This window comes from Rhipicephalus sanguineus, chromosome 8 (genome assembly GCF_013339695.2).
Source record: "Rhipicephalus sanguineus isolate Rsan-2018 chromosome 8, BIME_Rsan_1.4, whole genome shotgun sequence".
NCBI lineage: Eukaryota > Metazoa > Arthropoda > Arachnida > Ixodida > Ixodidae > Rhipicephalus > Rhipicephalus sanguineus.
Genome location: NC_051183.1, coordinates 39,087,152 through 39,158,770, shown reverse-complemented (window position 1 = coordinate 39,158,770; position 71,619 = coordinate 39,087,152). Strand labels below are relative to the sequence as shown.

General features: G+C 47.0%; 4 protein-coding genes and 1 non-coding gene across 6 annotated transcripts; 1 reads left to right on the top strand and 4 right to left on the bottom strand.

The window, feature by feature from the left end:
• Positions 1-1,394: 1,394 nt before the first annotated feature.
• Positions 1,395-10,941, bottom strand: LOC125756179 (transmembrane protein 45B-like). Its single transcript, XM_049418196.1, has 2 exons — positions 10,692-10,941; positions 1,395-2,277 (listed from the first exon to the last, which is right to left on the bottom strand). The coding sequence occupies exon 2, from the start codon at positions 2,214-2,216 to the stop codon at positions 1,395-1,397; it is 822 nt and encodes a 273-aa protein (XP_049274153.1). The 5' UTR covers positions 2,217-2,277; positions 10,692-10,941.
• A 9,737-nt stretch (positions 10,942-20,678) lies between these two features.
• On the bottom strand, positions 20,679-38,667 carry LOC119401743 (transmembrane protein 45B). 2 transcript variants are annotated; one of them, XM_049418130.1, is made up of 2 exons: positions 38,633-38,667; positions 20,679-22,521 (listed from the first exon to the last, which is right to left on the bottom strand). In XM_049418130.1, the coding sequence occupies exon 2, from the start codon at positions 22,457-22,459 to the stop codon at positions 21,641-21,643; it is 819 nt and encodes a 272-aa protein (XP_049274087.1). In that variant the 5' UTR covers positions 22,460-22,521; positions 38,633-38,667; the 3' UTR covers positions 20,679-21,640. The 2 variants fall into 2 exon arrangements, with proteins under 2 accessions (XP_049274087.1, XP_037524628.1); XM_037668700.2 differs by lacking the exon at positions 38,633-38,667 and adding an exon at positions 29,128-29,345 and having other exon boundaries at positions 20,680-22,521.
• Positions 38,668-45,125: 6,458 nt separating this feature from the next.
• LOC119402680 (transmembrane protein 45B) lies at positions 45,126-45,947 on the bottom strand. Its single transcript, XM_037669791.2, has one exon. The coding sequence runs from the start codon at positions 45,945-45,947 to the stop codon at positions 45,126-45,128; it is 822 nt and encodes a 273-aa protein (XP_037525719.1).
• Positions 45,948-51,784: 5,837 nt separating this feature from the next.
• On the bottom strand, positions 51,785-51,857 carry Trnaf-gaa (transfer RNA phenylalanine (anticodon GAA)). The gene has a single exon. It is a non-coding gene; the product is annotated as a tRNA-Phe (tRNA).
• A 464-nt stretch (positions 51,858-52,321) lies between these two features.
• LOC119401742 (serine-threonine kinase receptor-associated protein) lies at positions 52,322-71,103 on the top strand. The gene is made up of 7 exons (XM_037668696.2): positions 52,322-52,477; positions 53,776-53,915; positions 54,830-54,980; positions 57,660-57,759; positions 61,729-61,866; positions 66,789-66,925; positions 68,886-71,103. Exons 1-7 carry the CDS (start codon positions 52,360-52,362, stop codon positions 69,158-69,160), a joined length of 1,059 nt encoding a protein of 352 aa, XP_037524624.1. The 5' UTR covers positions 52,322-52,359; the 3' UTR covers positions 69,161-71,103.
• Positions 71,104-71,619: the final 516 nt, after the last annotated feature.

The following is a 71,619-nucleotide window of genomic DNA, read 5'->3' as shown; positions in this document are numbered from 1 at the left end:
CGCGACAAATTGCCCGTTACTTGTCATCTTTATGCCAACGCAGTAACGCCATCAACAAGCGCAACTTTCATCCCGCCAAAAATGTCTACCCAATAGTTCTCATTTCTCTCCAACGACGTATTATATGCATGCCACTATATATGATCCATTGTCCGGCCATCTTGGTTTCATGGCCAGGACGTGACCAAGACAAGACGTGGTCTAGATGACCTGGAAACCAAACACACAAACCACAATAACAGCACGCAAGTCCGCGAGTGTTTGTACTTGACAATGGGGAAAAAATCCACCATGATATAAAGCCGCAGAAAGACAGACAAAGAAATTAAAAATGCAAACAGCTATGCCCTGGAGACACACCATTTAAAAATGTGAGTTGTCCTTTATTGCCTGCGGCGCCGCTGGAATTGACATGACTTATGTGTTCCTATCCCGACTCAGCCCAAGGGTCGTATTGTTCAAACGACCACTTTAGGTGACACCTTCACGTTCACAAGATTTCGCGAGACTATTGCCGGCTGCGGATGACCGTCTACAAGTCGCAGCGGCTTGTCACCATGTCAAGTGTTCGAAGACGGCAGGTCGGAAACGCTGTATCTCGCAGACGCTCGCACGCCCGGCGCTAATCTCGTGAAATCTAGCGAAAGTGAGGGCGTCGCCGAAAGCTATCGCCTTAATATACCGTACCAGGGGAGCTTTTCTCGATTGGTCCATCTAACGGACGGTCCATTTCGGCCGCCGCTGATTGGTTGGAGCTCGGTGGGCAGCGCGCCCCTGTTTCCGGTTCTTCTTCCGCAACGTCATTTTTACTTCACGGAGCTTTCACAACTCTTGACACAAATGAGAGGGACGAAAGGCGTTCCAACGCAACGAACGCAGCCTCCAGAGATTCGATTTTGGCCACACGGGTCTCGGAGGCCGTGCATGAACACCGATTCTGTGATCGCGTTAGCCCTCTAATTACGTTTAGTGCGTCCGCCCGTCTGACACACCTGTGAAGGTTGGTATGCATTCCTTACATCGTTTTCGGACATCTGGAACACGCTCACGTGCACAGACAGACTTTCAAGTTTAAGTGTTCTCTTACTGTACATTTAGTCTATTTTCTTTCTTTTTTGCTAGGAGTGTGCTTTGCGGGTTCGATGCGTCGACGTGGTCAAGAGCACGTTGATTCAACGTTCGCCGCTTTCTCGTGTAACTGAATGCGCTTCGCCGAAATGGACATGTCCATTAGATGGGCACATCGAGAATAGCTCTCCAGGATGACATGCCAGTTATTTTCACCTGCTCTTTACAGAGTTAGGTTCAGGAGATGGCATCACCTTCGCTGCTTTAAGTACTTAGCTTAAAGATTATCTTTGGCCCGCAGAATCGTCAGCAGGACAGGGTCAACTTCACATGCGACGCTTTACAAGTGCTTCGCTGAGCTCATCAGCCTCCTCCGCATTCACGGAGACGACGTCATGGCAGAACATGCCGCACTTTCGGTTCACCGCCCAGGCCACAGCACCCAACACGCCAACGTAGACCAACACAGCCATCATGTGCCACGCGAATGCGCCGGCGGCTAACATAGAGTCCATATGGCTGTTAGCATCCCAGGGTTTGTATCCGGGCAGCGGATTGTAGAGGATGAAGCCGATCTGCCACATCCACGTCGCGTGCAGCAGGCAAAAGTACGCTCGACCCAGGGACGCCAGGACGCTTCGGGGCCGACACATCTCGGCTGTGATGCAGATCACCACGGCAGCCACGGTGTAAACCAAGAGCGTGTGCACCATGGCGTCGAGGTGCGTCCTTCCGTGCACGTGGAAGTAGAAGAGCAGGCCCTCGGAGGTGACGGCGAGCAGCAGTGCCACATAGTCTGTGTGCGAAGGGAACGGGAACCCGGCGTTGTACATGATGTCTACTACGCCGTTGAGCAGGTAAAACGAGTACATCGCTTTATGCTGAGTGCTCGCCGCGTCTACGATGACGTCGCTTCTGAAAGTAACGGGAGCCTCGAAGGCAAAGCCGGCGCAGCAGCTGACAATCTTCAAGATGCCTTCTGCGCTGAATTTCCGGGACAGACAAGGCACCGGGTACGAGCAACGGCACGCGTAGGGTTTCTTGTCCTCCCTGCTGCGGACGTAGTAGCGCCAGGCCGCGAAAGTCCACCATGTTCCGAAAAAGAAGAGGAAGGTCCCGGGCAATGCATGGCCTATGAAAGTTCCCATTGTATGTGAAGGACCAGTAAACGGTGATGGCGTTGTAGGCAACGCCTAGGTTCTCCTTGTTCTGCAAATGAACGGAAGACAACCTTTGAAATAGTTGGAAACATTTACGAATAGCGCAGTGAAAGAAGACAGTGAAGGCCCCAGAAAACCAACTGACCCAGCTGAATTGAACTAACTGGCCCCATCTAAAATTTTATTGCTTGAAATAGTTGTGTTTATTAAGAAAAAGTTCATCTGAAAATATAAGCTTCACTGTTTTCAGCACTTTGTCGCTGCTTCACAATATCAACCCAGCCAAGCCAAAAGCCAAACGAGAGGAAGTGGTGAATTCCAATGGCAGATTCGGAGTGGCCGATGAACTCTGCGCCGGAGCACTCCGCTCCGGCGGTGAGCAAGCGAAGGAAATCTGCCAATGGAACACAGGCGCTACCGCGAGAGCAAATGGCAGGAAGCGCTAGCGCACATCCGCTTCCGGAAGCGCCCAGCATTCCTCCCGTAACCGCAAGTTGACGCTGCGATGTACCCCTCGTTATTGCTTCCGAGCCGCCACTAGCCGTCACAGGTAGAGTGTACTAGAACTGTTGAGTGGCGTGAACACGCCTCGCCGCCTGATGCCTTCCGCGTCGACCGTAGCGGCGGCGCTGCAGTCGCTCAGTACTGAAGGCGCAAGAACTGCTGGTCGCGTCGGCGGCACCCAGCTAACCCGGCACTATTACTGGTGCGGCTTTCGTTGCGTGTCTGTCAAGATTAAGCAGACTTGTCGTCGTAAGCATTGAGCGACGAAATTTCAAAGCTTTGAATGGATGCTTCCTTCCTATATGCCTTTGAGAGATACTGCAAATTACTTCTTGTAGCCGAAGCGACTGCTCGAAGGCACGCAAAATATAAAAATGAAAACGGGCTGACAGCAACACTGAAGATGCACTATCTCGGTATAATTGAGCCGAGCTCATTGCTGGGATAGTTAGTACATTACTCTCAATTAACTAGACGCCGAACGAGCGCCAGAAGAAACAGACAGACGAAACAGAAAGGGCGTGCCTTATTGTCTAATTTATTCAGAGTGACTCAGCTGCTCTATTGGAATGTAGCTGTGCTTAGAAAGCTGTGTACTGATATCCTGCTGAAAGCATGCCGAACATTTGCCGCGCGTTGGCGAAGCTGTGTGTACGTTGCGTATCTTTACAAATGCGCTGTGTAAATGTCACTTTTTCGACATTACGAGGGCTGAAATGTATCGGAAGTGAAATGTAACTGCACCGGGTAGAAATAACGGTCGTCCTCAGGGGCGTTGCACGAATATTGTTAATGGGGCCGGATGCGGAGGTGTGATTTTATTATCTATCTATCTATCTATCTATCTATCTATCTATCTATCTATCTATCTATCTATCTATCTATCTATCTATCTATCTATATATATATATATATATATATATATATATATATATATATATATATATATATATATATATATATATATATATATATATATATATATATATATATATATATATATATATATATATATATATATATATATATATATATACACATTTACAACATAATATCGCAAAGCGTCGAGCACCATCACCCCTCCTGGTTTCACTTCTGACACTTAAAAGATAAAACAACATTTAAATTATAATACAAAACATAGTCATCCGCAAGTTTGTGCAATGGCATTGATAGAAAATCAGGAAAACAGTGCAATATAAGCTGTCTATTCAAAAGGAGAACTGGTTATAGTGAATTTAGGTAGAATAACCGACGAGCTATATTTACATCTGCGCATTTTAATATGGTTGAGATAAGCCCTAATGCATGAAGTTTGTGCCTCGGAGGTGAACGCGCGCCTTCGGCTCGGCTCCCTGGCCCGGCTTCTGGTATTTTATGCCCTCCGAGGTCTCATAACCGATGCACAGTAACCGTGGAAGCACGCTGCATAAACAAGATAGCCTTTCGGCATTAAAGAAACAGCGCGAAACTGGCACAGTAGAACTCAGCCGTCACTAATATAAATGTGACAGAGTTACTTGTACGCAGGTTACTCATGAAACAGTCGAGCGCATCGCAGCTCATATAAGGATCAGTGTTCTGGATATCGTAGATACTGCCGACAGATGGATTGTAGGCTTTCGTCGCTGGTTTGTTACTTCTTCGCAGTCACTGTGTTCGTAGTCACTTATCGTGTAGCGCGGCTAGAAGTGTTGCTTGTAAACCGCACAGCAATCAGTGAGCAGCTAGGCTAGAGTGTACTAGAACTGTCGAGTGGCGTGAACGCGCCTCGCCGCCTGATGCCTTCCGCGTCGACCGTAGCGGCGGCGCTGCAGTCGCTCGGTACTGAAGGCGTGCGGCGCCTCGCGCAAGAACTGCTGGGCGCGTCGGCGGCACCCGGCTAATGGGCACTATTACTGATGCGGCTTTCGTTGCGTGTCTATCATTATTAAGCATAGCACTTGTCCTCATAAGCCTTGATGGACGAAACTTCAAAGCTTTTAATGGATGCTTGCTTCATAAATGCCTTTGAGAGATACTGCAGATCAGTTCTTGTAGCCGAAGTGACAGCTGGAAGGCACGCAAAATATAAAAATGAAAATGGGCTGATACCGACCGTGAAGATTCACGATCTCGGTGTAACTGAGCCCAACTCATTGCTGGGCTAGTTACATTACTGTCAATAATTTCACGCCGAACGACCGTCAGAAGAAAGAGACAGGAGAAACACAAAGGACGTGCCTTATTCTGACTTCTTCTGTTTTATTGCTTTCTTCTGGTGGTGATTCGGCGTCTAGTTTAGAGCTTCTCTATTGGAATTTAACTGTGCTCAGAAAGCTGTGTGCTGGTATTCTGCCGAAAACACGCCGAACATTTACCGCGCATTGGCGAAGCTGTGTGTGCGGTGCGTATCTTTACAAATGCCCTGCGTAAATGTGGCTTTTTCGACATTACGAGGCCTCAAAGGTATTGGAAGTCAATGTTAACTCGACCGGTACAAATAACGGTCGTCCTCAGGAGCGTTGCATGGATATTGTTATTGGCACCGGGTGGGGAGGCGAGACTTTACTGCCCGTATTTGTTCGTGTAAATATATATGCATATATATATATATATATATATATATATATATATATATATATATATATATATATATATATATATATATATATATATATATCCTGGCTTGACTTTAGACACTTTACAGGTAAAGCAACGAAATTATAATAAAAAACATGCATTGTTAAAAAGAAGTTTTTTTGCAATTGCATCGATAGGTCAGGAAAAGTGCAATATAAGCTGTCCATTGAAAAGGAGAACTGGTTGTAGTGAATTTAGGCAGAATGACCGGCGGGTTATATTTACATCTGCGCAATTTAAGATGCTTGAGATAAGCCCTGATGCATCAAGTTTGTGCCTCGGAGCGCGCCTTCGGCTCGGCTCCTGCAGCTGGCTCGGCTTCGTGGTATTTTAAGCACTCAGAGGTCGCATAACCGATGCATAGTAACCGCGGAAGCGTAGGCGTGCGCAAGGAGGGGGGAGGGCAGGGGGCGGCCGCCTTCCCTAGTCACCTGAGAAGATGGGGGGGGGGGACGAAGTCTGCCCCATGCATGGGCTTAATAGGGATGGGGCGGGGGCGCTGCGACGAACATTCACCCGACTTCGCCCCCCCCCCCCCCCCCCCCGCCACCCTGCGCTCGCCTATGCGCGGAAGCACGCTGTTGAAACAAGATAGCCTTTCGGCATTAAAGAAACAGAGCAAAACTGGCAGAACTCAGCCGTCACTAATATAAATGTTGTGATAGAGTTATTTGTACTCAGCTTCCTCATGAAACAGTCGAGCGCATTGGAGCTCATATGAGGACCAATGCTCTGGATATCGTAGAGACTGCCGGCAGAAGAATGGTAGGCTTTCGTCGCTGGTTTTTTATTTCTTCGTAGTCACTTATAGTGTAGCGCGGCTCGAAATGTTGCTTGCAAACCGCACAGCAATCAGTGAGCAGCTAGGTGCAAAATCCGATTGTCGCATTCTTTGGGGGCCGCCAGGCTCCAAAAACAGGGAATATCTCGGAGCCATTTTGGCACGCCTGCATATTTACTCAGGCACCAAGGCGCGTAGAAGGCGTTGAGACACCGATTATAGCTCAGTAATGCATTAAACGCGCTAAAAACGCGCAATTAAACGCTTTCGTAGGCTGCGACGCGCGCGCGCCAAGTGCAGACGCTCTCCACAGCTTCAGTACTAGTACACTCTGTTCAGTACAAATCACGGTGTAAGAAAAATAATTTAGGTGTGGACACTCTCCGCCCGCCGCGAAGGAGAGCGCGTCCAGATAATGTTCGCCTTTAATACATGCGCCGGCCGCAGTTTCGTGGGGGGCGCTGCGACATGGGGGCTTAAGAAACCTATCCGCCTCGTGCATCGGTATGGTGGCGCCACCGCTCGGCTCCCCTGGTGACTAGCGAGGAGAAAGGAAGATGTGCCCTCTCCCAACCCCCCATAGGATCCCATGCATTTTGAATCAAGTTTGCGATTTCGTTGCGCAAAAACAAACTAGCGCCATCTCTCGACAATACGCCACACCGACGACGCAACACGTCCTCTTGCTTCCACCGACTGGCCATGCTCCAAGCTAACTCCTCTCTCCACTTTCTTTTATTTCTTTCGGTGGCCGTGAGAGCGCGCGCTGTGCACTGTGCTGTAGCGTACCCGACAAGACCGGCTGGGCTCGTCGCGTCTTCCTTGAACGTTGCAACGTTAATATTGTGTTAAGGCGGTGGCCACACGTCGGACGACGAGCCCTGATTTCGTTCAGCTGCCATCTCATCAACGGCAATGTTTCAGACGCCTCAGTTGTGTACTTTTGTCCGTTGGTTGCGGGACAAGATGGCCTCCTGCAAGACCGCGTTTTTCCAAGTCAGCTGTGTGTGTAGTTCTCGGCGTCGTAGCAGTTTGATGACGCGAGGACGTCAACTGGTGCTACATCGTGGGAACCGCTGAAGTGACTGCAAGCTTGACGACATTGTGCCAGAATATTCTAGCGTACTGTACGCGCACGATTGTGCTACACTTAAAATACCGCGCTTGGCCTCGAGCGTCAACCTGGTACGCCTGTGTGCAACAGGCGTGTTGTTATCGTTGTTGCGTCGGTTAATATTGAATTGCAATTGGAATACCGTTTTGGCAAAGGTAAGTGAAGCTGTAAGTAGTTGTTCTGCTATATGCTCGCTACTCCACGAACATTACTTCTAGAATCGCATTTTATTTTGAGCTGCACGTACCAAAGGAGAATCTAGCATACGAGATACATTGCACGCGTGCGCATTTCCTATATAAATCTGAGTAATGCCACGGGTGCGCATTTCCTGTATAAGTCTGAGTAATACCATGCTCAATTTAAAGCGCATGTGTTAGAGGATTGTGGCTTCAATGGTGAAAGTGATTAGATATTCCGAATTATGTGATTGCAATGCAGTTAGAACTTTCTCATATGTTAATACGGTCTGTGAACAAAAAAAAAAAAACGCTGTGTGAATGTTTGTTGGTCATTTGCTACAGTACTTTCACGCATTATTATGCAGCTGTGTGACGGCTGTTAAAACGTTCAGCAAGTTAGATTTTGGTTTTCTTGGCCTAGTTGAGTGCTACGAGTGTTGGGCGAAGATAAAATCGCGTGTCTTTTGTGCGTTTCTTAAGCAGGCATACAGCCGTAATAGTCATTGTTGTACTGTTTGGGGTGTTCAATAAAACAAGAATGCTGTTTTGTACTGCAACAATTTTTATTTCATCTGTGTTAACAGATCACGCAAACAACTTGGACACATGCACGTAAGAAACGTACGCAGTGCATCGCGCGCACGCATTAAAAAACGGGCCTGTCATTTTAAAACAAATAATATAGAACAATGGACGTAACAGACGGCATGGTTGTCTAGTGGAGCAGCGTCGGCAGTACAAATTTCAAACCAGAATGAAACATGAATAGAAAAACGGAGAGTAACAGGCGCTTTACCCACGGCTTCTCTGAGCCGCGCAGATCCACCTATCGCTACCGTCCGCCGTTGGTGGCGCCACCAGTACCACTGAAAGCAGCAGCGCACGAGGCGGATTGCGACGAGGCGAACGCGCGCTTTTCTTCATTTTTTTTTTCACCTCATTGCATGTTTTCACGGCGAGTTTTCATACGGCCACGGTGTAAACGGCGCACCCGACGCACATAGCGTCCCTAACAGCGTTGCGTACGTAAAAGCGCGGCGTCTTGCTTAGAGCGCGTGAGCAGTCTTTCTGCTCGCTGACTTCTCACGTGCGCAGCGCCGTTACGCACGCTACGCACGCAGCTCGTCTTCTATAGTACATGCGCCGGCCGCGGTTGCGTGGGAGGCGCTGCGACATGGGGGCCGAGAGGAGGAAAGAGGCGAACATTATGTGGACGCGCCGTCGGGCGGAGTGTCCACACCTAAATTATTTTTCTTACACCGTGGTACAAATAAAGTACAAAGTGACTACAGCGCCGCCGCTACGATCGCCCGTTGGAGCATCACCCGAGATGCGGCGCGGCCGCTTCGTTCGTTCTAGAGTCACTAGAAAATTTTTCTAGTGACTCTAGTTCGTTCCACTGCTCTGTAGCTAGGCGCATCTGTGATACGATTGTCGCCTTCTTTGCGGGTCGGCAGGCTCCAAAAATAGGGAATGTGTCGGCGCAGTTTTGGCACGCCTGCATATTCACTCGAGCACCATGGCGCGTAGCAGGTTTTGAGGCACCGATTAAAGCTCATTAATGCATTAAACGCGCTCAAAATGAGCAATTACAGGCTTTCATACGTTGCGACGCGCGCGCGCCAAATGCAGACGCTCTCCACAGCTTCAGTACAAAGCGACTACAGCGCCGCCGCTACGGTCGCCCGTTGGGGCATCACCGGAGATGCGGCGCGGCCGCTTCGTTCGCAGGCGGCGCGCGGAGTGAGCGGGCGCGCTCGGGCAGCGCGTTGCGTCGCTCACGTGGTACACCACGCTTTACGCACGCGCGGGACGGCTGCGACTTCCAGTCGAAACCACTGATCTCCACTAGGCGGAGCTGGATGGCGCATCGAGCACACGGGCGTGAAGCCACCGGAAGCCGCCGTTTTGTCCCGGAAGAGAACTTTTCTCTTCTTTTTTAAAGAAATACCTGCCTGTGGCGCAGTAAACTGTACGAATCGACCGGAAAAGTCATCAGGGAAGACATTTCACGCGTAAGTACCTCAAAGTTGCATTACTTTTTACGCATTTTGTCCGTTGCAGCACTCCGCCATATTCGGACGGTGTCGGCACGGCGTCTGTCATATTTCGTGTAGCGTTCGTCGGCGTCTAAAGTGAGGCGTAATCGCAGTCTGAAAAAATAAAAAAGAAAAACGATCATAACAACACCTGCCACCCGAGAATACTTGAATCCACCTTGCTTGGCAGGCAAATGTCGTATCGCTCCGTGCGAAACTCGCACAGTAAAGTCGAAGCCGTTTCCACCTATTCGAAACGACCTTTCGAGTTTGTTTCGCAGCTATCGCGGTGAATAAGCAGAAGGGCTTGCTTTGACGCACGCCGGCTTCCGTCGGCGGGATACCAAAATGCTATGCAAGACAATTCGAGAGCGATATTCTCACTGTGCCAGGAGGATTCGAACTTGCGACAACAGACTGACCGTCCAGGAGTGTATGCAGGAATGATGAAATGACGTTCTTCTCCTGCGCCTCCTTAGAAATGTGCCTCTCAGACACCCTGGTTATCATATGGAAGTTGAGAGTGCTGATCTCGGACTAACGCGGCTAGCCCAGCTGCTTGCATGATGGGCTGCCATGTTTGTTTATTCATCCGTGTACTCCATACAGCTGGCGTTCGCCTCTTGCTCCCTTTCGCACGTCGCCTTCACGGAATGCAAACGAATTCGCTTCGCGGAAAACTTTGTTTCGGCCTGCCGGTGTACGAGTGTCGAAGGAAGACAACAACAACGCTATCGAGATGCGCGTCCGCGCATCTCGATAGCGTTCTCCGAAGGAGTGAGAGTACTTCGCTAGCGAGTATCAGACATGTCACACCTATCACCCGAACATATGCGCGTCAACCAACGTATACACATTTCGACGGTAGATTCCGCCACACACGAAAGAGACACTGCAGGAGCGATCGTAGGCCCAGATTGTAAGACTGACCCCACCTGTTGTAACACCATCACCGACCATACCATGTGAATTCGATACTTAGGCGCTATTGTGCGTCCTCATATCGGATTCGTCCCCCTTCCTCCACTAATCTATCTATCTATCTATCTATCTATCTATCTATCTATCTATCTATCTATCTATCTATCTATCTATCTATCTATCTATCTATCTATCTATCTATCTATCTATCTATCTATCTAAACTTTATCGACAGCTTGCCGATGAAGCGATTTCCAAGAAACCCGCGTCCACATTCCCATTCCGCAGTATCGTACTCACCTTCGGGGCACTCGTTGGCTTTGTACCATGTGGTTGACGAACAAAACGGACGTAAGAATGATCGCCGATGACACGTTTTAAACCAAATGTTCACCTGTTCGCCCGAGAGGAATCAATGAATGCTACCACGTTGTGAAATTTCGCTTAAGCTTTCCTGACTGCTGTACCTAGTAGTAGCTGCTGGACGTCTTCCAAGCCAAGACTTCTCCCTAATGAGCCTTCTTCTAGCGACAAAGTGGCGACATCTTAATACCTCTCTTTAGTGCATTGACTTCTCCGTTCCTGGGCTGGCGGCCGCGGAGGTCGCACTTCCATTGTGGCTAAATGCTAGAGGCCCGTGTACGTTGAATTAATTGCACGTTAAGTTTCGCACATTTTATCTTTCTTTCTTCCTCTATTTCTTTTTTTTCTCTCTTCTGTCTGTTTTCTGTGTACGTCTTTTTGTCTCAGTCTCTGTCTATTCCTTTCTTTCTTTCTTTCTTTCTTTCTTTCTTCCTTCCTTTCTTTCTTTCTTTCTTTCTTTCTTTCTTTCTTTCTTTCTTTCATTCTCTCCTCCTTTCTCTTTCAGCCTTTCGTTCTTTCTACTTCTCTCTTTCTCTGCTTCGCTTTACTCTCTGTCCGCCTCATTTCCCTCTTCCTCAACTCACATCTGTCCTCACCCTCACCTACCTTTCCAACCCCCTTGCTATATTACACTATACAAGGCTATGTTATGCTCTGCTAGCGTGCCTGTATAGCCGAATGGTTAAGACGCCCGCTTTCGGATTGTGGGTACGCGGATTCGAATCTCGCCTCGCGAAGAAACTTTTTTCCCCTAGAATTTCTCTCTTTCTCTCTCTTTCTTTCTCTCGCTCTCTCTCTTTGCCTCCCCCTCTCTCTTTCTTTCTCTCTCTCTCTCTCTCTCTACTTGTTGTCTCGCCCGTCAGGTTTATTGTATCCCTCGCCGGAGAAATCGTCGCTCGTGTTTAGAGAGCGAAGCAGAAGACGAAGAAGACGACGAAGTTGAAGAAGAGGACGACGAGAACGCGTGCAGATTCATGTTTCCTGTGCAGCGGCGGCGGCGCGTGACGTCATTCCAGCGGCGCCTGTGCGCTCGTGCTCTGGTAGTGGCGGCATCGTTCGGCGAGGTTTTTCCAATCTACATATTACGCCTTACGTCCGGATTAAAGGGGACCTGCAACCCTTTTTGAAGTTATCATCGAATGGCTTTATTAAGAGAGCTTATTGCCTCACAAGTGAACTATCACAAAATTTTTTTAGCATCCGTCAGGTACGAGCGGAGTTACAGCGGTTTGTCGCGCGTTTCAGGCGCTTTCTCTCTCCTTTTGTAATGTCGTGATATGGTGTCGTGATATGATGTATCGAGGCAGTTAAAACCCCCCCCGCACTACAAGTTAACTAAGCGCCAGGAGGTTGTCTGGCGCCGACTGCAGACGCATTCATTCCCGTGCTCATATATTTATGCACGTATATACCCCGACACGATTGACCCATATTGCTCGCATTGTGGGTCAATACCCACACTTCATCACATTCTCTGGGACTGCAGGGAACACCCCCCTCTCCCGATCTTCTGGCCACTTCCTCGCCCGAAAGGTGGGAGGAGGTTCTGACCTCCACCAGCCTGGGAGTTCAGCTACAGGCCATACAGAGAGCAGAGGAGGTGGCCACCAGGTTCCATAAAGGAGGAGGTGGCCACCTACCTCCATAAAGTCTGACGACAATAAAGTTGTGTTCTCTCTCTCTCTCGTTTCGTACCAGCGATCGCGCTGAAAGCTACGCCAAAAATTGGGCGGGGGGGGGGGGGGGGGGGAGGAGGAGGGTGCCCTAGCAAAAATTCCCAATAAAAAACCAATAGCCTATTGGGTTATTGACACCTATTGGTCTATTGGTTCTATAGGTTATTGGAACTGTATTTGGCTATTGGTCTATTGGTTCTATATCAGCCTATTGGACCTATATTGGTGTATTGGTTCTCTATTAGCCAATTGGAATTATATTGGCCTATTGGTTCTGTATTTGCCTGCTGGCATTGTATTAGTTTTGTATTTGCCCACTTCTCAGCCCCATTAGAATTAGTCTTGCGCAAGTGTTTTATGGGTGTCTTGTCGTCATGCAGAAGGCCCACACTGTGGCAGCGCCCCTGCAATGATAATCACAGTGGATGAATGGGGCATATGTTCAAATATATTCTCATAATCAAAACTACAAGTGCTTCTTCTGGCCCTTGATGATGTTGGCGATCTTGCGGGCGACTATTTTGCCAAGGCAACTATGTCTTGTGTCAATTTCTTCTGGACTGCCTCATCCGCACTCGAGGAAGTGCCTGAAAGATTCTGTAAATAAACAGAGTCATGAAATCAGAAAACAGTAACACATGTTTAATTAAAATTTACCTTCGCAGCAATGTATAGAAAGTAGGCGGCACAGTGAGAAATTATCTAGACCTTAATTCACTGCACATGTTCACAATGTTGCAGGAGCTGAACTATAGCAAAAAACTGAGTGAAATATTACACAACCAACTGTGGCTTATTGCGTGGAAGAAAACAGTATATCGGCAAAATTTTGCGGCAAAAAAGGAAGGAAAAGAAAGGGGCAAAATTCTTTTAAAAATTAAGCAGCACCTTATCCCGTTTACACGCTTGCGTCCTGTGTTTTTTGAGCTGTACCCAAGAATGAACTGCAAACGCGTCCTTAATTACAGCAAACTCAATAATCACTATCTGTGACGTGCTCTTTTTCACGATTGTGGTGCGACTATCATACCTAGAGCATGCCACTAAATCTCAACTTAAAGATGGCATGAAATAAATTAAGCTAGGGTAGATTCACGATGAGGCAACGGTAATATGTAAGACAGTAGTAAAGGCAGCCTAGATTCCATATCGTTGCAAGCCCAACACAGCAGTCAGGCTGCAATGAGTTGGATATAACACACGTGCTGCATGTTACGTGCTTATGCAATTAAGCCGACAACATTCATAAACCCACTCCTGCGATAGCCCTAATTGGGCTGCAGTATGTAAAAATAAAAAAATATGAAATAAAAAATCGCACCAGTGCAGTACATATGCTATGCACATTTTGTATAATGAATTATCATGTGGCCTTCTGTGGTTCTTGTGACATTATGTCGAACAAGTATGATAAGCCGATTGGCGCGCACTACAACACACAAACCGCATCGACTAGAGCGTTTTACTATGAGGCGATAAACGCGTTTTCGGCTTAACACGCACGTTGTAAATACTTACAAAGGGCTTGCGAGACTCCAACTACACTCACGAGCAGGGCGCCTCTCCTTTACCTCTAATCTATGCTACGTTTTTTTGTGCATACTGACAAACACAAAAACAAACTGCAATAATATATGCGCTCAATCATTCAACTTCTGAGAGCGTGTGGACTTGCAATCGAGGCGTCGCTGGTCTCGCTGTCATCAAATACCGGAGACAAAGGACGAGGGACTTGTTTTCTCGACCTTTCAGCTTCGTCCCAAATTTGAATATAAAAAAAGGTGATATCAAATAAATACTAAATAGGAGTAACTAGCTACCATGCCCACTCAACTCACCAAACAATCGGAGCACATGGGCCTTGTTGCTCGTCTTGCCATTATTCTTGGTGCCACTTTGAAGAGTCGAAATCCAAGACATTTATGGCTCAGAACGTCTCCATCTGGTGCACGCTGAACACAGTCTTCACGTTATCGTCGCGGAAGCACACTAAAGCAAACATCGTGTAAGCAGGCTTACGTGAAGCATCGAGATCACACAAAGCGCGCGCTAGGGCGACAGACACAACGTTTTGGCTTAGCTTGGCCGCAGGCTGGGCTTGTCTTCGTATCGGCCGAGCGCGGATGGCGCGCCAAACGCACGGTCGGTCGCGTTTGCAGATCCACAATTCTTTCTCTTGTATCTTTACAGCACTACTTATATTGCTTAGCATAAATAGTTATAAACTTTACATATTTTCCAAAGCTTATCTTAAAGCTTAGCACATGGCTTAGCCTGCTTAACCAAGGAACGTGTAAAAAAAAAAAGGTTCACACATGCAGCGTCGCCACGCCGCGCACCGTCTCACTTTTTTTTTTTTTGTCACCTGGCTGGTTCTATGCCGGTTGTGATCTCATGGCGGTTTCTCTATTATTATTCTGTGGTGTCTGTGTTGTCGATTCCTTCGCAAGTTCTTCTTTAGCGTGTTTTACTATAGTGCCCGTTTACCGCACGGCATGTACGGAGACGCCGTACCGCCGTGGTCGACACGCAGCCATTTTATATAACTCTTTTAGTCGCGTGAGTTGCTAACTGCACATGGTGTCTCACGGTGTACGATTAAGCTCAATCGGGATCAGACTTATCAAAAGTGAATTGATCCCGTCTGCAGCTTGCGTATAATATAGCCAATCATGATCAAGAAATTTGATCGGGATCGGGTCCGACGCGCTCAATCAGTCATAAGATGTTATAAACAGCTACCAATAGGCGGTAGCTGTTTGAACAATAAAACTCCTGTTGGCCTTATACATCTTCTGTTAGTACATTAAGAAACCAATAGGAGTACTTATTTGACCAATACAACTTCTATTTGCCCAATAAGTCACCGATAGGCAGCACCGATTTGACCAATACAACTCCTATTGGTCCAATAAGACACCAAAAGGCAGCCCCTATTTGACCAATACAACTTCTATTAGTCCAATAAGACACAAATAGGTGGTGGCTATTGGTGTCTATTGGTACCCATACAAGTCTTATACAACCAATACAGCTCCAATAGATGTCCTATAGAACCAATAGCGATTTCCTATTGGACCAATAGGAAATCCTATTGGTATTTTTGCTAGGGTGACAAAGGGGCAAGAAGATGGGTTCAGTATCATCGCGAGCGAGCGCTTGAGCACATGGCGGCATCCCGTGGCCGCCGCAGCAGCTATCTAGTTTAGTTCACAATGCTCAAATCAGTCAATGGCCGTGCACATTGGGTCTATGGCGCTACAGTATTCTAGCTACTGTAATGGCGCGGACATCTGGCACGCCAAAAATAATGCGCGTCATTATGGCGCGCATGTTTTGTCGAGAGAAGAGGGAGCGATTTCTAGCTGTCTTCGAGAATTAATTTTAAATCCATGCCACTTGCTGCGCTGTCATGTTTGGCTCGCGTGTTCTCGGGAGCCTCGACTACCGATGGGCAGCGTTTTCTGACCATGCTGAAAAAACGCCAGGCCTGCGCTGAAACCGCAGCACAGTCACAGCGAAAGCTGGAAGAGCGACGTTTCTAGAGCCCGTTGTAAGCTCTCTTGGAGCTACAATACAACTAGACTAGAAAGGTACCCACTACGCCATAAATCACAATTTTTGTGAAGTTGGGAAGCACCTACTAAGCCATTATTCGTCATTCTGCGGAGAAGCGAGGCACCAGCTACACGTCTGTAAGGCATTATGTGCACTTTGTTGACGCGACGACTGATGACGACGAAGAATTATGGCTCAGCCATTTGTAATGGGTTGGAAGCTTTAAACGGCCCACCAGTTATGTAATTTGCATTGGGTGACGCCCGCTCGCTATTTCCCTCTCCCGTCATGCTGTATAACATACGTTGACGTGGGAGAGAGACGGGGGGGGGGGGGGGGCGAATAACTTTACTGAGACCCCGAGGAAATGGATCATGCGCTCATGGGCTTCCTTGCCAACCAATCCAAGTGCACTTGCGAGGAACCCAATACGCTATAGAGCATTGTAATTTTACTGAGACCCCGAGGAAATGGATCTGCGCTTATAGGCTTCCTTGGCAACCAATACAAGTGCACTTGCGAGGAACCCACTACGCTTTAAATCATTCTAATTTTTGAGATGTGGGTCAGCAGGCACTGTGCCATTTTTCGTCATTTTACGGAGATCCGTGGTACCTGCTAAACGCATGTAAGTCATTATGCGCACTTTGTTGATGCTGTGCCTGATGACGATGAATAATTATGGCAGAGATCTTTGTAATGGGTTGGAAGCATTTCACAACCTACTCGTTGCGCAATTCGCATTGTGTGACGCCTCGTTACAGAATTCGCGTTGTGCGACGCTTGGTGCTTATTTTACTCTTCCACCACGCTATATTGCATATGCTAATGTGGTTCCTTCCCGACATGAAGCCTGTATAGGACCTTTTTCCAAAGCAGTTTCAAGCACCGGCATGGCTCAGAGGTTGAATACTGGGCTCCCATGCAGAGGGCCCAGGTTCGAGCCTCGTTCCATCCTGGAACTTTTTTCTTATTTCGTTTTATTTTATTTCGATCGATACTGGTTACGGACACCGGTGGCGGCGGCGGCGGCGGCGGCGGCGGACAACACTAGTGCTGTGACACTAGTGCTGTGACACGGCGGCAACACTAGTGTGTTGTCCAAGCTGTGAAGCTTGGACAACACTAGTGCTGTTGTTGCCTGAATACTCATTAAGGAATTGATGTAATTGATATAAGCTGACACGGCCTGTGCACGTGTCATGCGCTGTAGATGTTGACGTAGAGTTCGTTATATTAAAAACGACTCCTCTTCCTCACGCCGGCAACGAACTAGTTAAGTCGAAACCCTTACTTACTTTCCCCGGAAACTCTCCAGTTGAAATAGACAATGAACCGTTTAAAGCCCTTATATACATGTCTGCAGCAGCAGTATATATATATATATATATATATATATATATATATATATATATATATATATATATATATATATATATATATATATATATATATATCTTAACACACTAATTTTAGTGTTGCGAAGGTACCTAAGCGCAGTTATGGTGGCCTATTTTGCTAAGTTTACAAACAATTTACTCATGTATTATAAATGGCATCATACATATTGTAGACAGCATAAAAGACCGAGGGACAGTATGGTGCAAATATCCTGGTAAGATGAAATGTGAACTTCTTTTATCTTTATTATTGTTGACAATCTGTGGCCGCATTTGTAGCGGCACTGAAGCTGCACCTAGTCTTTATGAAAACGATGAATACGTCGTTGCGTAGTACGCCATAAAACTTTACACAAGCGCGGCATCTGTGCATTTTTCCGTGTTTTGTATCTGCAGCTGTTCTTTTTTTATTGTACGTCCAATTGCATACACATGTTATTGAGTGTTTAGAATATACTTGCCGGGGTTTTTCGCCCCAAAACCCCGACATGATTATGAGGGACGCCGTAGTGATGGGCTCCGGAGATTTTGATCATCTGGTGTTCTTTAGCGTGTGCTGACATCGCACAGTACACGGGCCTCAATCATTTCGCCTGGATCGAAATGCAACCGCCGCGGCCGGCATCATACCCGATTGAGTGTTTACGACACTGTTTTGCATTTTGTGCGCCAAGTCCACTGCATCGTTTATTTGTCTTTTTTACTGCAGTAACTGGTTTTCATGAGGTACCAGTTGTACAACTTGACATTGTTTCCTTTTGTTCTTTTTTTACTGACATAGCCTGTGTACTGCACACAATGCTGCCCCGTCTTCTTGCTTCCATGCGTCATAGGAATCGGTATTAACCGAAGTTGAAACGTGTCTTCGAAGAAGTACTTGAATCTTTATTATACAATGATATACGAGAGCTTGCATAATGTCTATTGGTATATGGCAACTATAGCACTGCTCGATGTGGACGCACCAACGCTGACGCCTGGTGGCACACGTCCGTCCCGATGACTAACGTCCATGAACATGATTAGACATTTGTGGTAGCTGTAGTAGTTAACACACACCTGGACACAGCATATGGTGAATCCCGCGCAAAGATGGCTTCAATACGCACATAATAAACACTAGTACTCGACATGCACTCTTTCAAAGCGTCGTCATTTGAAGAGAGAAGCGGCAAGGAGTGCGCTCCGTAGTATTCGGTGCCAGTGCACTCGAAGATGTAAGCGGCGGACAAACACGGTTAGTCCATTTGCAACCAGCTGCTGGCGAGGAGGCATCACACGCTGACGCTAACGGCGAATCGCGTAACTGCATCGTCACCGAATCGAATCACCATGGACGCCGCATTTCACCGACCGTACCGTTTTCTACATTATTCCGCAAACACTGAGACAGCTAGTTAAACAGTAGATAAATATCATGCATAAATACGTGCAGCAGTTATTAATCGTTACTACTTCTTCAACTAAGTTCGAATCCAGTTACGCTAAAAAAATTTTCCCGATATCGTCGCCTCGTAGCATCATGTCGTTTACGTTTTACCACATTACATACAGTGAAACATTGAATCGTGATTCTAGATACAAATCTTAAACGGGTCATGACATTGACACCCATGAACTTGCGGTATTCAGTGAAAAAGTAGAAGTAGAAGTTCAATTGTGCCTATACGTATATGAAAAAAAAAAAGACTGTGAAAGAATATTTCAGTACAAAATAAGCCCTAGAAGTTGCCGGCGGTAAACTCCGCCCACTCCCGGCGACCGCCATTTCACCATGGCATGTGGGACGACACGTGCTGCATGGAGCGAAGCCGTCGTCATCTGCCGAAGTTCAAGCCAGTGTAAATCGTTCATCTTCAGCGCCAAGTTGAAGAAAGCTGAAATATCTTTATTGCACGCGCATCTGAACAAGGAACAAACTAATTCGACAGAGTATACTGATGCTCGCATAGCAAGCAGCTTGTTACGTCGCAACTCGCGAGTGCACAAGTGTTGACTGACTCTCGGGCCACGCGCGTGTTTATAAAAATACTCAATTATAAATGAAATACCCGACAAATGCGCTAAAATTTTGCCAGCTTCTTTCTGATTAATTCACATAACAGATTATGGTCGCAAATTGGGTGTTATGGCCCAAGGGACACTAAAGTGAAACAATTAATCTGTTTAGATTGATAAATTGTACCATGAGAAATGTAACGTCTTTAATTTCAATACCTTATGTTTATTAATAAAGGAGGAAATTAAGGTCAGAGTTTCATTTACATATTTCGCGCTGAAATCACCGCGCGTGACGTCACGGATTTCAAAGTGTATTTTTCGTATTCTGGAGACAACCGCATAAGGAAATTGATTGAATCTTGGTATATTAAGCCTGTGACCCCCTCTGAGCACAATGTACTTCATTTTTACTGATTAGGAACTACGTAGGACCTAACAGGCGCCGTCAAAATCTCTGTGAATTAAAAGGTGGACTCACCACCCGCATTTTGTTTTTGCGCATTTTCTCGCTTACCAAGCGGCTTCTCGCGGAAAGCGGGGTGATTTTTAGTATTGTGAAAGAGTAATTGACTAATATCAGAAAAATTGTTCTTCTCTTTAGTGTCCTTTTGAGAGCATTGCTTTGCTGATGAGAGGAGCTCGTTTCGTGCTCTTCATACTTTTTTTAAACAGCTAAGCTGTTCTTAGTCGAGGTTTTCATGTCCTGGGTCGGCGTAGAACTGATTACATGGCCTTCGGTCTTGCAGTATTTTGACTGATTTTGTACAGTGACTGATTCACTGATTGACTGATTTTGTATATTGGCTGATGTATATTGACTGATTTTCTGCGCCAATTTTCTTGCAGCGTATTGGATAGTGCCGGTGAAAGTGTTACGTTCGCGTCGTTACGTAATCTAGGGAGCCCTGAACTCTTTCTGTCAGCAGCAAGCAGAATCGCGATTCCGGCTTCGTGTAGGCGTTCATGTGACGTGGTCAACATGACCTGGAGACCCAATGACACAGTAACTACAGCAAGGTGGCATTATATGCAAATCCGGTAACGTTTTTATTTGATAAGAGAAAAAAAAAAGTGCCCAATGATATAAACTCGCGGCAAAAAGACACACCAAGAAAGTAATTAAGGGCTCAAATAGAAAGTAATTCAATAGAATGTAATTAAGAACTCAAATAGCCCTTCCCCTGAGACACACTATTCTAAATCTGGAGCTGCCCCTTCTTGCCTGCTGGCACCACCAAACCTGACATGACTTCCCCATGTTGGGGAGTATTAATCCTCATTCTGCTTATGAGTCGTATTCTGGAAAGGGCCACATTCGTTGACGCCTTCACATTCGTAAGATTTCACGATACTGCCGACGGGTGCGTACGACTGTCCTTGTGTCGCAGCAGTTTGCCACTATGCCAACGGTACGAAAACGGCTGTTCAGAAACATTGGGTCCTGCTGATGCCAATACACCCGGTATCATACCATCAGACTTTCTCCCAAGTAAGTGTGTCGCCGAAACCGATCGCATCAATTAAGATACCACCTCAGGGTGGCGCAGACTCGGTTATGTTATCGTGCTGTTTCTACAGTATAGTACAAGAGATGGCATTATCTTTGCATCTGTAATTAGCTTAAAGGGGCCCTGCAACACTTTATCAGCATGGTCAGAAAACGCTGTCGATTGGTACTCGAGGCTCCTGACAACACGCGAGCCAAATATTACAGCGCAATACCCGCCCTGGAATTTACATTTAATTCTCGAAATCAGCTAAAATCGCTCTCTTTTCCCTCTACAAATGATAGCATATACTCAAATGACCATGCCATATTCCCAAATTCACGGCCATTGGCTGATTTGAGCAATGTGGGCTGTATAGTTACTGCGCCCGCCGCGGGAGGCCCGCGCGCTCGCGATCCCACTCAAGGTTAGCCGCGCGTTCAAAGAAAAAAAAAAGAGAAAGTCTTTAAGGTCATGACACGCGCGTGGCTTCACTTCTTTCCCCCGTGCCAACCCTCCCTGCTTAGCTTACAGCGCGTTCGTCGGGACGAGAGAAGAGAGAAAGTAATTACAGCATGCGCGACAAGTCTATGTAGTTCCCCTCGCAGTTGACAGATTCCAAAACATTTTTGCGGCGGTCGACTAATGAGGCAATGAACTTTGAGGAATGAATCCTTTCGATGGTTACTTGGAAAGGTGTTAAAGATCATCCTTGGCCCGCAGCATCAGCCGCAGTCCATTTCAGGATTCCCTTCCACTCAACTTCACACGTTACGCTTTATGAAGGCTTCACGGAGGTCATCAGCCTCCTCCATAACCCCGGAAACGACGTCATGGCAGAACCTGCCGCACATTCGGTTCACCAACCATGCCACAGCACCCAGCGCGCCAACGTAGACCAGCACAGCCATTATGTGCCACGCGTATACGCTGGCGGCCAACATCAAGTCCCTGTGGCTGTTAACGTCCCAGGGTTTGTTTCCGGGCAGCGGACTGTAAAGGATGAAGCCGATCTGACATAGCCACGTCCCATGCAGTAGGGCAAAGTAAGCTCGACCCAGGGACGCCAGAACGCTTCGAGGTCGGTACATCTCGGCTAAGAGGCAGGCCACCAGTGCAACCACGGTGTACACCAAGAGCGTATGGATCAGGACGTCGAGATGTGGCCTTCCGTGCAGGTGAAAATGGAGCAGCAGGCCCTCAGAGGCGACGGTGAGCAGCAGCGTCGCGTAGTCCGTGTGTGGCGGGAGCGGGAACCCGGCGTTGTACATGACGTCCACGACACCGTTGAGCAGGAAGAGCACGAAGATGGACAGGTGCTGTATACTCTCATCAGCTAGGTATTGGCGTCTGAAAGGGGCGGGACACTCCATGAGAATGCATGCGCAGGAGCCGATGATCTTGACGATGCCTTCGACGCTCCATTTCCTGGGAAGACAGGGAACCGCGTACGAGCAACGGCACACGTAGCGTTGCTTCTTCTTCCTGCTGCGGACGTAGTTGCGCCACACCGCAAAGGTCCACCATGTTCCGAAGAGGAAGGTGAAGCTTCCGGGCAGTATGTGGCCCACGAAGGTCCCCATGTTTGTGTTTCAGGCGCCTGGACGGCGATCACGCTGGAGGCAACTACCACTTCCCTGTTGTCCTGCAATTGAACGGAAGGTAGACAAGCGTGACTATGGGGTGCCTCAGCAGGGGCTTAGCCAGAATTTTTTCAGTGGGAATTTCATCCATATTTCCTGTGTCCGTTTGTATGTGTGCTTCTATATATACACCTACAAAATTGAATTTCGGGAAGACTTGAACCCCCCCCCCCCCACACACACACACACACTGGATACGCCAATGTTCCCCAGCACACTTTATTCGGCATTTCTTACTGACTGACTAAGCTCAGCTATTTGCCTCTGTCTACGCGTAACACTGCGGACAGGTTAAGAAGAAGGGCAGACAAGGAAAACGGAAAAAGTAATGTGCAGTAAACGTATGAAGGATTAGGAATGAAGGTGAAATGCAATATCACATTTAGCGCTAGCCTTCTAGATCACTGTCCATATATTGATTCCCGCACGCACACAAACACACGCACATGCATGTATCCGTGCAACGTAAAGAAACGAACTATGGTCGGCAGTCCTCCCACGTTTTCACTTGCACATAGAACGTACGGCGCGCGGGGCCGTGTTATTGAATCGAACTTTATGTGGGACATCACGGCGACGCCAATGGTGACGGTGGAAATACGACAGAAATTTCCGCATAATTCCTTTAGCAAAAGAAGCCTTTCTGCTTGAATGACATTCTCGTAAATGCAATACATTATTCATGGCCAGCTAAACGTATGCAGCTGGGATTGACAGGTCTCGCGTGATACCGCGTTTAATCAACAAGCGGCGTTTCTCTGTGTGAATGCGAAATACAGATCGATTATCGATTGTTCTCGAAGAGCAATATAGTCACAGATGCGCTATACCGAGGTCAACTGGGAACAGTCAACTATGGTTTGTGGAAATAAAAAAAAGGCAGGAGTCAGGGGAAGATGTAAGCTTGTGACGAAAAATTCGTAAACACCCCTGCTTTCTTTCCTTTTCACGGTATATTCCTGTTTCTTTTTTTTTTTTTGACTCACCGAATTCGTCTCGGCGGCAACTCCTTCTCCGCCGCCCGCGCTTTCTCAGTTGCCCTGTCCTCCTCTTTTGTTGGATGGGAGGAGAGGGCAACTTCGAACCAAATATACATTTCGTTCGGAGTATATTTGGTTCGGAGATTCCTGAACACATGAAAGAGACACAGGCGGAGAAACTTACCGTAACCAGCCAACCGACGATATGGCTAGTTGCGCTGGCCGTGCTGCCTCATTATATAGGCGCTATTGGGTATGTTCTAGTGATGCAGAACTATCGGTAAATTGACTATCGATAGTATCGATAGTTCTTTTTTTAAACTATCGATAGTGTAAACAAACTATCGATAGTGCTACTATCGACAAACTATCGATAGTGCCATCTTTATTATTACTAGCGATATTACTGCCACGCGTGTTTATTGCTTTGTTTTGACGTATTCGTGTTCAGTCACCCACAAAGACTGTTAACAACGTTTGACGCAGACGGTTATTTCAAGTATTTCAAGACCGTGCCGTAATGTTTGAGAAGCTTCACAATTTTTTTAGATAATTCTGTTAAGACTACGCGCCGAACGCGAATAGTCAAGTTTATTCGAGAGCTTACGCGAGCACCAGCAATAAAGCTGGCAGGTTTGATGACTGATGTATAAAGGACGACGCGTTCCACCGATGATCAGATTACTCAAAGGCTGATGACTGCTCCCGCCACTATCAGTGCGCAGCATGTATCGCTTGTATTTTGAGTTTTGATTTTCTGTGCACAATTTCGCCCAAATAAAGAGCTCCGTATTTCCCAGTCTTGCTGCAGCATTCTCCACAGTCACAACTACTTGACAATACTATTGATAGTGGTGTGAATAATGATGATGTTGCTGGCCGACCATATTGCCAAAATATTTGCGATAGCCTACTACCACCTTCGCTTAATTTGTGAGCAATTTTCGGCAAAGAAATTAATTATTTCCGCCGTGAAAATGGCGGAATATATCCATCAGTAAACTCGTATCCAAAAGCAACCAGTTACGCCTTACAATTAACTTCATGGTATTTTTTTATCTTGAAATCAGAAAATGCAATATCAATTTGAAGCCGCGCAGTCCCACCACATGTAAAGGCTTCCTTTCCGCTACAGCTGAACAGTCTGACTTTATGATCATGTGTGAGCAAAGCACTCTGGTGAAGAACACAATCATGTCCACTTTCTTGCCCTTCAGCCTGCTCCTACGGCTACACTATGTACCGCGCGCGCGGGGAACCAAGTTTATTCTGCAGGGAGTCCGCGCTGTTGATTTTATACTATCGATAGTACCATCGAATTTCTTACTATCGATAGCGCTATCGATAGTATTTTTCACCATCGATAGTTCGATAGTGACTCAGCTATCGATAGTATCGATAGTACCATCGATAGTTCTGCATCACTAGTATGTTCACACCGGATTCGGCTACGTGTCAGCTATAAAACTTAAAGGGACGACCATGCGGCCTTCCGCACTGGTCGTACCGTGCCGCTGTATTGTTGTTAGGGTGTCTCACATGTGCTGCGCTGTGAACAGGGGTGTAGCCAGAAATTTTTTTCGGGGGGGGTTCAACCATACTTTATGTATGTTCGTGCGTGCGTTTGTATGTGTGCGTGTATATATACGCAAGCAAAACTGAAAAATTTCGGGGGGGGGGGGGTTTGAACCCCCCCAACTCCTCCCCCCCCCCCCCCCCCCCTTGGCTACGCCCCTGGCTGTGAAGGTGTGCATTTATCGTCTCTTTTTGATCAATCAACTTGGCATGGATTGCGGCAGCAGTGCTAAAATAAACGCATAGACTGCGATTACAGCAAGACAAGTGTTCTGTAATCGTGTAATAAGGCTTCGTTTAACCGCTAGTGCGCTGAAAACGACTGTTAGATTCCTTAAATTAGTGTTCAGCGAAAATAAAGTGATCCTACAGAGATCACATGTGCTTTCGTTTTCAATTTTTACCGGCACTACAATCGTCATCGCGTCCACCAACCAGTGTTGTGGGCATGATTCACACCAATGGAAGAAGACCGAACGCAGATCGAAAAATTCTGTTTCAAAAATTTCTACGCACTTTCCAGAAAAACCGCTGCAAGGTTGGACACTTCAGACTGTATGCTTTCAATTGCGGTACAAAACAGAAAAGCGATGGAGGACGGTAGACAGTCCCTTTAAGAAGTCCGTAGAGGCCCCGCCCAGATAACCGAAGCGCGGCAGCCGATCGCCACCGCGACTAAAGAAATGCTCCCGCTCATGCAAACGGCAACGTGCTCCGAATACGGGTTCACCGGCTATCCGGCTCATGACGTCAGTTCAAGGTGCGCGCCCATTGGTGCAGGATTGTGCGTATCCGCCTTTGAGGAGGAAATTCCACAGACTTTGTTGAGATAGGTTTGCGAGACGCGATTCGCTTGCTGGATTTCAAGCAAGAAGGACGTGCCGGCCGCGATGTCCTGGATTACTCCTCGTACCTCTCGCTGATCGGCGCCCCGTGACGGTCTCTTCGCCCGCTATGCCGTGCGCCGCTCATCGTCGGGGCCTCCGCCGCTTCGTCGATGTTGTGCACCGTGCCTCTGGCTGTGTTTCGTGGACCCGTCCTTGAACTCCCGTAACCGTCTCCCCCATCTTTCCTGTCCTCTTCTCTCTTCGTTGGATGGATGTGCCCCTCTCACTTCTTTCTGTATTTTTTCCTACTGTTTTTTATTCCCTCCTTACCCCCACCCCTACAAGGCACTGCGCCGTGTCGCCTATAGGCAGACAGAAATTAGGTGCCTTTTTTTCCTTTCCTCAATAACCACTGAAGAAGAAGAGACGCTTACCCTACGAGGCGACCGGGAAGGGGCGCGACGTTCTCCACGGCCGCAGCGAACAAAGACGCTACGGTGGGGTTCGTCGACTGTCCGGCACGGCATAGAAAAGGCACTCGAGGCAGGTTGACAATAAACACGGGTTTTTAACCCCAGATGGCAGCACATGCGACAATCTCGGGTTTGCGGGCCGTCAGGGTAACTCCGCAAGACCGATGAAGTCTTGCGATGAAGTCTTGCGACGCTTGCCAGCGACGCTAAGACTACCACACAAAGGGCGATGAAGTCTTGCGACGCTTGCCAGCGGCGCTACAACTATCACACAAAGGGTAGCAGTCCAGCACACGAACGAGAAGCCGCGTGCTAGAGCCGCGCGTCAACCTCCCATGCAGGCCTCAGAGCATCTGACGCGGCGAGCTAGCGCCAGATAGAAGCGAGCTCATGGGAGAGGTGGATTGTCATTGGCGGCCAACGAGGACAGGCGAAGCGCAGTGATGCGTGCCAGCGTTATGTGCGGCGAGCATTCTCCGGACATGTCCGGACGCGTGGCTCGAGCGGGGAAGACTGACGCATGGCTCGCACCAAGCAAAATGCCTGGCGATGTCGCCGACGTAGCCACGGTCGCCATGACCCCGAATAACGGCGGTTTCCGGCGCTCGAGCCGCGCGGGGCCAGCACACGCGTTAGCTGGGGAACGAGGCGACAAAGGGGAGGGTGCTTTCGATTCCCACAACTTCTAAAGTTGTACCCGAATATGATTCTATCTGTGTATGATCAAAATAATAATACTGTCGCCCTTATGCACTGCGTTAAACGTACCGGAAGACGTAACCAAATTAATCATTTCTGGATCATGCTATTGTCGGCGCGCAGTGGCACGGGACGCAGCAAGAAACAGATAGGACAGATGCCAAATGTTTTTTGCCGTGTTGCCTACCATTGCACGTTCGAGAAAACTATGTAAAATAATGCAGGTAAGGAAGTAGCCCACCTTAGTCTATTAATTCCCGTTGAATCTGGTTTTGCGGGTTACTTAATCTAGAAATAAGAGCGCCAGTGTCCGAACTCGGCATTCATCAAGGAAGCTCAGCTACTGAGCTACGAAACGTTCCTGGACCATGGACTAAACAATTCTTGTGACTAAGTGCAACGTCAGCAACTTCCTTGGAGTTCCTAGCCATTCCTTCTTGGGTCGTATTTGGCATGTTTTCTCTATCGGCCGCGCACGCTGTATATCACTTACTTGCTCAACGTACCCACCTGGAGAAATCTGTCTAGTGCTCGTCAAATACCCCCCCTTCTCTCTTTTTATTTCTGTCCCAACCAAACGAGTAAATACTTTAAATTAACGTGTTCTTTCTTCTGAGTGTAAAGGCAATGATCGAGAGCTTGCTTTCCTCACCAGCTTATTTAATGGCATTTATTTTGTGTTTAGGTATTTTCTACATAAATATTTATACGCATGTTTCATTCCTAATGCAGCTGTGCCACTACGACGAAGCACACTTTCCTGAGGACCTTCGCATTGCTTGGCAGGCAAATGTCATCTCGCTCCGCGCGAAACGCATACAGTAAAGGCGAAGCCGTTTCCACCTATTCCAAACGACCTTTCGAGTTTGTTCGCAGCTATCTCTTTAAATTAGTGGAACGGCTTGCTTTGACGCACGCCGGCTTCCATCGGTAGGATACCAAAATGCTATGAAAGAAAATTGGAAATCAATATTCTGACTGTGCCAGGACTCGAACTTGCGACAACCGACTGACCGTCCAGGAATGTCTGCAGGAATGATGAAATGGCATCTTTTCTCTTTCTTCGGCACCTCCTAAGGAACGCGCTTCTCAGAAACTCTGGTCATCGTATGGAAGTTCAGAGTACTGATCTCGGACGAACGCGACGACCCCAGCAGCTTGCATGATGCGCTGCCATGTTTGTTTCTTCACCCGTGTACTTGATACAGCTGGCGTTCGCGTCTTGCTGTTTTTCGCACGTCGCCTTCGCAGATTGCGAAGGAATTCGCCTCATGGAACACTTTACTTAGACACGCCGGTGTCTGAGTGTCGAAAGGGAGACAATATGAAAGCAACAACATTTTCCGAACGCGTCCGTGCATCTCGATAGTGTTCTCCAAAGGAGTGAGAGTGCTTCGCTAGCGAGTATCAGACCTGTCACACTTATCACCCGAACCTCTGCGCGTCACCCAACATATACACATTTCGACGGTAGATTCCGCCACACACGAAGGAGACGCTGGAGGAGCGATCGTAGGCCCAGATTGCAAGACTGACCCCACCCACTGTAAACATCGTCACCGACCAGCCGACTGTATGTGTTGGCGGTGTTGGCATATCATGTGGCCTCGATTCTTAGGCTTGATTGTCCGTGCTCATATCGGATTCGTCCACAGGCTAAATAGACATCTCCACCTTCCTCCTCTAATCTATCTATCTATCTATCTATCTATCTATCTATCTATCTATCTATCTATCTATCTATCTATCTATCTATCTATCTATCTATCTATCTATCTATCTATCTATCTATCTATCTATCTATCTATCTATCTATCTATCTATCTAAACTTCATCGTTACCGGAGAGCGCGCACTGACGGAGACAAAGAGAGAACAACACGACACGAGCGCCCTCTTTGTCTCCGTCGTCAGTGCGCGCTCTCCGGTAACGATGAATACAAACGAACTCGCTAAGTTTTCTGCTTTGTTATCTAAACATGGTCGACAGCTTGCCATTCAAGCGATTTCCAGGAAACCCGCGTCCCCATTCACATTCCGCAGGATCGTACGCACCTTCAGGGCACTCGTTGGCTCTGTACCATATGGTTCACGTACAAAACGGACGTAAGAATGATCGCCGATCACACGCTTGTTCACCTGTTCGCCTGAGAGGAACCAATGAATGCTACCACAAGCCTACAAACGTTGTCGAATTTCGCGTACGTTTTCCTTACTGCTGTAGCTACTAGTAGCTGCTGGACATCTTCCAAGCAAAGACGTTTCCCCAATGAGCCTTCCTCCGGCGACGAAGTGGTGGCATTTTGATACCTCTTTTTAGTGCACTGACGTCTTCGTTCCTATAGGTCAGGGGCCGCGGAAGTCGCACTTCCATAGTGGCTAAATGCTACAAGGCCGTGTACGTGCTATTAAATGCGCCTTGAGTATCGCACATTTTCTCTTCCTTTCTTCCTCTATTTCTTTCTTTCCTCACTTCTGTCTGCTTTTTGTGTACGTCTTTTTGTCTCTGTTCATTTCAGTTTCTTTCTTTCTCTATTTATTAATTTTCTTTTTCTGTCTCCTTCTCTCTTTCTATGCTTCACTTTACTTTCTGTACACCTCATTTCCCTCCTCCTCAACTCACATCTGTCGTCACGGTCACTTACCTATCCCACCCCCTTACTATACTATACTATACTATACTATACTATACTATACTATACTATACTATACTATACTATACAAGCCTATGCTATGCTCTGCTAGCGTGCCTGGATAGCCGAATTGCTATGACTCTCGCTTTCTGATCGTGTGTACGCGGAATAAAATCTCGCCTCGCGAAGAAACTTCTTCCCCTAGAATTTCTCTCTTTCGCTACCTTTATTCCTCTCTCTCTCTTTTGTCTCCCTCGCTCTCTCTCTTTCCTTCTCTCTTTGTCTGTACTTGTTGTCTTGCCCATCAGGGTCATTGCATGGCTCGCCGGAGCAATCGTCGCACGTGTTCCGGGAGCGAGGCAGAAGACGAAGACGACGACGATGAAGAAGAGGACGAGGAGAGCGCGTGCAGGTCCATGTTTACTGTGTGGCGGCGGCGCGTGACGTCATACCAGCTGCGCTTGTGCGCACGTGCTCTGGGCGTGACGCCATCGCTCAGCGAGGATTTTCCAGTCATGGATTACACCTTACGTCCGGCTTAAAAGGGAATGCAACACTTTTTCAAGTAATCAATGAATGGCCTTAATAAAGCAGCTTATTTCCTCCCAAATCGACTCCCACAAGCATTTTTAGCATCCTTCAAGTATGAGCGGAGTTACAGGGGTTAGTCGCACGCTTCCGGCGCTTCCACTTTCCTTTCGTACCAGCGATCGCGCTGAAAGCTACGCAGAACGGGGGGCGCGGGGGGGGGGGGGGGTGAGGTGGATGACAAAGGGGCAAGAAGATGCGTTCTTTCGTGAGCACGCGTCATGACCTTGACCCCTTTTCTTTTTTTTCTTCGAACGTGCGGCTTACTTTCAGTGGGATGGCGATCGAGCGCGTGGGCACGTGTCGGCACCCCGCGGCCGCCGCAGTAACTATGTAGCTCACGATGCACAAACACCATGGTGCTGAAGCCAACAAGCGAGAGCGCTTTGTATATATTCCAATAAAGTTTTCAATCAATCAATCAATCAATCAATCAATCAATCAATCAATCAATCAATCAATCAATCAATCAAATCATTCAATGGCCGCGGACATTGGGTTTATGGCGCAGACATTTGCGCTTATGGCCTCACTTGTCGAGAGAAGAGGGAGCCATTTCTAGCTGCCTTTGAGAATTATTTGCCAATTCCAGGCCGCGTGCGGCGGTACAATGATTGGCTCGCGTGTTCTCAGGAGCCTCGACTACCGATTGGCGGCGTTTTCTGACCATGCTGAAAAAGTGTGGCAAGGCCCCTTTAAACAACTCCGCTTTTAAAACAGGGTTGTGGCGTCCGCAATACGTTGTATTCCGCCATATCTGGGCATGGCGAGGAGCCGGTGCGTTTCATGGTGTCTTTGAACGACAATGAAGAATGTCAACATCGGGTACCACGAATTTCCGTGTGACGCTGAATCACGTTAAAACTCCTTGTGATAAAGTAAGACATAGTTGTTTCCGAAGAAAATGGTGCAGCCACAGGAGTGTTGACGACATGATCCCGCATAATATTTGCCTAGAGTTCGAGGGTCCTCAAGAAAACCCTCAATGCAAAGGCACTCGTGCGTTCTTTAAACCACCTTGGTGTCACGACCAAGGGTGCCTTGATGGCCGCGTGCTCCTCTGAGGATCAGGACATCCGCGTCATCTGCTACGACGGCCGCCATTACGCCGCCTGTCGCAGCAGGGTAGACTGCGAAACGCGTGGATACATCCGGAGACAAAGTGTACGCCAGCGAGATTTGTTTTGAAGCTTGGACAACACTTAGTGCTGTTGTTGCCTAAATGCTCATTAAGGGAGCGATGTGATTCATATAAGCTGACACAGCCTGTGCACCTGTCATGCTCTATAAAGGTTGACGTAGAGTTCGTTATATTAAAAGCGACTCCTCTTCCTTACGCTGGAAACGACATAGTTAAGTTGAAACCCTTACTTTCAAACGCGAAGCATTTCTTAGCGAACTTCTGCGACTTTGAGCGTATCTATCTATCTATCTAGCCGCCTACGAGTTTGAGCTCTCCTGGCCGTTTCATTAATGGGATATATACCAAAATTGGTATGACATAACATGACCATATTACGAACATAAGTGCCAGGTCATAACATGAAAATTATGATATGCATGTCATGAACAGCATGATTTACATGCCACAGTCTTGGGGCTCTTGTGGAGGTTTCGTTAATTTTATATATACCAAAATTGGTATGGCGTGACAATAGTGTATGACGAACACAAGTGACAGGTCCTAATGTGCAAATCATGACAAGCATGTCATGTACAGCATGATTCACATTATATGGTCTCGGGGCGCTCGTGACCGTTTAAATGAATGTATACATACGAAGACTGGTATGATGAGACATTTCTGTTTGACGAACATAACTGACACATGGTAACACGAAAATCATGACATGCAAGTCATGTGCGACATGATTTACATACTACGCTCATGGTGTTCATTTAAATGAATGGATACATACCAAAAGTGGTATGATGAGACATTTCTGTATGACGCACATAACTGACAGATGGAAACATGAAAATCATGACATACAAGTCATGTACGACATGATTTACATGCCATGCTCATTGTGCCCTTGCGGTCATTTCGCTCGCTTAATATACACCAAAATTGGTATTGCGAGACGAGACTGCATGATGAACGTAAATGAGAGGTGGAAACGTGAAAAGCATGACATGCAAGTCATGTACGACATGATTTTACATGCCGCGCTGATTGTCCGATCGTTGCCGTTTCGCTCGCTTGATATACACCAATATTGGTATTGCGCAATGAGACTGTATGATGAACGTAAATTAGAGGTGGTAACGTGAACATCATGACATGCAAGTCATGTACGACATGATTTACATGCCACGCTCATGGTGACCTCGCGGCCACTTCTCTCTCTTGATATACACCAAAACTGGTATTACGTGACGAGACTGTATGATGAACGTAAATTAGAAGTGATAACGTGAAAATCATGACATGCAAGTCGTGTACGACATGATTTACATGCTACGCTCATTGTGCCCTCACGGCCATTTCGCGTGCTTGATATACACCAAAATTGGTATTGCGCGACGAGACTGTATGATGAACGTAAATCAGAGGTGGTAACGTGAAAATCATGACACGCAAGTCATGTACGACATGATTTACATGCTACGCTCATGGTGCCCTCGCGGCCATTTGGCTCGCTTGATTTACACCAAAATTGGTATTGCGCGACGAGACTGTTGGCGAACATAAATGCGAGGTGGTAACATGAATATCGTGACATGCATATCATGTACGACATGATCGACATGACACTGTCATGGTGCGCTTCCGGCCGTTATGTTAACTGGATATACACCAAAATTGGCATGGCATGACACTAGAGCGTCATGAACATAAATGACAGGTCATGCATTGTATGTTCCAGAATATACATTTCATTAGCATGGCATATACCGGATTGTACATGCATGCATGCATGTCAAACATGCGATATATAGTGAACTAGATGCCATGGCATGATTGACTTCACTTGTCTCCAAGACAAACAAGGCGATGTGGCAGCTCTCTGACGTCTGCTTTGCATTACACCGATTCCCACAGTGCGTGGGATCTGCCGTATTTTTTTCCTCGTAAACTCTCCAACTGGAATAGACAATGAACCGTTTAAAGCCCTTTATATAAATGTCAGCAGCAGCAGCAGTATATGTATCTTAACAACAAATTTTAGTGCTGCGAAGCTACCTAAGCGTAGTTATAATGGCTTATTTTACTAAGTTTACAAACAATTCACTCATGTATTATAAATGGCATCATACATATTGTAGACAGCATAAAAGGCGGAGAGACATTATGGTGCAAATATCCCTGTAAGATGAACTGAGAACTTGTTAGGTCCTTGGCCTGACGTCAGCAGCTCAAGTGTGGTTATAGAAGCAGTCGTAGCTTTCTCACAAGCCACTGGACTGGATGCACGCCTTTATATTTGCCCCAGTGTCACGGAGCTGTATTCTTATCTCCCTACCTTACCATCGTCATTCCTCACTCTTTCGTTCCCCCGTCCCCCTTCCCCAGTGTAGAGAAGCAGGCCAGAGCAAACTATAGCTCAGGCTGACCTCTCTGCCTTTCTCTAAAAACGTTCTCTCTCTCTCTCTTCTTTATCTTTGTTATTGTTGACAATCTGTGGTCGCATTTGTAGCGGCAGTCAAGCTGTACCTCGCGTCTTTATACTGTGGAATGTGCTTACGACCGTCCTTGTGTCGCAGCAGTTTGCCACTATGCCAAGCGTAATAACACGGCTGTTCAGAAACATTGTATCCTGCAGGTGCCCATACACCAGGTGCTAATACCATCAAGTTTTCACTCAAATGAGGGCGTCACCGAAGGCGATCGCATCATTTAAGATAGTACCTCACTATGGCACAGCTTGGTTATGTTATCATGCTCTTTGTACAGTATAATTCAAGAGATGGCATCATCTTCGCAGCTGTAATTACTTAGCTTAAAGGGCCACTACAGTAATTTTTCAGCATGGTCAGAAAACGCTGTTGATCGGTAGTCGAGGCACCCGGCTTGGAATTTACAATTTTAGATGCGAAGCATCTTATGGGGGAGTTCAAACTGGTGGTGTGCGGCGTGACCACCCTGACTGAGCATGGGCAAACCATCTCCACACACTTCCTCTCCACTGCCCCTCTCCCCTTTCCCCCACTCCACTTCCCTTCCCTCTCCCCTCCCCCTCTGAAACGCGGGCTCGACATGCCGAAACACTGCTCACCTCACGGCGACGGCAAAAATACGACAGAAGTGTTTGCATAATTTCTATAGCAAAAGACGCCTTTCTGCTCGAATGACATTCTCGTAAATGCAGCACATTACGCATGGCTAGATGAAGGTACGCAGATGGGATTGACAGGTCTCGCGTTATACGGCGTTTAATCAACAAGAGTCGTTTCTCCGTGTGAATACAAAATATAGATCGATTATCGATTGTTCTCGAAGAGCAATAGAGACAAAGATGCGCTCTTCCGAGGTCAATTGGGAACAGTCAACTATGATTCGTGAAGATAAAGAAACGGCCGGAGCCAGGGGAAGATGTAAGCTTGTGACGAAAAATTCGCAAACACTTTGTTTTTGTTTTGTTTTTTCACGGAATATTTCTCTTTCCTTTTGACTAACCAAATTCTTCTCGGCGGCCCCTCCTTCTCCGCCGCCCACGCTTTCGCTGTTACTTAAGAAGTCCGGATAGGCCCCGCCCAGATAACCGAAGCGCGGCATCCTATCTCCCCGCGACTAAAGAAATGGTCCCGCTCATGCACACGGCAACGTTCTCCGAAGGCGGGTTCACCTGGCTATCCGGCTCATGACGTCAGTTCGTGGTGCTCGCCAGGGTTGCCACTGACTTTCGAGTAAATGTCGCCAAACGACGAGCAGAAAGTCGCCAAAAGTCGCCATTTTTTTACAAATTTCGCCAAAAAAGTCGCCATTCTAGATATGTGCGGCATATCCTAGTAATAAGAACTTCCACTGATGTATAGCCCCGTAGAATACAATGCCATTCAAAGCCCCTTAAAGTATATTGACATTTCTCAATGCCAGGCACATCGCCCCTTCACCACCATGGGAGTGCTTGGCGCATCTGGTTCTCGGACTAGCCGCAAGATGTGCGCGGAAGCGCAAGTATAAAAGGATAAAAACGCTCATGATATCCTTCCATCCCTGTACGCTCGTTTCAAAGGTAAAAGTGCGGTAAACCTTAGGCGAAAGCTGCGAAGGCGTTGTTTGTAGACAGCTTTACATCACCTCATATGAAAAAAGGGATTAACAGGTTTATTGAAAGTAGTAAGACAGAATTCTTACAGGTATCGTTCATTAGTGAGTCTTATGCCTTTCAGTGTGAACTAATATGATACCGGACGCCACTGTCCCTTACATATATAATCACTTATATCTACCCGTGTCAATTCAGTGCGTTATAATTGAACGGGTAGACATTGTAAAATGTTATATAGCAATTGTTTTCATTGCACACGCTCACCGAGAACAGTAGAAAATGCCTGAATAAATATTTTTTTTTTTTTTGCACGAACACCCGCGTATCCGCCCATCTTCGCTATACGAGCTCGATTAGGGGATACTGCAGCGGTGAATAGGCCGCCAAGCTATTCAGAATAGTTGGAGCTTTGGCGGAACAAATGGCCGGAACACACGACCAACCCGTCATCTAGCCCCTTCAGAAGCGAAACTTTAGCGAAGCTCTGAAGCATCTAGATGAATCTAGATGAATTGAGTTAGAAGCATCTAGATGAATTGAGGAGATACACATGAGTTACAGGACGGACATACAGAACGGCGCGCAATGTGCTCCTCAAAACCCAGAAAAATACAGAGAATAGTGCCGCTCATTCGTTGGGAAGGCACTGAGCTTAGGATGCATAACTCAGTGGAGACCTAAGCTGAAAATCGCCAAAAATTCGCCATGTCGCCATTCATTATTTTAGGTCGCCACGGGCCTCTCAAATTCGCCAATTTGGCGAAAAGTAGCCACCACTGGCAACCCTGGTGCTCGCCCATTGGTGCAGGATTGTACGTATCCGCCTTTGAGGAGGAAATTCCAGAGACTCCCAAAGTCGCACCCGAATATGATTCTATCTGTGTACGTAAAAAATAATAATATTGTCGCCTTATGCACTGTGTTAAACGTACTGGAAGACGTAATCCAAATAATCAGTTCTGGAACATGGTATTGTCGGCGCGCAGTGGCACGGGACGCAGCAAAGAAACAACAGATAGGACAAATGCCGAATGTTTCTTGCCGTGTTGCCGTCCCATTGTACGTTCGAGAAAACTATGTAAAATAATTCAGGTAAGGAACTAGCCCACCTCAGCCTCTTAATTCCCATCGAATCTGGTTTTGTGGGTTACTTAACCTAGAAATAAGAGCACCAATGTCCGAACTCGGCATTCATCAAGGACGCTCAGCTACTGAGCTACGAAACGTTCATGGACCTTGGACTAAACAATTCTTGTGATTAAGTGCAACGTCAGCAGCTTGCTTAGAGTTCCTAGCCATTCCTTCTTGTGTCGTATTTGGCGTGTTTTCTGCATCGGCAGCGCACGCTTTATATCACTTCGTTGTTTGCCGTACCCTTCTGGACAAATCTGTCTAGTGCTCGTCAAATACCACCACTTCTCTCTTTTTATTTCTGTCTCAACCAAACGACTAAATACTTTAAATTAACGCGTTCTTTTTTCTAAGTGCAACGGCAATGATGGAGAGCTTACTTTCCTGACCAGCGCATTTAATGACATTTATTTTTCGTGTAGGTATATTCATCATAAATGTTTATATAATCATTTAACTCTTTATGCAGCTTTACCATTATGACGAAGCACACTTTACTGAGTACCTCCGCGTTGCTTGGCCGGCAAATGTCATTTCGCTCCGCGTGACACGCACACTGCAGTAAAGGCGAAGCCGTTTCCACCTATTCCAAACGACCTTTCGAGTTTGTCCGCAGATATCGTTTTAAGTAAGTGGAACGGCTTGCTTTGACGTACGCCGGCTTCCGTCGGTGGGTTACCGAAATGCTATGCAAGAAAAGTGGAAAGCAATATTCTCACTGTGCCAGCAAGATTCGAACTTGCGACAATAGACTGGCCGTCCAGGAATGTATGCAGGGACGATGAAGTGGCGTCTTTTTCTCCTTCTCCTGCGCCTCCTAAGAAACGTGCTTCTCAGACACCCTGGTTAACATATGGAAGTTCAGAGTACTGATCTCGGACGAACGCGGCTACCCCAGCAGCATGCATGATGGGCTGCCATGTTTGTTTCTTCGCCCGTGTACTTGATACAGCTGGCGTTCGCGTCTTGCTGTTCTTCGCAAATCGCCTTCGCAGATTGCGAAAGAATTCGCCTCGTGGAACACGTTATTTAGACCCGCTGGTGTCCCAGTGTCGAAAGGGAGACAACATAGAAGCAAAAGCGTTTTCCGAACGCGTCCGTGCATCTCCATAGCGTTCTACGAAGGAGAGAGAATAGTTCGCTAGCGGGTCTCACACCTATCACACCTTTTTTTATGTATTCTCTTAGTCATGACATATTTACGTAGTATCACGAAACAAGTAAGTTGAATTCGTGTATAAAATTCAATAAGAGAGAGAGAATTTACTTGAAGGCAGAGAGGTCAGCCTGAGCTAGTGCGCTCTAGCCTGCTACTCTGCACAGGGGAAAAGGAAAAGGGGAAAAAAAGGAGTGATGAGGAGTGATGATGGGGAGAGGAAAGAGTTATGCATATATACAATAAATACATAACATAGTGGTTTCGATATAGTCTTGTGTACAGTTCTGTGCTCTTAAGAAAGTCTATCACAGCCCTGATAGCACTTGGTGACTGTCTGGTCGCGCATAGCTGCCAAAATACCAGTCTCACTTAGTGTTGCCACACCGATTCCTGCCAACGTTGAAGTGAGCGTGTTACTCTGCGACACGTAAAGTGGGCAATCACAAAATAGATGTGCTGTTGTTTCATGGATCGGTGAAATGGTCCTTGTATTCACCCTTGTAAGTCCCGAGGGTCGCCCCCCTATCACAACTATCACTAGACTATCGACGCGTCACCAAACTTATATACATTTCGACCGGATATTACTCAACACACTAAACTGCAATGCCGACTCAGCCTCACCGACCAACCGACCCTATAAGTTCCCGTGCCACGTGGTCTCAACACTTAGGAGCGATTGGCCATGTTCATACCGGGTCCGCCCGCAGGCTAGATCGACAGCTACACCTTCCTCCTTTAAACTATTTATCTAAACTTGATCGACAGCTTGCCGATGAAGCGATTTCCAAGAAACCCGCGTCCACATTCACATTCCGCAGGATCGTACTCACCTTCAGGGCACTCGTTGGCTCTGTACCATATGGTTGACGAACAAAACGGACGTAAGAATGATCGCCGATGACACGTTTTAAATCATCTGTTCACCTATTCGCCCGAGAGGAATCGGTGAATGTTAAAGGGGCTGTCTACCATCCTTCATCGTTTTTCTGTTTTGTACCGCAATCGAAAGCATGCAGCCTGAAGTGTCAAACCCTGCAGCGGTTTCTCTGAAGAGTGAGTAGAAATTTTTAAAACAGAATTTTTCGATCTGCGCTCGGTCTTCTTCCATTGGCGTGAAACATGCCCACAACACTGGTTGGTGGAGGCGATGACGATTGTAGTGCCGGTAAAAATTAAAATCGAAAGCACATGTGATTTCTGAAGGATTACATTATTTTCGTTGAACACTAATCTAATGAATGTAACAGTCATTTTCAGCACGCTAGCGCTTAAATGAAGCCTTATACGATTACAGAACACTTCTTTTGCTGTTATCACAGACTATGCGTTTATTTTAGCACTGCTGCTGCAATCCAAGCCAAGTTGATTCATCAAAAGGAGACTATAAATGCACGCCTTCACAGCGCAGCACATGTGGGACATCCTAACAGCAATACAGCGGCACGGTACGAAGCAGACGAAATCGAAGGCGGCGCCGCAAGCAGCGCCACCGGGCGCCTTTTTAGACGCGTCAGGAAAAAAAGGCAAAAAATTGCTCTCTGACGCAACCGAAAGCTGCCTCAAGTGCGTAAAATGCAGTTTTAAGTTATAGATGTTTGTTTTTAAGCAAAATGACTCTACCTGCGAGGGTTTCTTGTCCTACCAGTAGATTGAACCACATCGCCGTTGGGTGACGCTAGCAGTCATGCTTTCACGATTTTCAACATCAAATCAAAAATATAATTCCTTTTTATGGGACAAAAGCATGCTTGTCGCCGACGATGTGACGAACAATCTTCTCATTTTCACCACAATCAGAAAAATTTTTCCGAGTGGTAGACAGTCCCTTTAACGCAAGCCAACAAACGGGAATTGCGCGTATTTTTGCCCGACTGCCGTACCTACTAGCACCTAAAGCCCCTTGGTGTTGGAAAGTAGCGATGCTCTTTTATCCACACCACCACGCCCTCGCCTGGCGTCAACCTCCTCTTTTTTCACCCTCTCTTTCGCGGAGCCGGCGCATCCGCAACGCTGAATGGCAGCGACTAGCGATACCTTTCGGTCAGGTGACCCTGACTTCACGATAAGCGAGCGCAAGGAAACTTCGCGCGCTTTCAGTTGCTCATCACGCACGCCATGAGCGCTCCAAGCGTGTGTGTACGGGTGTGTGAGTGCATGTGCACGCCTGCGTGTGTCTTCCAGGGGCGTAGCCAGAGTGGGATAGGTTTCAAACAGGAGAACGTGCCTCAGAGCAGGCTGGCCGACGTTTCGATAGGGGACCTATCTTTGTCAAAGGCGTGTCAAAGGCCTGTTTGAAACCTATCCCACTTAATTCGTGTATCCATCTGTCGGCTCCATTCTTGACCAGGGGCGTAGCCAGAAATTTTTTTCGGGGGGGGGGGGGGGGGGCGTGATTCAACCAACCATACTTTATGTATGTTCGTGCGTGCGTTTGTATGTGTGCGTGTGTATATACGCAAGCAAAACTGAAAATTCGGGGGGGGGGGAGGAGCTTGAACCCCCAACCCCCTCCCCTTGGCTACGCCCCTTGTGTCTTCGCGCATGTGTGTGCGTACAGACGCGCTCAATATGACTTGCAACAAGGTAGCACGTGGCCTCCTGAGTTCAAAGATTGCGCGTGGCTTCGACTTGTTCTAATTTCCCCAAATAAATGGTATTTTCTTGTTTGGGATTCTCCCTTAGTGCGAGAACAGCGTTTAGCTATGGAAACAGTGGCTAGTGGAACCCATGCGCAGTCTTTGAACTCGTGAGGCCACGCGCCCCCGTGTTGCAAGTCATATTGAGCGCGACTGTATGTGTGCATGTCTGTATTGGCGCGTGTGTATGTGCGTGTATGCACGTACTGTGTGTATGTGTGCGCCTGCGCGTGTGTGCGTTTGTGTTTATTCGCGCGTGTGAATGTATGTGCGTGCGTGCCTGCATCGCGTGTGTATGCGCAGGTACATGTATATACGTGCGTGTCTGTATCGTATGTGTATGTATGTATGTATGGATGTATGTATGTGCGTGTATGTATGTTCGTGTGTATGCATCTATGTGCGCGTCTGTATCGCGTGTGTATGTATGTGCGTGTGTGCCTGTACCGCGTGTGTACGCGCGTGTGTGTCTGTATTGCGTGTGTATGTGCATTATTGGAAACATTTCGGCGCGCACACAATAGGCGAAAACGAAAGGCGAGAAGACAAACGGGCGCGCCCGTTTGTCTTCTCGCCTTCCGTTTTCGTCTATTGTGCTATTTTGCTAGTAGAAGCACGCCGTTAGAATTGTTGTAAATTTCTTGAGAGTTCATTGATGCTTTGTTTGTGAATAGCGTTGATGACTGAATCTCATATTGTGTACAACGTCACACTCAGAAAAATGGCTTCACCATGTGCCAGAGTCAGAAGCCACGCATGTAACTCCTCAGGCAAATTTAAGGCACTATAACGTTGCTAAGGTCCGGTACATTTGTGCAAATAATTCTCGTTTAATCAGCATTTGGTTATATTCGTTGCTTTGCTTATAAGTTTTATGTGAAACATAAATGTCACATTTAAAATATTCTTATTGTGGGTTCCTGCAGTAGAGACACATTGATTATAATTTATGATTGCGGAGTAACGGCAGAGGCAACGTCCGTTACTTTTTTTTTGTAGGTAACCTAGGGCGGTAACGCGTTCCTTTTTTTATATTGTAACGAGTAACGTATTTAGTTACTTTTTTTCAGTAACGCCTACAACACTGCCAAACATACACCCGGTTGGATATCTCCTCATTCAATTGGAAAAAGGCTTCGTCGTTTCCTTAGCTGCCCCACAGCATGTATATTTTAAAAGTGGAGCTCTTTAATGCCGAGGTAAATCCCTGGGGATCCGTTATCCGCACTTTCTAGCCGAGCTGCGAGAACGAAGCCTGACGAGAGGGAGAACATGGGTAAAGCTAAGTGGGTGAGAGGGAAGCATAGTGTAGCGAGTTGAGCCTGCTCGAGAAAGGGTAGCGACGTGGAGAGGGTGCAGATGGGTAGAGAGGAGGAAAGCAAAGGCGAAGCTATCGCGGGAGCGGAGCACGGGGTGTGGAGAGACGGAGAGAGCAGGAGCGCGATTGGCTGTGCCGGTGAAAGGAGTCAACCAATTGTAGCGCGCGCTCGAGCACAGGTGGTGCTGTTGAGAGAGGAGGAAGGGTGCGCTGATGCCATCAGCTCCACTGTTTAATTAGCCTTCGCGACGTTAAGCCAGTTAAAGCTACGCATAATTTTTGTTGTTTTTTTTACTGAATCTCGCTTTATAACTGCGCGTTCTGCGGCAACCCGACCTATCACGAAACAGAAAAGCACTTCCCTTTGAATTATCATAAAATGCCTCCTCCTTATTTCTTTTTTGCCCTACTGGGCTCCAACGCTGAGGCACACCGCCGCACACTGCCGGCGACCGCCATATTGCCATGGCGTGTGGGACTTCATGTGCTGCATGGAGGGGAGCCGTCGTCATCTATCTACTGAAGTTTCAGCCGCTGTACATTGTTCAACGTCATTGCCAAGTTTAAGAAAGGTTGAAATAGCTCGATTGCACGCGCATCATCTGACTACGGAACAAACTAGTTCGATGGAGTCCTAACGCTTGCATAGCAAGCACCTTGTTACCTCACGACTCGCGAGTACACCAGTGTTGACTGACTCTCGGGCCGCTCGCGTGTTTGTAAGAATATTGAATAATAAATGACGTGCCCGACCAAATGCGCTCAAATTTCGCCAGCTTGTTTATACCATATATTATGGTCGAAAATTGGTGTTATGGCCCTTTTAAACGGACACTAAAGTGAAACAATGAATCTATTTAGATTGATAAATTGTACTTTGAGAACTGTAACGTCGTTAATTTCACTATAATAGGTTTATTAATAAAGGAGAAAATAAAGGTCAATGTATCATTTTCAAATCTCGCGCCGAAATCACCGCGCGTGACGCCACGGATTTCAAAGTGTATTTTTCGTATTCTGGAGACAACGGCTCGAGGAAATTGACTGAAACTTACTATATTGAGCCTATGACATCCTCAGAGGACAATGTACTTCTTATTTACTGATTAGGAACCACGTATGACCTAGTATAGACGCCATCAAAATCTGTGACGTCACGGTGATTTGTGCGGGAATGTCAAGGTGGAGTCGCCACCCGCATTTTCTTTTTGCGCATTTTCTCGCTTACCAAGCGTCTTCTCGCGGCAAGCGTTGTCATTTTTGGAATTGTGAAAGAGTAATTTACTAATATGAACAAAAATCGTTTTTCTCTTTAGTGTCCTTTTAAAGGGGTACTGACACAAAATTTCGCGGCCGAGATAGCCTGCTGGACCGATTCCCGTGTACGTGTGTGTACCATCTGCAAAATATCGACAGCGAATAAACCTTGGAAGGTATTTTATATGAATTTTGAAGTTCGCGAGCGCGATCCAGCATTATAGGCCGCACCTAGTGCATTGACACCCTCGGAGGTGACCCGAGGTGACCCCCCTACTTCCCCTACGTAAACGTTTCAGCCGGTACAAGTTATGATGACGTCATAACCGCCATTTCTGTTTTGACGCGCTTCTCGACGAATCGCTCCTCGCCAGCGGGTCAAACCTGAAGTGATTCGCCACGTCGAAAATTCCTTCCATCCCCGCCGCAAGAAAATCGTCGCCATCAGACGACAATGAGCTCGACGACGACAGACCGCGCGGAAATACGTCACTGTTCTGTGTGCTCACGTGACCGAGCGTTTCACCCGCTAGGTGGTGATAGTTGCACCCGGCGGCTTGTCGTTTTTGGAGCTCTGTCAAACCGAAAGTGAGGCTGTGTCGGTAATGAGGAGCCTGTAATTAATTATCTGTCGCGCGCTGCAGCAAACGATGTGCCGTGTTATGACTAACAGGCCCCCAGCAACACATTGCAGCAAAAAACGCGGGGCGAAAATTTTTGTGTCAGGACTCCTTTAAGCGCATTGCTTTGCTGGTGAGAGGAGCTCGTTTCGTGCTCTTTATTCTTTTTTTTAGACGACTCATGGATTCAGCCTGATTGCCTATAACGCTATAGTCAGTTTTAAGGTTATTGTGTTCAGTTGCCATATCCCTTAGATAAAGTTAATGAAGGAAGGGAGTTTTCGAGGGTTCGAAGGAAGGTACAGGCAACGATAATTGTACTGTTTTAACTGTATTCTAATAATTGTGATATACATGTGAAGCAAGTAAAGTTGACAAAAAGACAACTCGCCGCTGGCAGGGACCCAACCCGCGACCTTCGGATTACGCGCCCGATGCTCTTACCGACTGAGCTACAGCGGCGGTCGTCCCATCGTCCCTTTATCGGGTGCATTTATGCGCATGCAAACCCTGGGACCTGGGACTGTTAGTCAGTGCCGCTCTTAGCCATGACGGTGAGTGTGGAACACTCTTTTTGCCGGATATGACGCCACGTAGCACGTGAAGCAGTTAAAGTTAAGCAGTTACAGTTAAGCATGTTATACGTTAAACACTTAGTCCGATGTATATTGACTGATTTTCTAAGCCAGTTTTCTTGCAGCGTATTGGACAGTGCTGGTGAAAGTGTTACGTTCGCGTCGTTACGTAATCTAGGGAGCCCTGGCCTCTTTCGGTCATCAGCAAGCAGAATCGCAATTTCTGGTTCGTGTGCGTTCGTGTCACGTGGTCAACATGACCTGGAGACCGAATGACACAATAACTACAGCAAGGTGGCATCATATGCAAATCCAGTAACGTTTTTATTTGATGAGAGAAAAAAAGCGCACCATGATTTAAACTCGCGGCAAAAAGACACACCAAGAAAGTAAATAAGAGCTCAAACAGCTCTGCCCCTGAGACACACTATTCCAAAACTGGAGCTGTCCCTTCTTGCCTATTGGCAAAGCTAGACCTGACATGACTCCCATGTTTGAAAGTATTAATCCTTATGCTGCTCATGAGTCGTACCCTGAAAAGGGCCACATTCGCTGACGCCTTCACTTTCGCAAGGTTTCACGATACTGCCGACGGGTGCGTACGATCGTCCTTGTGTCGCAGCAGTTTGCCAATATTGCAACCATGCGAAAACGGCTGTTCAGATACGTTGGATCCTGCAGACGTCCATACACCATGTGCTAACCTCCCGAAATTTTCGCGAAGGATAAGGCGTCGCCGAAAACGATCGCCTCAAAGTACCACTGCAGGATGGCACAACTTGGTTATGTTATCACGCTCTTCGCACAGTACAGTTCAGGAGATGGCATTATATTCGCTGTAATTGCTTAGCTTAAGTATCATCGTGGGCCCCTCGAATCGCACAGCAATCCCTTTCGTGTTCATGTTCTGATCGACTTCACATGTCACGCTTTACGAACACTTGACGGAAGTCGTCGGCGTCCTCCGCATCCCCGGAGATGACGTATCGGCAGAACCTGCCGCACGTTCGGTTCACCGCCCATGCCACAGCGCCCAACGTGCCAACGTAGACCAGCACAGCCATCATGTGCCACGCGAATACGCTGGCAGCCAGCATCATGTCCATGTGGCTGTGCACGTCCCAGGGATTGTGTCCGGGAACCGGGTTGTAGAGGATGAAGGCGACCTGCCACATCCACGTGGCTTGCAGGAGGCAAAAGTACGCTCGACCCAGGGACGCCAGGACGCTTCGGGGCCGACACATCTCGGCTACGATGCAGATCACCACGGCAACTATGGTGCAAACCAAGAGCGTGTGCACCATGACGTCGAGGTGCGCCCTTCCGTGCACGTGGAAGTAGAAGAGCAGGCCCTCGGAGGTCACGGCGAGCAACATCGCCACGTAGTCCGTGTGCTGCGGGAATGGGAATCCGGCGTTGTACAAGACGTCCACGACGCCGTTGAGCAGGTAAAACGCGTACATAGAATTGTGCTGAATGATAGCGCCGTTTTCGGAGTAGGCGCCTTCTGTCATAGCACGAGACTCGCTGGCAATACCGTAGGTGCAGGCGACGATCTTGAAGATGCCTTCTATGCTGAATTTCCGGGGCACACCGGGTACCGGGTACGAGCAACGGCATGCGTAGCGTTGCTTGTTCTGCCTGCTGCGGACGTAGTTCCGCCATACCGCAAAAGTCCACCATGTTCCAAAAATGAAGAGGAAGGTCCCGGGTATTGCATGGCCTTTGAAGGTGCCCATGGTATGCGATGGACCACTAAATGGTGGTGACTTCGGATGCGACTCCTACTTCTTCTTCTGCAAATGAATGAAAGAAAGGCAAGCATGGATCTAAAGTTCATCGGTGTTGAGCAGTCGGCAATTCTGACTGAATGATGACCCTCGGCAGGCCTTCCGTATGCCTAGCACTGCGGAAGGGTCAAGAAGAAAGATGGACGTAGAAAAACGAATGTTCAGTGAAGACATGTTATTCATGGATGAAACATGATGATGAAAAGCAACATGACGTCATCCAGCGCTAGCATTCTACAGCAAGGTCAACATGTGCATTGTCACACACACACACACACACACACACACACACACACACACACACACACACACACACACACACACACACACACACACACACACACACACACACACACACACACATGCATGCGTGCGTACATATATATACACATATTAGTGAGCCTTCAAATTACGGTTCATAGCAACGTTCTTGCTTTACTATATCACCTTTCCACCTATTCCAAACAATCTTTCAACTTTGTTCGCAGCTATCGCCGTAAATACCTGGAAAGCGCTGTTTTGACGTACGGCGGCGGCCGTCGATGTGATCCCCAAATTTCTTTCAAGAAAATTAAAACCCAATATTATCATTGTGCCAGCAGGATTCGAACTTGAGATCAACAGACTGCCCGTCCAGCAATGTATGCAGAGGCGCAGAAATGGCGTCTTTCGCCCTCTTCCTCCTCCACCTTCTCAGGAATGCGCCTCTCATCTAGTCTGGTGATCATATGACAGTAGGCGGTACTTATCTCAGAGGAAAGCGAGTGCCCCACCAGCTGTCATGACTGGCTGTCAGCCTGTCACGCAGGTTAATCACCAGAACTGACTGCAGGGCGAATTGGTAACTAATCTTCTAACAAAGTGAATCATTGAATCACTGAGATAATCTCTTTCAGCTCATGACTTAGATTTTAAAACCTGATAATCAAACTCTCTCTCGCTCTCTCTCTTTAGATAGATAGATAGATAGATAGATAGATAGATAGATAGATAGATAGATAGATAGATAGATAGATAGATAGATAGATAGATAGATAGATAGATAGATAGATAGATAGATAGCGGCCTACCTTAGCGCGTGTGTGTGAATGCTTTGTACCCTCTCCCCCAACCAAAACCAAAGCGGAGGAGAGGGCGAGTGCGAAAACGAGGGTGGGGGGGGGGGAAAGAACGAAAGGACAGGGTAATACACGCGAAGGTAGGCAGTGGCTGCCTTGAAGAAGGCAATACCACTTTGAGCGTTTGTGTCGCGTTGTTCTCTCTTTCTCTCCGTCGTGAGTGCACGCTCTCCGGTAACGATGACCACTTCTCGAAACGTTGACTCCGGCGGCCCCCCTTGTTCAAGAGTTTTTCATCGCATATATACATTTGTTGTTTCAACAACATTCCAAACTGATAGTTTGCGCTGCGTCAGACGTTTCTCTCTCTATTGTTATCGCCCTTTTTCACGCAGCTCCGTTTAAAGGTCGTTCATCATCTGTGTACTTGATAAATTTTACGTACGCGTGTTCCTGTAATTTGCACGTCGCCTTGACAGAACGCGAAGAAACTCGCTACGTGGAAACACTTCAGTCCAGCTGGCAATTCAGTGTCGAAAAGAGAGCTACCCTGCTTGGCAACAGTCTGCCTCGGTGGTGCAGTTGTTACGGTGCTCGGCTGCTGACCCGAAAGTCGCGGGTGCGATCCCGCCCACGGCGGTCACATTTTGGTGGAGGAGAAATGTTAGAGGCCCGTACTGCTGGTGAACATTTCCAGAGCTCTCCACTGCGGCATGCCTCATAATGATATCGTAGTTTACGAACATAAAATCCAATATATTACTATTGTTATTACTGCTCCACAGCATACAAGCAACAGGATTTTCATAACATGTATGTGACCCCCCATAACGTTCGCCGAAGGACTGAGAATGCTTTTCTAGTCAGACTCCCACCTATGTTTCAAGCATCTACGCGTCATCGAACTGATATACATTTGGTTGGGAGATTCCTCAGCACCCGAAACAGACACAGGCGGAGCAATAGCGGGCCTATATTGTCAGACTGACCCCCTCCCCCCCCCCCCCCCCCTGCTTCAAGAGCCGACCCTATGTGCTCGCGTGCCATTTGCCTCAATACATAGGAGCGACGGGACATGCTCAGACCGGATTCATCTGCAGACAGGCTAAGCTTCCTATCTATCTATCTATCTATCTATCTATCTATCTATCTATCTATCTATCTATCTATCTATCTATCTATCTATCTATCTATCTATCTATCTATCTATCTATCTATCTATCTATCTATCTATCTATCTATCTATCTATCTATCTATCTATCTATCTATCTATCTATCTATCTATCTATCTATCTATCTATCTATCTATCTATCTAACCCGCGTCCACGTTCACATTCCGCAAAATCGTACTTACGTTCACGCACCCTATGGCTCTGTGCCTTAATGTTGACGAAAGAGACGGACTTCAGAATGACAAGCTTGAAGACAGCCGTTCTATAAGAATTTGTTCACTCCAGAAGAATGGGGGAATGCCACCGCTTCGAACAAGCCAACAGCCTTTGTAGAATGGCGCGTACGTTCGCCTGACTATTGTACCTAATAACACTTCGCTGACGCCTTCAAAACCAATGTGTTTCCAATGAGCCCGCCCTCTGGCGACCAATTGAAATTGACGCCAGCTTGATACCTCATTTTTATTCCTTGAACTCTCCGTGGACATCCGTGAAAGCTGCAGCCGCCAGCGACATTTTGAATCGAGCCTTGACAGAAAAGGAATTTGCAGACATTGACCTTCAATAGATCGCTGCTGTTGTATACACAGCAAAAGTATCGAAAGGCGGCCTAGTTGGTAATTCATACTTCTTCGGCTTGCTGGGAGCGCGGGAACACACAACAAACGAAGGAAGAACCACAGAACACGTTGTTAGTGAGCGCTCGTGTTCTGTGGTCCTTCCTTCGTCTGTTGTGTGTTCCCACAATCCCAGCAAGCCGAAGAAGTTGTATACACTACCACACGGACTGAGTTATCGGGTTATTGATTTTTCTACCTGACGTATTGTGTAACTGCACGTGTTATGGCTACTCTAATATGTGTATTGTCGCCGATTTTCTTTTATTCCCCTCTTATGCTTTTCAGCCATCAGTCGTCACATATTCAGATGAATGTAGTTTTATTTCTTTTCTTTACAGGCGTTGGTATTTAGACGAACAAAACGGCAAATGATGAATACGTGTGACTGAAGGCTGCGCCGTACAGTCTGTCGTATTTAGTAGCCCATTACCATGACTGGCTAAAGTCGGCTAGCACTCCCCGCAGGGGCATCAGCAGGCGTTTGGTGATTGGCGTCACCACGGACCCGAGCCAATAAAAGGCGGGGGGGGGGGGGGGTGTTGACCCTTTCCCACGCCTAACCTTATTTATTTATTTATTTATTTATTTATTTATTTATTTATTTATTTATCTATTTATTTATTTATTTATTTATTGTACCCTCAGGGCCCGAAGGCATTACAGAGGGGAGTGGGCATACTTAAGAATACAACAAACAGCAAATCATAAAGGAATAAAGAAAAAAGAAAAAGTGCAAAGTGGCTGGCGAAAACTCACAACCAGACAAAAAAGGAAAAACAGCAGCGGGAATACACGAGAGCAATTTTTATAATAAGAGAAATAATTATACAAAGAGTAACAAGCATAAATATATTCACAAGATAGCAATTGTTTTACGAAACATATTAATATCTATTATGTCAGCAATGTCATGGGGAAGGGCATTCCAAGTGACGCAAGTTCTGGGTACGAATGAGTCATGAAAACATTCTGTGTGGCAAGATGGAATCCCAACTTTATTGCGATGATCAGTGCGAGCTTATATGTACGAGGGCCTTGTGAGTAATTGCTTGGCTTTGCCGTGTCCGGGGAAAAGGAGATCCTGCGGGTTGAGCTGACGCCGGGTGCTTGGACCTTTAAGGCCCCCCGGCAAAGGCAACACACCCCTTTGGCCCCAGCTTTACGTAGATGGCAGCCCTGGGCTGACCCACCCAGGGGGAATCGGCGGTCGCCTTTTCCTATCCCTCTCTCATATTTTTTTCTTTCCTATTTTCTTTCCTTGCTGTCATATCTCCTATTCTCTTCAGTTACTTCCCTATTTTCTAGGTGGCCTGGGTTAACCTTGTGCATATAGCCAACCTTGGCCTATGCGCATTGGGTTACAATAGCAATGTACGGCTGGCATCTGCATGTTTTCAGTATACTGAAAACATGCAGATGCCAGCCGTACACCGCTGTTGTGATCTATGAATCTTGTAGCGTCCCCATGTTGGGCTCCGTGGTTGGTGGCCGCCATCGCTGCCGAATCGAATTCTATTACCATGCATAGGGCATTTCCTTCAATAAGTGATTGTGCCGCTTCAAAGCGCATACGGTGTGGATCCGCCTTCAATAAAATCAGTTGTTAGTGTGCACCTGTGATCGTCTGTTCCTTGCTGTGTGTCCTCTCTAGTTGCGCTACTTACAGTGGTTTATATCCGCTTCTAACTTTACGTACGTCGACGACAACGTGTTGCAGAGAGGCCCACGTCGCGTAGCCTGTAAAAGGACATCCTGTAAAGCTTATGTCAAAACAGCCCTTCCGGTACACTTAACTTCGTTACAAGTGGAAAGGACGAGGCGTCTTAGAAGACTGTTTATTTTCCTTCTTTGTATTGGCCAAAAGGACACGAGTTGGCATATTCACTAAAATGACCGACAGCCAGCTGCAGCAGCTGTGACTAGGTCTTTTCGCAAGCCTTTTTCTACGTCCGTGTCGAAAGGCAAGTCACGTGTCACGCATTCTACAGAGACTGGACGATCGTCCCCAACTAGCACACAACGCGATACGTCAGTGTCAGTGATCTTCACTGCTTCAATTCCTGACTCTACGGATCGACTTGCACAAAGCAATGCCTGCTGTACGAATGATTGGGTGTGCACCCTTCGCGTTGTCTTTATGCCACTCTTTATCATGGGCGTCGGCAGGATTTTGCCTTGGGGGGTGCAAACTTGTGTTGCATCGCTGCTGGGGGAGGGAGGGGGACGCTGGCCCTTTTGTACGCCCCTGCCAACGCCCATGCTGGGCGCCGCCGCCTTGGGCTGATAAGCGATTATTTTGCCGGTTTTCTATGTCGTAATATAAAATTATCATAGACACGATCGTTGAATGTACCTGCTCAAGCGTTTTCGTGCGTGCGAGTTCCCCGTAGCGCTGTTTGTTTATTTGATACGGATACAAAACTGCAACGTTATCAGTCCAAGATGGCGGCGCTTGAGCGCGTCCTCACTCTAGCCATAGCTTAAAAATATATATATGCCGACGCGCTTTATGACGACGCGACAAAGTGCATGTTACTGACTCTTGCATGGCTCTTGCTGACTCTTGTCCCACAAATTTTTAGTGTTCTGCTTAATTATGCTAGGCTAATAAATGACTTCTTCAGCGAGGAAGATGGTTGTAGATCAGTTTGCAAAACGTGCGATTTGACCGTTTTAACTTTTATATCTATGAAGTATAGGTGTTTTCTTGCTTTCTGCAGATGCCCACGAAAAAAAAAAAAAAAACTACGTGTCACATGCACGCGCACATGCATACATTATACATACACATTCACTGGTTATTTGCAATGTCCTGGTAAATCAAGCCATGGTTGTAGAATCAATGATATCGAAAAAGTATACTGCAACAACTTCATCTGATATGCTGAAAAGAGTTTTAAAAAATGAATGATAAATAATGTAAAAAAAAAGTATTGCCGAAACCCGGGATCGAACCAGGGACCTTTAGATCTTCAGTCTAACGCTCTCCCAACTGAGCTATTTCGGCAGTTGTCAACGAGCGTTCTTAAACAGCATGTGGACCTTGAACAAAAATTATTTCATACTGAATGTAGGCGGAAGTTATTTGATGAAGCTTTACAGTGCGAGACGCTGCAGAAAAGTCGCACTCGAAGCGAAAAAAACGAGTACTGCATGATTCGACCGCCTCGCTTGCGTCAATGGTGCTCACAAAGTCACATTTGTGTGCAAGCGCTTGACGGGCCTGACTAAAGAGTTCATTGACATTCGAAGCGTTCGCGTACGGCTATAAATGCCGTGGAATAACAATGAGCACCCATGCGAACCACGTGAAACGACACAGCTATACCGCTACCAACATCATCTGCGTTGGTTCCACCATCTAGTGGCTATCTGTAACGGCTTCGGCGGAAGTACACAGCCTTAGAGACTTTTAACCAGAGCAGCGCAGCGGTGGATGTCTCAGAGGTCACAGGAAGTCAGCTGCTCGTCGCACGCCGTTCTCCCAGCTTCCGGCGGCATTCGAAAAAATGGCCGGCTTGAGGCAAACGCCGCTCACTTGTTCGGGTCATACCCGTCCCGTGGTGGACCTGTGTTTCTCAAAGTTGTCCTCGACGGGAGCCTATTACCTAATCTCGGCATGCAAAGGTGAGCGCGGCCGGTGCGTACTGAAATCCAGCACGGCAAGTGGTCGAATGGGGGCGACGTGTTACGATGCGAGGCGTACCCAGGTTCTTTCATTCGTGGGTTCCATGTGCTTCGCTCAGAACGCCGCTTTCGTCACCGAGCCCCCCTTTGATGAAGGTTACACGTTGACAGATTTTTTTTCCACATCATAGTGAGCTCCGATCTTTACGATTTCTCGTTTATGCGTAGTTCTCGTGTACTGCGTTCGTAACTGCGTAGGTATGCCGCTTGTAATGCCACACCAACCGGCGTGAAGGGATGGCGATTGCAATTAGCGTTAATGTTCTAGCCTCAGCGCCTAAACAAAAAAGGAAGTTTGTTTGTACAGTCCAGCAAACATTAATAGGCCGAGGCCGTATCTTGTTTTCGTTAATGTTAAAAAAAATGGTCGCACCTGTTGTCTAATGACAGGTCATGATGAATCGTGTGGTATGTAGCGAAGGCGGCTGTCGAAAACTCGCGTAACAGTGTGACGCCTTGGCTTAGCGATCATTATAGGCTCCACATCTTGCATCTTACAGCATACCTAAACTACTTATAAAAGGCAGCCGCTTTGTAACAATATTATAGGTTAACGTCAGGGTGAAACTACGCAACACGGCAGTATCAAGGAGCCGCGTAAAGCTTAGACTACCGCGGATGTCGTTAAGAATTTTGAGTTCACTGAACCACAGACCTATGCGTGAAGTTTTGAGGTCTAAATCGTGGAGCTCACACACCGAATCTTTAACAGCATCAAACCTCAGCCCCGCCTTACTCACTTCGGAAGGATGGCGTCAGAACCTGCCCTGAGGTTGGCCATCTTTGCCTACGCTGACGTCATGGGTTTTGGTCGTGCATGAAATACGGGCTTTCCGAGCGGCTGACAAATTTAATGCCCTCGTATGTTACAACTACATGTTTGAAAGCAGTATTGGCTTAATACAACCGTAGGGTAGCAAACCTGCAATTCATACACCGTAATGTTCTGCATTGATTTAATTGTGGCGGCCATCTTACAGTACTAGCACACCGAGAAAATACACGAGTTGTGACAGCACGACAGGTGTTAGCGCCAAGAGGTGGATCGGTAACGGTGATAATTGGCTGTAAAACTGCCACCATAAAGCGCACTACAACGCTCACGTGGTATCGTGTACTTGGCCGCCTTGGCATGTACTTGGTCACCTTGGCCGCCATGTTTAACTGGAACGTCCAAGACGCTGCTGAATCTAGGTGCTCCAGGGCGTTTTGCTGACAACTTATTCTGTGTATTTCAGATGGGAAGCCAATGCTCAGGCAGGGAGATACTGGAGACTGGATTGGGACATTCGTCGGGCACAAAGGTGCCGTCTGGGGCGTCGCTCTCAACAAGGATGCATCTAGGGCAGCCACCGGAGCGGCCGACTTCACCGCCAAGGTGAGCGTGTTTGCCCTTTGGATTCTGCTTCCTGGTTCATTTGGGAGGCATGCTTAGATCATTTGATACTAGAGGGATCTTAGAGAAATTTAAATTGTATCTGATATCATAGACGTAGGCATCAACAGTGTTAATAGAATATCCCGCTTGCAAGTTAGCGTGTTGAGGTACATCACGCGTTTTTCAATTTGTCATGTACATATGGGTTCCACCACCTCGATACTGCATCTGAATCATGTGTTGCATCGATTTGCGCAGCACTTCGTTGGTTCATAGCGTGGCCAGCAGATGTGCTATCAGAATACATCAGTACGCTTAGACATTGCAAGTTAACTGTACCAATGAAGTGCCACCAAATTATTTCATGACACTAGCTTCTAGCGACATTGTTTTTTGCTCGTGGACTTCTGGTCTGTTTCTTGTCAACCGGGAGTGGAGATTTCTGGCTGGGTCCAAAAATCCGAAACTCGTTTAAAAGGAGGTAACGGTTCAATTAAAGAGTTGTATTGGATAGACATGATGTCGCAGCGTAAGTTTACTTCAGATAAGGGCCAATTAACTGTAAGGATAATTAATGAAAATGAACTGAATGAGTTAATTCGAACAGCACATGATTTTCTTGTGAGCACCTGGGATCGTTGCGGCCCCTGGCGGAACAGATCTCAACCTCACACTTCTTTCTGAGTGGCCTCTGTGATCCGTGGCCTCTGCACTTCCTTCCACATGATTTCTGAATCAACTCCGGCAGCGCGATGGCGCGTCGCCGGAAGTACACTAAAGCTATGGAAGTCGATGACCAAAGGTTAACACAAGGTGTAGCCAAGTCAACCAAACTTCACCAAACGCTGTGTGCTAGCGCCATCAAAGACGCTTAAATGAAACATTAAGGTTGCCTAAACTTTTTTTCTCCACAGCTGTGGAACGCAGTGGCCGGGGAGGAGCTCCACACATTTGCTCACCCCCACATAGTACGTTCCGTGGACTTTGACTCCGATGGCACCAAGCTACTGACTGGAAGCAATGACAAGTCGCTCCGGATCTTTGACGTCAACAAGGTGGATGCTGGTAAGCCTCAGGAGAACGTGTGAAAGGCCGTTGTGCCAATCCGTCCAATCCAAGATGTGTCTGGTATTAAATGGACACTTATGAGTAATATAAGTTTAACTGTGTTAGTTGATTACCCTCCGACAAATACAGTTGCCGATGAATAATTAGTACTAGACGAGGGCCGTCACAAGATCTAGACAGCAAGTTTCCGATATAAGAGTCGCCTCGAAATAGCTTTTCTTATTCCACAAGTGGCCAGAAATAACTTTTAACATGCTGTTTTTCACAACTTTTAGCCAGTGGTGTCCAACAGAAGTCGTATTTCTGGAAATCAGTCTGTACTGTATTCTGTTGTAACTCGAACGTGTATGTGTACCTGCGACCTGGTCAGTTCGTATTTTGTCTGCTGTTATGCTGCAGACAAACTACGCCAGCATGGTGGTAACTAGCTGTGTGTCCATCTCCTGGCCAACTAAATGGAGGCTGGCCACACTCTTGATAGCTGAATGGTTGAAGATTTAACATGCCTTGTTGCAAAGCGTCCTAAATATTTAAAAAAAAAAGTTGCAGCAAAAAAAATTTGGCAGATCCCACGCCTCGTGGGAATCTGTTTCATGCGAAGCAGCTGGCCAGTGATTGTCTGGGCTGCATTTCTTGGCTTTGAGCCAAGTGTTAGGAAATGGATCGACGTGTTTTTGTAAGTGTAGTAGTTGTGCGCACATCGTGGGCTCACCAGGAACGTCAACTACATCGGAGTTTAAAGGGCAACTTATGGTCTGACGTAACATCAGAACTCACGTTAGAGCACAGATGTCAGCACTATCGAAACGAAGTGCACTTAACGTTGCGATGATGTGAATATCATATGCAACTTTCGTTAGCATATTCCTCCGGGGTCAAACAATGCTTGAATATAGCTTGCTGAATCGTAGGATACAAATGTAATGTTTATTAGATTGTTATAAAAGCGTAGCCAACACTTGAACCACAATTGACGTTAACCCGACTTGACAACTGTGTGATAGGAGTAAATGTGTAATGTTTATTGCTTTATTATGAAATTAGATAGCTGCACTGCAACCACAATTGACGTTGCACCGACATTACGCCTGCATTGGGTTTTTTTCCAAAGCAGTTTCTAGATCTGGTGTGACTCTGTGATAGAATACCTAACTGCCACACAAAATGCTTGGGTTGGATTCCTGCTGGAATCCTAATTTTCATTCTTTCCATTCGTCGGGTCAACGCTGCCGATGTCGGTTTTTCGTAACGCTCTCGCATTTAAGTTACCAATGTCTGTTCTCACCGTTCCTGGGTAAATATAAACTGTAAATCACCTGTAGTGCATACCCGTACACCGCGGCTTGTGGTAAATGGGTATGTGCCACACGTGTCTGGAGGAAAGGGTTTGACGACGTACGCGACAGGATTTTCACGTTATTCGTGTCATGACCCGAGAGTCATATCCCTCAAATCCTCTTACCCTCCCATGCCAATTTTGGTCTGCACCAAGTTAAGGAGGCGATCATGAGAGCACCCAGACATAGGCGGCTAGATAGATAGACAGACAGGCAGACAGACTCACTCACTCACTCACTCACTCACTCACTCACTCACTCACTCACTCACTCACTCACTCACTCACTCACTCACTCACTCACTCACTCACTCACTCACTCACTCTCACTCACTCACTCACTCACTCACTCACTCACTCACTCACTCACTCACTCACTCACTCACTCACTCACTCACTCACTCACTCACTCACCTCACTCAAAGTGCCTGAGGTTCACTAAGAAATGCTTCGCGTTTAAAAAAAATACTCTATAAAAGAAATCATATGGATCATTACTTATCCTATCAGAATGTCCTACTGCACTGTAGCAAGCACTAGTCAACTAGCCCAGCCCCAAACTGTTGGCAGATGTTGAGTTAACCCTTTAACTCGCAGGCCCAAGCTGTACTTCTTTAATGGATTGCATCATTGTTGCCAATGCTGAGTTGCGCACAGCCAGCCTAATATGTGCTCCTCTGAGCACCAAAGATGAGTTACAATTGGCACAGCAGCTCTGGCTTCATTCCTTAACTCTGGAGGGTGGCCCAAGTTTAGAATTATGTTCTAAGCAAGTGCCCCCCTCATAAACTATAAATTACTGAAATGGATGGAGGGGGGTGCTTTCCTAAAAGGGCACCAAAATTCAAGATAGCAACGGCAAAGTTTTCCTGCAAAAAAAAAAGCAAAACAAACTGAGTGCACGTGGACTTCCCCAAAAGTCTTGTGGCTCTCGTTCGTGACACGGCGCATTACGACAGATCACAAACACTGTAAACACCAAAGGCAACGCGATCCGAGTGTGTAAAGCATGGCATGGAAGCACCTTTGATGATGAACCCACGGCAATGCAGTAGCTCTTGGCAGCACTCACCGATCTTGAAGGTCTTACTTTTGCTAACTACGTCTGTCATAGGTACCATCTATGGATTGCGAATTGTACACTGAGGGAAAAGTCTCCCTAGAACTTAGTGGCTTTTTTCCTTTCTTTTGTTAATGAGAACCAGCACTCGAAGCAAGAAATTTATTTTCAGAATCAGAATAAGAAACACTTACAACTAAAGAATGTGTGGAAACTCTACAACACTGCCGAAATAATTTAGCTGTTAGAGGTTTAATCGGTGGTCGTTCTCTCCTCCCAGATCCAACTGTGCTGAAAGGACACACGTCAGCTATCAAAAAAGTGCTGTTCCTTCAAGATGAAAAGCGCTTTGTTTCTGCATCGGATGACAAGACGGTCAGGTAACTAACTGCCCGTTTCTACTGAACTAACAAATGGAGGTGGCAAATTTAATGAGACAGCTCTGGCACGAGGATAATTGCAGACTTCAGTGCACGCATTTTCGTGTTCCAAGCTTCTGCAGGGAAACCACCCCGTGAACTGAATGGTCAGAACTGCCTAGAAGCAGTCTTGACAGTTTCATTTATTTCATGGTTTGTGATGTAGAGTGGTTTCAATGAGCTTTCAATCGGGAACATTGTTTTGCTAGTCAGGACTGAAACAAGTGGCAGATTTAGATTAACGGTGCCTAGCTTGCAATATGCTCCCGAAAGGAATTTGACTGGCTGATTTTTTACGGGGAGTTTAGTCTAAATATTGCATTTGCATAGCTGAACCTGGTCATTGCTGCAGGCACTTATATTTAGCCTGGATCTTGAGACTAGCACCATAGTGTAAGACGTGTGAGTGAAATACATGCATCTTTTTCATTATCTCAAAGTTATTCAGTATTTACGACTATGAACCAACTAGCCCAGCAACAAATTTTGTCGAGTTGTCTTCATTGTTGAGGAGCCGCTAAACCACCTTCGATTATTTTTTAACATTTTGAGTAAAAACGCAGATCGTGTTCAGAATGCCGTCACGATCAATAATGCCAAATGCGGCAACGCTCCAAGAAACAATCCCTTCTCTTCTCCGTACTTTTCGCCAATCCTCATCCCCTCAGCGTTCACCATGATATCAACATGTTGCCTGCTCGTCATCCACAACACTTGCTTGTCCGCTCGCAGGTATGTGCCCTCGCTGCTCTTCTCGCCTGGCGAGGAGGAGCACTCGGCCAGGAGGAGAGGCGAGCTGACGAGCATAGCATAGCGAAAGAAAGAGGAAAACGAGCGAGGGCCCATTTTGTATCATCAAACACGTCTAATTCCACTACAGTGCAGACCACTTATAACGTAACCGCATATAGTGCAGGACCGGTTATAGTGCGGTCTTTTTCGACTCCCGTTCACCCTCCCATAGAACCGCATGTATACGCATACCGCTTATTGTGCAGTCCCCCAAGATGAAATACTGTTTATAATGCGGTTGCGGGAAAATATTTCTGACAAACGCGGTAGCGAGTGCGGTTCTCAAAGGAGGTACGCCGGTGGGGAGGGAGCGACGAGGTCGTTACGAAGGGCGAGGGCACGCACAGTGAACGAATGAGGGGCGGAGGGAGGAAAAAGACCGCGGCAGCACTGTGCGGGCTCGCTGAGTGGGGAAAGATGGTGGTTGCCTAGGCGACGGAGTAGCCTTTGCACTGGCGGCGGCAAGGCGGCAAGGCTCCGCGGCCGCTTGCCGGCAGCGCGTTACGCGTGGAACGTACGATCACGTCCTCATCAAGTGCGCTTTAAAGTAAGTTTCCTGTCGGGAAAAGCGTCGTCATTATCACAGTTGCTACAGATATCGCGTTTGCGACCTCGTCCGCAAATTGAAAAGTTTTGCGGCTTCATGACGCGAGCTTTCGCCTTTTCTGCCAGTGCGCGGACTTAAACGAGCTTGGCGGGCTTTTGTCGCCGTTGATCTCCCGGCCGCGAACACAAACTTCGTATCACGCGCGCTGTTCTTAAGTTAGTGCTTGAGTGCGATCTTTTCGACGTCCGATCTTCATGTTGTCTTGGACAAACTTCCCACGACAACATGTTGAACGGCACGCTAGGCCTAATCAGCGTTGGTTGCTTTTCGATAGCGGTCGCGGGCGATAAAAGTTGCGGTTTGGTGCGGAATCAACGAAACTTTTTGCGATGGCTGCACTTGAAGGGAAGAGAATCATATAGTTAATGAAAACGAGGGCATGGTTGCCACATGCAACTCTCGAATTGTGGTTCCAGATTCGATTGCAATGTCTTGGACATCGCGTGCGCGCCCGTGAAATCGAACGATCGGTACCGCTCAGCACGTGAAATTTCGGACGCGATTCGACAGGGTTTCTGTGTAATGCGCATACCTCGAGGTGGCCTGAAACGTAGTCGGCGAATTTCCGCGATGGCACTTTGTTTTGTTTGCTTTTTTCCCCCGTGTTCATTTCGTTGGCAATGCAGGTCTTTGGCGGTTAATTTTTGAACATTCGGACATTTAAGTAGTTGTAAGCGCCCCAAATCGCATATGTCGATTATCGAACACGCGAGGCTACATGCTCAACACGTTTTGCGCAAGTGCAGCCTTTGAAGAAGGTTGTTTTGGTTATAGTGCGGTACCGCTTATAGTGCGGATATTCGAGACTCCGGCGACTTACGTTATAAGCGGTCTATACTGTATTACGGCACCGTTTCGAAAAATTCTCATGGCTACGTGTTCATTGTAGGCTCGTGCACAACTGTAACACTACAATGTAAAGGGCCAGTAAACAGGCTCGAACTCTTTTTTTACACCCCCCAAACAAGCTCGCCAATTGGTACAGTAGACCGAGGCGATCACATTTTCCGAATATTACAGCGCTGCGCGCCGCGCTGACCCTCCATTTCAAAAAACAATTCCCGCGCCTGTTTCCTTCGCCTGACTAATCCCCCTCGTACATGCAGTGACACAAACTTGGCCATGGGCAACTTGACGTACCACTGAGCTCGTCGATTGGTCTAAACCAGGTCTCAAGAAACAGTTGTCAAGTTAACGTCAGTTCCTGTACCCACCCACCGCTACGAAACAGCACCTCTTGGCCCTGCGGTGATACGGTTTTAGCCACGCAGTTGCCATGCGTATTTTCCTCGCACTGCGTAGCACCTGCACGCACTTCGCCTTCGGCATGAGCAACACGTGGAGGAAGTGTTGTTCACTTGTTGGCTGCAAATCGAACGGAGAAAGGGGGGAATCTCCGGTAGCTCGGACGGGTCGCCCTTGCTTGGTTTTCCCATTGCACGCGGAGCAAGCGGGGTTCTCCACGATTTTCTCTTGTGACCCTTCGTCATCTTGGAAAGCAAGCACACATTCCTGCTGCACTGTGAACTGTCACAAAGGTTTAAAAATATCGAAGAGCCGAAAACTGCCCGTCAAGTTACGGAGCACGTGCAACAACCTAAACAATAAACAACCAGGAGCCACAGCAAGCGAAAGTGCGTTGCGACTGATCGAGCTCACCGATGACGTCAATTGCTGACGTCGTGTCACGTTGCCGAAGTGAGTGGAGTCATAACGACGGTCTATGCCTTCCCCTCCCTGTGGCGGAGAGGGGTGGCGAGGCCGTGTGAAAATTTGAAACCAGCTGAAATGGATGTTCTAACAACTGTAACTTCCTTATTATAACACGTACTCGCAAAATTCTTGCAGCATGTTCACATAGCAGAAGTGCGCATATTTTTCTTCATTACAATTTTTGGACCTTTGGGTTGTTTACTGGCCCTTTAAGTTCGACTTTTGGGTGGTATAGGGGCCATTCAAGGCTTCGTGCTAAGGTGAGACAATGTGGCAAACTTGTCATTCACTGGTGCCTGATTCTGCAATCGCGTTTGTGTTTCGCCAGCGTTTGCGATTATAAAGTGTGATGCGCCCCTGTGCTTGCGTGACGCCGTGCTCGTTAATCTAATTAGTACATGGTTGTTCACTACGCTATCTAAAGCTTATCGAACGTTACTTTGTTTTGCTGTCTGATGCATTTCTACAGCTATCAGCACGTTGCCTTGTGGGTGAGAGTGGCTTCTTTTTTGTGCTATTAGTGTGTGCTATAAATCAAATACCATATTTTCTGTGGATAACCTGCTACCCTCGCTTATAGCCCCCCCCCCCCCTAAATATAACTCGCGAAACATTTTTTAGAAAACATCCCTGCACGTTGCCCTGAAGCTGGCTTCCTCACAGAAATTCACGTGTAACCCGCACCGCAACATTACGTCTGAGTTTTCTGTGTTTTTCTGCAGCTTGTATGCGATAAAATATGGTAATTGGAAAGGCCAACGGCGCACATTTTTGCGACGGAGTGTGAATGGTGTTGACGAAAATGTTGGGCCCTTCAGGTTCTGGGATTACGTGAGTGGGACGGAGGTGGGCAAGCTGGAATTGCCCAGTGCTCCGAGTGACCTTGAGCTCACCCCTGATGGCAGTATGCTGTTGGTCACCCATGGCCATATGGTGAGCACATGGAGCACAGAAACGTGAGTTTTCGTTTTGTTTACTTGGAAAAAAAAATAAATGAGAGGATGCTTGAGCTTTGCCTTCAAAGTGGAACCGAATAACGTAATCTGTAGCAAACATTAAGGGGGGACGTGGTAATGGGAATGGTAAATTTGGTCAAATTGTTCAATTTTTCAATTTATTTTTTACTGCAATCCTGAGACCATGTTTTAAGTCATGGTGAAATATTAGACCAAAATAAGCAGTAGAAGTTGAAATAAAAAGCATTTTACTAATGTGCTGTCATCGAAAACTATGAGAAAATTGGGCTTTAGAAAATGCAAATCTGAAGTTTTCCCTTGGCACAGTGCCACCATATTGATGTCATCATAAAGAGGACAGATGGAGCTCAAGATAGCCGCAAAGCTGCATTTCTCAAATGAAAAACAAAACCAGCTTCTTTCAGAATTCCATTTTCTTAACTTTTAGCTCCATTTTCTTTGAGCTCCATTTTGTCAGCTTTCATTTTTTGAACAGTTGCTGTCAGTCATCCTTGTGCCATTTCACAACAAATAAAGATATAACCATTCGGTTTTCTGTGCTTAGATCCTGAGACATTGGTGAGTGCCGTAAAGCTGTTCATATTTGTCTGCACGTCATACAGATTTTTATAATTGGCTTTTTGTAAAAGTTTTTAGTAAGATAATATGTACAAGAAATTTCGAAAATTTTTGTGTGTGTTTATTTGAACATTAAAAAATAAACCAATAGCATTACGGCACAGAATGGGCCCTTGTGCATATCCTTATGCAAAAATCTTGATGAAGTTAGGTCTAATTCATTAATTAATTTTTGGATGAAAATGAGAGTCTATCAAGTGTTGTAACTCAAAAACTACAAAAGATAGCTCAAAACCGATTTCAGTTATGATATCAGCGCAACATACCACATCTGCATGCCAAATTTCATCACTTTATCTCCATAAATAACAAGGATAGTTTTCATTGCCACGTCCCCCCTTAACTGGGAAGTTTTAACATGTTATATTTATCGTTTTGCTGTCAAGTTCTTCAGCACAAATTAGCGAACATTTTATATGGAGGAATTAATATCATGTTACATTGTTTCTTCATATTAGTACTTGCAGTCTATTGCACAATGCATGACCTAACCACATTGCATATATAGGTAATTACTAATATGTAGAGCTGTGTGAATAGCAAAATATTGAGTGCAAAGCGAATTTGAATAATAAAGTCTGAGTGTGAATCGAATCAAATAATTTTCTAATAGTTCTCAAATACTTCGAAGCCAAATTACAGATAATAAGTTCCAGAGGATCCATAAGCATATTCTTAAGAGGTAGGAACATGAAAGTGTTGCTTTTGGCTAGGTTGATGAAGCCTGGAGAGGTGCTGCTAAGTCCTAGATGTATTATAAAGAATGAAAAATGTGTAGGCCACATTGCCTTTACTTGCATGATATGGTATAACCAAAGTGGTGTCGACATCGTTCTACACGTTGGTGCCGGGTGCCTTTAGGAGAGGTCGCTTGTTTTCCGTCCCGGCTTTTGCAGATGCCAGACGAGTGCGCGAAAAATAACAAATGCGATTTTTTTTTTGAAAATTGCGTTTTAAGTTTACGTAGCCCATTTTCTCTCTGATTACAAAATATATTCACTGGGAACTACCTACAAGTGCTGTAAAGGATTTGCTGCATCTGCCGACGTGGTGGAAATCATCGTGGAAATCGCAAGAAAAAAGACATCGTTTTTCAAAAAATTATACATACAGCCAACTGCCGATTTTTCGGACGCTCGATTTTCTGGACATGCTCGAAAATTCGGACGCTTTCGCGACACTGTCACCAGCCCCATAGACGTCAATGTATAAGGACATCCGAAATTTCGGACACTGGAACTCTTTGGCGTCTGATTTTTCGGACTTTCTGCCCAAAGTGCGGGTCTGAAAGGCATTAATTGAAGCCCCCACCTCTGCCGCGTCTATCATCTCATAGGTTCGAACCAGCTCTTTCGCAAATAGAACTGTTTGCGACAGTAGCAGAGCTCGAAAGTCAGCTTTGCCACAATGCTGAAGTGTTATGGGGTGATGCAGACCAGAAATTCAAAGGGGCCGTTATCACGGTGCAGTGCGGTGATATCTTTACAGATAAGCAGCGGAAATGCACGGAGGCGTGATGGCGGCAGGTGGCAAATGCACCAGTACGGCTTAATCGCTGACAATCCTTATGATAAGCATCTGCAGTTAACTGCTCGATAGTGCGTGTGGCCTAGTGCAGTTGCATGCGTACTGCACACATTTAATAGGCGAGAACCCAAACGCACCGCGCCGCCATTCATGCTGCTTCTTTGTGCAAGACTGCTAAGTGCGCCGCACAGACGCGTTGCCTTCACGAACGAAACCAGCTCGCCATTGCCGCGGCCGTGTGCTGTCGGGAACAAAGGGGTCATCACAAACCCTTTCATGACAAATTGCCTACACTACAGGGACGGCGTCAGCTTAGTTGGCGATTTGCTGCCCACAAACGATCTGCTTCACATGGCAGCAAATGCTGCGTATCGGCGGAGATTCAGTGACGTGTATGCGCACCGTTTACGTGCGTACACACATCGGGGAAAGCTGGACGAGTCGTCCGCTCTTCCGCCACAATCTTTGTGTTCCGCGTCATCGTTTCCGAACGCTCCATGCGAGAGAGCCGTAATCTATTCCGCGCTTTGCTGGCATCAACGAAGCTCATCACGAGACGCAAATTTGCAAGTGGCGGTTGGCACGTAGTTAAGCGGGGTTCGTGGCAGGTACCGAATGTATTTGCCAGAGCCTGGGCGCGAGCGAAAATGCCTGATAAGTGTACCGGGAGGCATTAAAGCTATTTCGGATGTGGCTGTGGCGATTTGACCGCTTGAGCGGAATAAAAAAAGCATGAATACGTTTTTTCGGACGATTTCGTGGTCTCTAGGAAGTCCGAAATATCGGTCGTTGACTGTAGCTCCGCAACGGCGCCACTGGACGCCGCCATTTTGTGCTCGTCAGAAAGAGCGTTTCTTCATGTTCGAATTTCCCACTTCAGCTAGCTCCTCTATTCGGAAACAAGCGGACAAATAGCAAATGTTTGAAGTTCGTTATGAGGCTTCCATTGGCTGCGTACACTAAGTTGCTCCAGCACACCTTTGCCATTGGTCTGATCTTGCCCCGAGAGAGCATCATTTGCATCTTGCGCGTCGCAATGTCCCGGTTGTTGAAAATTGTGCTACCTCGTGACGCGTTCGCACTCATTCTGTGTTCTCAGGTCGACGATCATTTAGAAAATAATTACGCTTTAGTTTGGCAGCTGCAAGTGGAAGCTCAATCCTCACATTACAATGGTGCGCTGCACTCATTGCGAACATCGCAGACGCGCGTCTCGGACCAACTCATTGTTGGAGGTTCTAGTTATCACCACTTCGGACCTCGTGATGAAGACCATCGCAGGACGACTCTTTGCACTCATGATCGAGCATGACGTGCTTTTGATCGGATGCCGTGATCGAGCTTACTGCTCGGAGTTATGGCTAGGCCTAACTCTGTTCACAGCGCCGCGATGTACAAGACGAATGCGAACTTCGCGGGCATGTCTGCGAGCACGGTAGCTCGGACCTTGTGATGAAGACTACCGTGGAACGACTCTTTGTCCTCGTGATCGAAAATGGTGTACTTTGAAACATCTGGCACCACGATCGAGCTTACTGCTCAGAGTCGTGGCTAGGCCCAACTCCGCTTAGCGTGCTAGCGGACATGCAAACGTGAAGAAGCCGCTATGTGCTTCGTCGCAAGCAACGATTGGCATCGCTCGCTGGCTCCTCAGAACCATGGATGCGCATCTTACGCATTGGCAGCGGACCCACGGTCCTCCCAGCTCGTCATGCAGTGACCGCTCAGAGCACAGGTGGAAGCTTCTAGCAAGTTTCGCACGTCGGCGTCCTAAAACGCAAGACCAAGCACGCTGCTCACCGATTTATCGTCCTTATATTTTCCGTTATGATAAACCGTTCTGTCTGTTTTCTGCAGGCTCGAGTACTTCGAATAGTAAAATTCCGGTGCGAATTGAATCGAATTGCAAACACTATTCGAAAAGTATTCGAAAGTTCGAATATTTGCATACCCCTACTAATATGTTGTTCTACTTCGCTACTGCATTACTTTCTTACTGGATAGTATAACTACCCAGTTTGTTGTACATTTCCAGTTTACCCTCTTTTCCCCTCTGTAATGTCCCCGGGCCTTGAGGGTACAATAAGTAAAATTAATTGGGCCCGTTCGCATGGCCTTCTCATTCGCTTCTCGGTGGGATGCGACACTTCTATTCAGCTACATTGTGTTACAGTTGTACAGATTGATTATCCTGTCTGTAAGCAATCATGAAAAAGTATGCACTTGCATGGTTGTTCCCAGAGGTGCGTACGGGCCACGCTTGTGAACCCGTCTCGGGTATGCTGCCTACGTCAGGAGCCCACCGGCACTAATAGATGAGCCCGCCCTCCCAGCCCACCCTAATTCAAAAACCAACAAAAAAATATCAGTAGCACTGGTCTGGCCTGACATTGAGGACTTTGTTGTGGACATGTTAACGCTGTTGTGTATAGTAATTTACCATTGCACACTAAACTGTGTAGAAGAAACTAAAAGGCTTGCTGAAGAGAGGGGGCAGGATGACAACATCACATGTGGAGACCATTTCATCATAGCCTCCGTACTTTGTGTTCGAACATGGCTTTGAAGGTGGGCCTCCCTGTCCAATTTTGATTTACGATGATGTCGGACTACCTGGGCCCATTATTAGGGCTGGGCTCACGTACGAGTTTTCAGGCCACCCAGAGCCCGTGCGCACGTCTAGTCCTTACTGCATTTTCTGCAGCAGGTGCCTACATTTCGTTTGTCTGACCAGCGCATCCTTTCTTATGCAACAGGCTCGAAAAAATGAAGGAGTTCCAGATTCCGAGCCAGGTGAACTCGGCATCACTGCTGCCCGACAAGTCTGTCTTTGTCTGCGGAGGCGAGGACTTCAAGATGTACAAGTTTGAGTACGAAACTGGAACGGAGCTCGGTGAGGCCGATGTCTCGGGTCTTTGGTCCCGGTACTCTCTATACTTAGTTACAACCTAAGAAAGAAATGTCAGCTCTGCCCACAGAACCGCAGCGCGCCTACCCCTTCATCCGACTGCATTTTCGATGGAGGCAAAAATGGAGACCCGTGTACTTAGATTTAGGTGCACGTTAAAGAACCCCGGGTGGTCGAAATTTACGGAGCCCTCCACTACGGCGTCTATCATAATCATATCATGGTTTTGGGACGTTAAACCCCAGATATTATTATTATTATTATTATTATTACCCCTTCACCCGGGAAAGGCAGTCGTGAGAGGCAGTTTCCACTCTAACTGTAAGTACTTTTTCTCGGCTAATGTAAATACTATGCACTTAAAGAATTAAAGGTTCGTCGTTACTACCTAAAACAGTACGTTTGGCTGAGCAGCGAAACTTACTTACCAGGATGTTCAAGTTTTAGACCAAGAACCAGTGACACAGAACGTGTGTCTGAAACACTCGAAAAGGGCTTGACGTCATGAAAATGAGTAAGCGATATTGGACAGAGCGTTTATGCACATTCTCAGTGGGAGGAATTGTGATGGCTGTGGGTGGAGCTGACATGTCTACAGCTAAGCTGTCTAGTGCTAGGATGAAGGAGTACTCATGTAGGCACAATTAAGGGTGGCAACAACTCCAACACAACCGCCATGTTATATCTTAGCATGCATACACACGCTATGGCAGATGCCTTAGGGTGTCTTAAGGTGTCACCAGCCTGCTCCCGTGGGAGGTGGCACTGGCACCCCAATTCAGACACGTCGCGCCACCTCGTGGCGTCGTATGAAACACCGGGCTGTCTGTGTTTTCAAACTTCGGATTGTAAAAGGTGTGCATTACACCGCGCCTTCACAGGACCTTAGGTTTTGCTGTTTCACTACATGACCTAAAGCCCGAACCGCACGTACGCTCCCAAACGTGCACGGGGAGCACGTCAGCGCACGCAGCCCGGGCATATCCAGCAAGTTATGGCGGTTTCCACCCAGACGCTACGCGCGAAGGGGCACGCGAGCGCGCGCTTCCTCTCATGCAAGACATCGTTTCGTACAAAATTACTGATAATTCATCAGAATACTTACAAAACCTCCTTCTGTTACCTTTTTTGTTGTTACATGCATGCAAAAGTAAATAAGAACTAAAATTTTTCACATAACGTGTATCATCATCCGTCAGTCAAGCTGGTGCTGGTAACAGCCATGCCACATTTGCATATTTGCAGGGCTCCGAGCACTTCCGAATGCGCGCAGTTTCAAGGTCGACATCAGATTGCCACGAACACTCGTGTACCGAGCGCGTTTTGCTCCAGTTGCTCCGTCTGCGCATGCGCGGCCTCCGGAGCGCGTACAGCGCGCGCTCGGGCTGCGTATGTGTGGTTCTGCCTTAACTCACACTGGCAGCCACATAAGCGCATCCGGTCTACGTAGTACGTGCGCTGCGATTGGCATAGCCGCCTTTGATAAAACATCATAGTCTTTCTCCAATACGTCTCGTCAACGAATCACATTTGTCACATTGTATCGTGACATAAGAGGTCGTGCTAGTGATGTGTTGAATTGCTCTTTGCACTCGCCGTGGCTCGGACATTTGTCGTTCGTTCCAAAGAGGAACAGTGGCAGTACAAGGAACGTCGGTGCGCCCAGAAGCACGAATGTGCGTGTTGCTGTTGAGCCAATGCCACCGACGACGATTGGGCAAGTGAAGCCGAACGCCACGCGCCAGGCCTCGCCGCGTGAACGCTTCCATAGCTTCGCTGGTCTTCCCACTTCACAAATAGTTGGAAGGGCTCTAAAATTTTTTCTGGGGTTGTAACCAAGTATGGTATTTATAAGCTTCGCTGAAACAAACAGCGTTTAATGGCCAGTTTCTTTCGTTTCTGTCGGCACGTGGTGATTTCACAGCTGCACCGCTTCACGTTTCAGATTCGTTCAAGGGACACTTCGGGCCCGTGCACTGCGTGCGGTTCTCCCCAGACGGTGAACTGTACGCAAGTGGAAGCGAAGATGGTACGCTGAGGCTTTGGCAGACAACGGTTGGTAAGACGTACGGCCTCTGGAAGTACGTACAGCCAACAGAAGGTGCCGCCGGCGAGGGTGTGGCCAACAATAACAACAATGACGACATTCCCACGCCCCCCGACACCGCCGCCGCCACGCCGCCGCCGACTGCCAACAGCGCCGTCAAAGCAGAGGCGTGATGTTCTTCAAAGGGCTGTTGTAGGCACGAACACGGAACTGAGAATCCGGAAAGCACTTGGGGGACTGTCTCGGATTATGCAGGAATGGAGAGCAGATGGGCGCCGCTGTGCGTGAAGCCTACAGCGCAGCTGAAAGCTAGCCTAAACTGAGGTTGGCAGACAGCCGAGAGCTTCAGAAGTGTGTGGTTGCTACAGTTGTATGCGGAACGTTCGTGTCCTTCTTCTTCTGTACTTTTTTTTCTCTCGCTTGAAAAGGAGTGAATAACTGCGGAGAGAGGGCAAGTCCTCCCATTCATGTTTTGTTCCGTCAGCCACCTTCTGCGCAGTTATTATGCCAGTGTCGTGGGAGGTGCGGCGGCCGTCGTGTTGTGGGAGGTGCGGTTGCTGAGCTCCGAAGTTTGGGCATTTTCTTTTTTCCCTTGTCTATAGTTCCATAGTGTTGAACCCCATCTGCCGGAAGTTCATCAGTGGTGTTTGCCACAGCAGCACGCACAATGTTTGCGCATTCATTTCTTTTTTGTCTGTTCCAGATTCTGTCTTGGTAGTGTTATGAAAGTGTGGTAACAATTTTACCATGCAGAAATTTGGGCATCGTCTTTCTTTTTTTCATTGCCCAGGAAAAGTGTTAGGCTTAGAATTGTGCCCTCTTTGTTATATAATGAAAAGGAAGGTTCGTTTTGCTAAAGTTTGGGTAAATTTTGTACTTTGTTTAGTTTGCAGTGTGTTATGCCACAGAAAGAAAGAGTGTGTTACGCCACAGCAGGAAAACTACGCCTCTTGCTCACGGGTGTCGATTGAAGCCCTCTTTGTTGTTATGCTTAGCGCATGAGCGTTTGCTCCTTTAGAGTCTTCACATCTTTTGACACTTGGCACTTTCAGTTGTCAAGAAGAGAGAGCTTGATGCGCAAATGAGCCTGCAGTTGAGTGCGTTGTGTTTTGACTGCTGTGAATATTGCTGAAACGTGGTGAGTGGTGCTTTTTTGACGTATGACATTAAAAAAAATTTTTTTTTTTTCACCGTTCTTTAGTGCTTGAGATTTCATCCCTGTATTCCATGGTGGTTTTAGACGTCGTACTGGATTAAGTTGGATCACGTTGTCAAATTTCCAGTCTTCACTTGTCATTGGCAGTTTGAGATGTTCTCATGGCTCTGTGTACCGTATCTTCACGTGCACTGGCAACTCCTCCATGTTACCTGCACTAGTCACAACTCTCGGAAAAAGGCCTTTTCTTAGTACAATGCAATGACTGCTTGTCCACTGCATTGCAAACAAGGAACCGGTACAGGTTTGGAAACGTCAGCTGATCACTTCAACTTGTTGATCAAGTGTTATTTGTAACAACTGCATTCAGAACTTAACATTTGTATGTCTACGCAAGAAACCTTATGCAGTTACAGGATTGAAGAAACGTTCCATTTTTGTTCACTTACCACGGACTTCATAGCCAAGTGACAACGAGACCAACTTCACTTCAGCTTTTTCTGCATGTGGAATGGAGTATACTAGCCTGTGTGGTTAGTCATGTATTTGTTTTTCTTTGCAGCTGCGCATTTTTATAAAATATACTTTTTTATTCGCACTGTAGTAGCAATGAGCGGGTGCAAAAAGAATGGCTTTGATACCGTATTTACTTGAATGTAACGCGAGTTTTTTTTTTTCCAGATCCTTGCCACCTAAATTCGACCTTCACGTTACAATCGAATACCAAAAATACTGTTTTCTTCCTGAACACAGTGAAATGTCAGCCCTTGCGTTACAATCGCGGTCGCATTACATTCGAGCAAATACGGTAGTTTTCTAGCTCTGGAACAGTATCTTTTGTGGTTTGCTGTTTTACCTTCTCCACAAACATGTCCTATATACTTTTCACGTGAGTAATACAGGATCCCTGCTGTTATCCACATCACATGTTGATATCTAATCTGGGCACTTGTCTGAATTACTATCATGCCTGTTAAGCTGCAGTGAAAAAAAAAGTGTTATCGCCAGTCTTTCGGCAGTACACAAGCAATGTTCTTTTCAAGTGTGGGCATTCGATCTCTACGTGCGAGACGTATCGACTGGCCTCTATTCTTTCCTCACACTGGCAATCTGCTACTGGACAAGTTGCAAATGTCAATGTTTTGTTAGCATCGTGTATGATTATACAAGCTGCATTTTGAGACTGCCAACTGTGATTCCCCAAGAACGGCCCTGACCTCCTTCGTCTACAGCGAGAGCGACGCTTGCCTCAAGCCGGAAAAAAAATTGATTGTGGAATCTTTTTTGAAATAAACGCTTGGCACCCAGTGCCAGAAAATGCCAACATTGTTGCTTCCATCTTTCTTTAAATGCTGCCGTTCGGAATGGCTCTGCTATACTGCTGTGAGCTTTTAAGGCTAGCGAGGCATTCTCGGTTTCATTACTGTTCCCACGGGCAATCTCTTCTTTGTTATGTACTTAGAGGGACACTAAAGA

Bases quoted from the DNA above. Each gene is read 5' to 3' on its own strand.
- LOC125756179 (XM_049418196.1), bottom strand. From the start codon at position 2,216: ATGGGAACTTTCATAGGCCATGCATTGCCCGGGACCTTCCTCTTCTTT.
- LOC119401743 (XM_049418130.1), bottom strand. From the start codon at position 22,459: ATGGGGACCTTCGTGGGCCACATACTGCCCGGAAGCTTCACCTTCCTC.
- LOC119402680 (XM_037669791.2), bottom strand. From the start codon at position 45,947: ATGGGCACCTTCAAAGGCCATGCAATACCCGGGACCTTCCTCTTCATT.
- LOC119401742 (XM_037668696.2), top strand. From the start codon at position 52,360: ATGGCCGGCTTGAGGCAAACGCCGCTCACTTGTTCGGGTCATACCCGT. The intron at 53,916-54,829 runs GTGAGCGTGTTT...TTTTCTCCACAG, and splicing joins CGGCCGACTTCACCGCCAAG to CTGTGGAACGCAGTGGCCGG. The intron at 57,760-61,728 runs GTAACTAACTGC...TGGGCCCTTCAG, and splicing joins TCGGATGACAAGACGGTCAG to GTTCTGGGATTACGTGAGTG.